Source organism: Miscanthus floridulus, chromosome 3 (genome assembly GCF_019320115.1).
Source record: "Miscanthus floridulus cultivar M001 chromosome 3, ASM1932011v1, whole genome shotgun sequence".
NCBI classification, from domain to species: Eukaryota; Viridiplantae; Streptophyta; class Magnoliopsida; order Poales; family Poaceae; genus Miscanthus; species Miscanthus floridulus.
In genome coordinates, this window is record NC_089582.1 from 93,502,216 (window position 1) to 93,574,304 (window position 72,089).

The following is a 72,089-nucleotide window of genomic DNA, read 5'->3' on the forward strand; positions in this document are numbered from 1 at the left end:
CTTGCTTGGACAGTCACACATCACATGTCCATATCCCTTGCACCAGTGACACTGAACGTCTCTTGTTCTACCTGTAGATGCCATGGATGAAGCACTCGCAGCAGGCTTCTAGGTCGTCTTCACCACTGAATTTGTGGAAGTAGCACGAGGTTTGTCACTAGATGTTGGCATAGGAGCACGTATAGTTGGAGTAGTAGTTGTGCGGGGCTACCATGAATTAGTTTTCCCTGTAGAAATATTATTCTTGGCACTGGCACGTCGCCCCTGCACTTCCCTTTTAGCTTTACAAGCAAGATGAAACAAATGGGTTACATTAGTGTATTCTTTATAATCAAGGATGTCCTGGATTTCATGATTTAACCCACCCAAAAATCTTGCCATAGCAGGTTCCTCATCCTCATCTAAATTACAACGCAACATTCTCATTTGCAATTCTTGATAATATTCTTCTACACTTTTAGTACCCTGTCTCTGTTGTTGTAATTTATTTAACAAATCACGTGCATAGTAAGAAGGGACAAATCTGGCCCTCATGATTTGTTTCAAAGCATTCCAAGTTCGTGGTATGTTATTAGGATTTTTCTTGCCATGTTCTATCCACCAAACAGTAGCAAAATCAGTAAACTCACTAGTAGCAGCCCTAACACGTGTATTCTCAGGAAATTCATGACATGCAAACTTTTGATCAATGGCAATTTCCCAAGTAATGTATGCATCAGGATCATATTTACCATCAAAAGGAGGTATCTTAAATTTTATCTTACTGAAAGCATCATTATTATTGGGTACCTCACGTTGGCGGTGACCACCCATACCTCTACGATTATGGCGTAGGCGATGCCGGTCATGAGTGTCATGAGCATCATGTTTAGTATCAGCAGTATAATCATCATCATAATTATCTTCGAGTCGCTCTTCGTCCTTGTTGTCTTCATTATGTTGCTCTTTGTCTTTCGTGTGGAAGTCATCAAAATGTTTCAGAAGAGCAGCAAGGCTTCTATCCATACGAGCAACAGATGCCTCCAATCCTGTAAGCTTGGTGGTGGAGGCAAGTTGGGTGGCCTCCAATTGCCCAATCTTGTCATTGGTCACTTGTAAATCTTGATCAAGTCTTTCTGTATGCAGCTGCGCTTGTCTTGTAAAATGTTGAATGATGCCCTTGGTGCGAGAAGATTGTGGCCTCTTGTTAACATCCTCTGATCCTAGCATGGTTTAAAAGACAAGGGCAATAAGAAAACAGGTGAAGAAATAAAAGCCCTATAGCTATTAGGATGTAGCTACTGCAAGGCGCTCACTCTCAACCTGTTACAAAAGCTCTTACCAATTCTTACCTTGCTCAACAGGAGGGAACGACAACCAACAAGTCTGCAACCGTGGAATGAAGTGTATTGGTGCCGCAACAACAACACCTGTCAAGCTATAGTCGAAATATGTGGAGCTATAGGTGGGCTGAAGCAAGGAAGTACTAACACCACGTTAGTCACAAAAGCAAGCTGAATAATCGTTCAACGGTGGTACTGTGCTGGTCCTAGCCTAGACCGTGCTAGAGACGCGAGCCTGGGCACAAAGGAGGTCACAACACCCCACCGGAAACAATGGAGAAGCACAACAAACCACCTCCCATTTTTTTTCTTTTTTTCTTTTTTTTCTTTTTTTCTTTTTTTTCTTTTTTTCTGGGGATCCTCAAAACTGATTATATAAACAAAAAGACTTCACAGGAGTCACACACCACACAAACGTTTTTCGAAGGACAGGGGTATTCTGGTAAAAAAAAGATCGTGGACTACTGCTGTGACTAGAACGTGAAAACACACTCTCTCTCTCTAGAGTAAAAACTGAGCCAAAACGTATATGCAGGTCGTGGAGAGTTTGAGTATAAGTAGGACTACTGCTGTACAAAGATGTACTCAGATTCGGTCTCACAATAGCAACCAGACAGCTGTCAATTCGGACTAAAAACCGATTCCAACTCGAACTCAACACCACGTGGGATTCGGTCTCAAACTCAGATTCCTACTCGGTCTTGAACACAAAGATGTATTCGGATTCAGCCAATAGAAGGTTTATATGTTAGCACACAGCTGTGACTAGAACGTGATAAGAACTCGAAACTCTAAAGGACAAAAACTAAGACCAGCAACTCGACACAACCGATGTAGCCGATGACTCAACAAGCCCTAACTAAGCAATGCTAGCAAAGGCTCAAAGGGTTTATAGGATCGTGGGTAAAACTAATCTACTATATTTTTTGGCTTTTCTGGACTATAGGAAAAATTAGAACAACGAAGGATTGGACGACTCCCACTGACAAACCTTGCTCTGATTACCAACTAATATGATCTTGCTAGGGTTTGTTCCTGATCTTTCGATGAGAGGTGTGGGATAACTCGATTGATGGGTGGAGACGACGTTCACTGCCCGACTACAGCCTTCCAAGCTGCGCCTTAGCAACCGATACACCACCTCCAATGGCCGCCGCGATCTTGTGGAGCGCGTCACCCGGCCACTAGGGCACTCGTCCTGCAAGTAATCGAAGAACTAGCAAGAACAAGTATAGCAAGTACTGAATTACTAGATGTAGATGAAAGTTTCAAACTTAATCTCAATTAAGGTGAGGTTCCGAAGACAAGAAGACAGCGGCTGATCCAGCACGTGCGCTTACAAGCAAGTAGCGAGAGCTAAACTTGATCTAAACAAAACCCGCCTATTCTTGGTGGCGGCTAAGGAGTATATGAAGGTGGAAGGATGACCAGGGGGGTGTTGGGGTCGTTCTCCAACCCTAGGACGCGTCCCTAATGGACCCAACTTGATACACGGCCCATTAGACCAAACTAAGGTGACGCAGCACCTTTGGACAGACAAGCTCTCAGTCGTAATTCAGTCATTGCGGCCGCTTCAAAACAGATATGGACTTGATTCTAGATCCATATGAAAATAGACTTCATAAGGATTCCATGAAGTACTTGAACGCCACAATCCGAGTCCGTATGCGACCGTGGTGACCATCACAAGTTGGAGTTGTCCTGGAGTCTGAATTCAGCCTCCGCGAATCCTTGTCCCTTTCGGTCCTCTCCCTGGTTCCTAACCAAAATAAGAGTGCACGCGTCTCCATGGTCTAAATATGATGGACAGGAACTCAAGAGTGAACTTACTTGATGATTAATGTGACAAGCACGGACGCGAGTAATAGGACCAGAAACTGGTACTCGTGTTAGCGTGGATGTATCGTTGGTGTTGATCTCCTCGTCACCTCCTCTATTAGTACTTCAAGTTTGATTGGTCCCCTCGATTTTAGTTGAAGCTCTATTAGTACACTATAGGTAGGGTCCGACCATACATGTATATCTCTTCTGACCACCTAGGGCGTTGTTAAGATGTGTTGTATTAAACTTTTTTCTCTATCTTAATACAAAGACACGTAAACCTTTTGTGTGATCGAGAGAAAATTAGTTGAAGCTCTGCCACTGCCTCATCTTGCATCGACGACAATTCATGACATCAACAAGTTCATTATGTCAACTAATGAGAACGGCGCGCATAGTAACTCTTCTGATTGTCATGTCTTTTTGTTTAGTGAGCAAGTTGCTTAGCATGGTAGGAGCACTAGTCATTTTCTATAAAAACAAGATCACACGTGCATATATTTATATTTGTTATTAAATTCTAGATCGGGATACTTGGAATATAGTGCCTAAAATTCTAACACTAATTTGAGCGTGTCACCGTCCATAATGGTCTTCAAGCTCCACTAGCCTCTTTGTAAATCGCCGGATGCCGAAACTGACGTAAAGCTAGGGCATGGTACAGACAGCAGCCAAAAAAAAAAAAACACCCCAAGTGGCGAGACAATCATCTCTGCCATATTTCTCAAACAGAAACAGTTGAAAATCAGATGGCAATCATATGGTAGAGGCAGATAGATCTTACATATATACGTCACAACCTCTTTGGTTGTTTGGCTACGTACTAGGCTCGGACAAAATTTGAGGCCTATGTATTCATTCTAATTCATATGTGTTTCCATTCTACTCAACACATATGAATTAAGGTAAATACACGTGCATCGTGCATCAAGCGAGGCCTGAAAGAAAAAGGGCTACGAAGACGTTAACGGAGCAAATTATTTGTCGCCCTGCTCCTGCCTCGTGCCATGTATATAATGCGGGATATCATATTTTTCTCGGCCACTTGTCTACTGTATGTAATGTCTGTATATGCCCAAGCCCAACTATAATTGGAGTAGGAGTACGTCTCTATCTGAGCTTTCCCTCTGTCTCAATTGTGAGCCGATCGCTGTGAGGTTGCTCCCCAGGTTGGTACACCGGTCCCACAATTCTATCTTGTTCTACTACTACTCCTTGCATCTCATCTTCTTGCTGAACATCAGCAGCGGCAGTAGCTGTAGCAGCACCACGCCATGGCCACCGCGGCGCACAAACCCCTGGGCGCGATCACCGCTGACGACCTCGCCGCGGCGGCGCCTGGGTCGGACGCCACCGCGCTTGACTCGGCGCTCTGGCGCACGCTCGACTCGCACGGCCCCGCCGCGGTGTGGGCGGAGCTCTGCCGGTCTGTGCTCTGTCCGTCAGTCCCCTTCGCCATCCACCGGATGCTCTACTACGGCTATTTCGCCGGGTTCCCGTCCCCCACGCCGCCGGCCTGGACCCCTGACCCATAAAACCCCGATCTTTCCGTTCAACCAACTCGCCTCAAAGATGTTTTTTTTACCCCTTCTGAGTCCTGCTGATTTCTGCGGGAAATAAATTTTCAGCAAGGAGGCTGCCTTGACCAATGTCGATCGTGTCCTCGAGGCGCGCGGGAGGGACTTCATCGGCGATGCGTACAAGGATCCCATCAACCGCTTCCCAGAACTCCACAAGTTCTCCAACGAGAACCCAGAGGTGATATATGTTAGATTGATCTCTTCCAATTGGCCCAATGACCAATTGGACCCTTGGATCCGCGCCCTGATCGGGGGAGCCCAACCGCACCATGGTTGGTGGGCCCCCGTCGTACAGTGCCATAAAAAGGGAGGTGGGGGCCGGGGCACAAGGCACGAGGTTCACCTGCACCTCCAGACACCCCACCTACACCTTCAACCCTAAGCCGATCTAAGTGAGGGGGCGTTGCCAGCGACGGGAAGCACCACCATCGGCCAACGCCGCCACTGCACCGCCGCGCCTCCATTGAGCACCGCGATGGCCAGCTCGTCTTCTGCAAAGTTGACTGATAGTTTGCCACCCGCACCCCTATCTCTCTCACTCTATCTGCTAATCCCCTACTAGTATATGTTCTAGGGTTTAAACTTCATCAAATGTCAGTAGGTATGCTAGATCTATGGCTAGTGATCCTGTAATATTTCTATCAATGATATCAGTCGCCTAACTAGGCGTAGATCTAGCCTATCGGAGTAGAAAACCGAGTAGCAGCATTTAGAAGGAGATGATAGATCCATTTCGGATCTAAGCAGAGGGTTCATCGAACCCTAAACCCAAATTGGATGAAGAAAAGGAGTCATAAAGGGTCTCGGTTTTTGAAACGCAACTCAAACCCTAACCCGCGTAGAAAGCTCGAGGAAGAATAATAGTACTCAAACCCTAACCCTAACTCGACCTAACCCTAACCCTAACCTCAACCGGACAAGATCCGAGAAGAATAGAGCGAGATCCAAATCAGAGAGAAGAAGGGGAAAGGGAAAGGGCTTGGGAGACAGCTTACCTCATCGCTGCCGTCTCATCGGCGCGCGAGAAGAAGGCCGAGCCGCTGCTGATCGTTGGGCTTGCACAAGCTCTGGCCAAGGACACCGCAGCTAGGCCGCTCGACGGCAGCACGCTCACCCGCTGGGGAGCGCACGCGCCGACGAGGGGGCCGGCTGAAAGGATCAAGATGCCCAAAAGGGGGGGGGGGTGAATTGGACTAATTCTAAATTTCTTTGCAATAATTAAATTCTATGGTTAGCCTAATTAACCTCTTGTGCCTAGAAAGTGTTTCTAATTGTTCTACAGCACAAAAGACTTGCAACCTAAGTTCCAATCCTACTCTAGCATGGCAATTCTATGAATGTAAAGACAAGAATTGAATTGCGCAAAGTAAATGCTCAAAGTAAATAGAGAAGGAGGAACGCGACGATGTTTTGCCGAGGTATCGAAGAGTCACCACTCCCCACTAGTCCTCGTTGGAGCACCTGCGCAAGGGTGTAGCTCCACCTTGATCCGCGTATGGATCAAGTGCTCTCTATGGGTTGATTCTTTGACACTCCATCGCGGTGAATCACCCACAACCGCTCACAACTTGAGTTGGGTCACCCACAAGCTTCACCGGGTGATCACTAAACTCTCAATCACCATCAAGCCGTCTAGGTGATGGCGATCACCAAGAGTAACAAGCACGAACTCTCACTTGACCACGACAAGCCTAATGAGAAGGTGGATGCACACTTTGCTACTCTTGATCTTCACTAATGAGGGCTCTCTTTGGGATTCTCAAAACTCAATCACCTCACTAGGACCTTGCTCTTCTTGGCACTCTCTAAGATGTTTCTCAGCTATTGGAATGGGCAAAAGTACTCCCACACACGGGCGGAGGTTGTATTTATAACACTGGCTGAAAAATGAACCGTTATGTGCCTCTGCGGGGTGACTGGACGCTCCGGTCATGTTGACCAGATACACCGGTCAGTACACCCTGAATTCCAGTGGTTAAGTATTGACCAGACGCTGGCAGTGTCCGATCAGCACTGACCGGACGCGTCCGGTCACGTTTTCCCCTCACTGGAACCTTACTGATGTTGACCGGACACTGGACCTCTAGAGTCTGGTCACTTGCTGAGCAGCGTTCGGTCAGTAGCTGGAACCTGATCAGTGTCTGGTCAGCATTGACCGGACACGTCCGATCATAATTCTCCCTCTCTGGGACCTTACTGGAGTCGACCGAACGCTGGCCCTCAGCGTCTGGTGACATGACCTTGCAGCGTTCGGTCACTTCCAGACACTTTCACCTTTTGTCAAATGAACTGACTGGACCCTGAGCCAGCATCCAGTCACACCAGAGCCAATGTCCTATCAGTATTTGACCCTCCATTCACTTCCAACTCTCGAACATTTGTGATTGAAGTTTGCTCCATTGGATCAAAGGGTTGTTATGGAGCTACCTAGTGCTAGTTTCAACAAGTGTGCACCATACCTAACTCACTAGACTCACCTAGGTCAAGCTACCTGTTCATACCCCCCCCCCCCCCTTAATAGTATGGCCAAAGGAAAAATAAAGTCCTAAACTACTCTAAGTGTCTCTCCAACTCCAATCAACACTTAGAACTAGTCCATCCTTAACCTTGTTGTCCATCCTTTGAAAACTGAACTGATTTCCATCGTAGGGGCATGACAACCTTGATTGTCCAATCAATCTCCATTACCGTGACCTAACTCAATTGTTTCTGCAAAACACACGTTAGTCATAGTAATCACGTATTGTCATTAATGACCGAAACCCAACTAGGGGCCTAGATGCTTTCAATCTCCCCCTTTTTGGTGATTGATGACAATACTACCTCGAGTATATGAAAGAGATGAGGTTTTTAACATGCTTGGTTTATATAAGCTTTTGGCAATAAGAACAAAAGTGTTAGACAAGCTTATATGACCCAAGCCAACATGATGTACTCAAAAGATATAAAATAAACATGAGTACAAGTAATAGAGCTCATTTGCATCGGATTAAAATGCGGAAGCAAAGGCAAATGAGCAAAACACAAGTGATACGACATATAAATAATTCACAGTAGAGAGCACACATGTCATATATCATGATCACCTAGATATCACTATCACATAGATATAGTAGTAAACATGAATGCATAATGTATCTCACACATAAAAACTCCAAATGTAAATAGATAAGCTAATATAATAACTAAGCTCCCCTAGATAAGTACCTTCCCCTAAGCCTAACATACTCGAACCCTCTCCCCCTTTGGCGTCAAACACCAAAACCTAAGGGTCGGTCGGCGGGGCTGCAGCGGACGAGCTAGGCGCTGAGGTACGAGGAGCGAGGTGGAACTGGGTGCCATCATCGTCTGATCCTGAGCTCAGAGCTATCTAACCCTCTGAAGTTGGAAGTGATGCTGAAGTAGTTTGGGTCGGATCAGGAACTGGTGTTGCTGTAGGCTGAGCTAGTATAACTGAAGCAGCCGGCTCTAATGATACCACTAAGGAGGGGAGCGTCTCTGTTGTCACTGTAATAGGTGCAGCCATAGAAGGACCTGGAGCATGCAGGTATGAAGGAGTGGGCTACCCTGTCAACTCACTGAAGGAGGCTCCAAGACTCCTGGAGATTGAAGTGTCTGGCTCAAGCAGCGACGACGTTTGTGCCAGTATGAAGCTGGTCTAGAGTGGTGTGAACTATGGGGCTACCACTGGCGAGCGAACCACTAGGACACCTGCTCTATAGGTGAAGCATACTATACTGGTGGCTATCCCTAAATCTGAAGCCCACTAGGCTGTAACGCTGGAGTCATCGAAGTGGTGGTAGGCTGACCAAGCTAGGGCGAAGCCTATGGTGGTGGGGCCCCAATTGTTGTCACTACATGCTGCATGAATCCGAGAAGCTGCTACTGCATGAGGATCTGCTGCCTATGCATAGCCTGCTGCTGCTGTAGAGCCTATGTCTGCTGCTAAAGAACTAGCTGCTGGCACTGGAACTTGTCTTATCGAGTCTGGAACTAAGCAAGTGTAGCAGCTGTCTCCTGAGCCTGTCTGGCCTGGTCCTGCCTCATCCGCTCAAGTATAGCAAGAAGAGCGGGGTCAGTCTGCGGGGTAGGTGGTGTTGAACTAGAGCTACTGGCCTCAACATCATGTCATCGTGGAGGCATCTGTGGAATGGGCTGGTAGTTATCATCAGAACTGTCACTGGGCTCACTAGTGACCAACCCCTCCTGCTAAGCAAGCTCCTCCTCCTCTGTGGCTATAATACCCCTGATAATATTGTCCTGCTGGGCTATAGTCTCTGGCACCTCGGGATGACAACGCGGCTGGCTAGGTGCCTATGGTGTACTGTGGTGTATCATCTTAGTCAGGTTATAAGCAGGGAACTCTATCGTAGTACCACTGTACTCAGCAATCATCTTAGGCGACCTAACAGTAACTACTCTGTGGATAAGGAATGTGATCCAGTGAGCATAGGGTAGCTGCCTATGACATCTGAAGCCCTCAGCTATAGTGTCCTCCATTTCTGATAGAAGAAGATCCTAGATATTAAAAATTGTCTGCTGCATCAGAGAGTTGAGAAGCCATAGCTGAATCCAAGTCAATCCCTCTCTGTATCCCATCCTAGGAAGTAAAGTCCTCCTCATAATAGCCTCAATCACACGAGCGGTGGGCGTGAGATCACTAGGGTTCCTCCTCGACCCCTTGCCAAAGGGCTCTATGAAGCAGTGACGAACCAAGTTCGTAGGAGGTACCATACCACCATGAGGGCGTCTGGGGGTGCGGTCTATCCATAGCACACCTCATGGAGCCTGACTGGCTGCTCCTGAAGCCTAAGAATCTCCCTGACCCTAGTGCTCGTCAACCGATAGTCTCTGCCACCAAATGCAAAGTGTATGAACCTATGCTAGGGATCAATCCAGAGAGATGCATAGAACTAACGAACCCAAGATGGAACATAAAATCTAGTCCATCTAATCAAATCTGTTAGCCCTAGCAGATATGCAAGGTAGGGGCGAATGTGCTCTCCAACTACTACACCAATAGACTCTATGTTGCACGCTCTCTGTGGTCTGAAGACTGCTCTACTGTTCAGATAGGCATTATAGAAATCCTCCTACAGGGGTGTATAGAATCCCTCTGATGCTCTCTCATCCCTCCTGGGTGGAAACCACACCTCAAAGTCTACGAACCTCAGCTGTTGCACCTACTTGGCTGTGGTGGCCCTCAGGTCAAGATGGGTCACTAGAGGCGGACCCTGTGGTCAAGACGATGGACGAGAACCCCTACACTAAGTGTCTGCCCTCGGTGTAACTAGGACACGAGTATGACCAGAGTGGCATAACTGTGGCTGTGGTGCCAGTTCTATCTCCTCGGCCTGCTAGACCTGCTCACCCTCCTAAGACTGTGCTGGCTGTGGCTCCTGAGTCTGCTGTGCGGGCTGAGGCTGCTGCTGTGGCTCCCCCTGAGGCTGAACCTCATCAATGGAAACACGCCATCTGCTAATCATGAGAGTCCAAGCTGGACCACCATGAAGGCGCTCAACTCGCTCAAGTGAAGCCATCGCCTCTGGTGAAAGCGGATCAGCAATTCAGACTCCACTGTGAGCGCCTCCTCTCTCGGCACACTCTGCGGCCTCTACAACTATTGTGGCTCTCACTATATCTACATCTAGATACTTGCGCTTCCTTATTACCAACTTCTTTGTTGCCTTTCCATTTGGATCAGCAGACTGGCGAGGCGGGGGCCTCGGACCCTCATCACCGGGACCACCTCCGACATTCTTTGTATGAGCCATCTGATGGATCAAAAAAAAGAATCAACTGCCCCTGACAAAGAAACAACTGCCTCTTCACAAAGATCAACTATCGCTGACACTTTCGAGGCTTGGCCTTGTTCCATACTTGAGAGCTTGGCCCCGAGTTAATGACAACTGCCACTGACACCTCAACAGCACTGACTCACTAACAAACCGGCAATCCGAAGAAAAAGAAGTGACACATGGGGAACCACCAAAAGATCTAGGGTTGCTGGTCGGTGAGGATCGGCAATGTGATGCGGTGAATCGATGGCCGAGGGTTCACTGTGCTGAAGCTAGGGCAACTAGGGTTTCAGAGTTAGGGCTTTACCAGCGCTGGATGTGGACGGCACTGCTGTTGTGGAGGCACGGCGACTTGGGTAGGGTACAGCACGGTGGCGTGTGGTGCAGCAGGGGAACGCTCGGGCGGTGCTGGTGTGGCTCGGGTGGCACGGTGGCACATGGGCAGTGGAGGTGCAGGTAGGCACAAATTTGCGGCGGCTTGGGGAGGCCCTATGGGCAACGGTTGTGCGGAGAGCAGGGCGCAGCATGAGCGACGGTGTGGTGCAGGGTGAGGCAATGCTGGCACGGTGGCAAGGGCATGGCTAGCGCAGCGGTGGAGGTGAGCTTGGCGGTGGTTCGGGCGATGTCGGCGCGGGGAAAGGAATAGGGGTTAGGTCAAATGCGCACGACAATTTATGGTGCCCCCCAGCGGATCAGAAAAGGAAATAGAGAAAGAAACCTGATGCCACATGATTTCTACTGACCGGACGCTCCGGTAGCAGCGACCGGACGTTGCCACCCAGCGTCCAGTCGATTCCAGAGAGGTCAAATTCCTCTGGAATCATGAACGAACGCATCCAATGGACACTGACCGGACACAGCCAGAGTTCGGTCACCTAGCCTTGATGTCTTCATGATCGACCAGACACTAAACCTTCATCTGACCGGACGCTAGGAAAACACTATTTCAGCGTCCGGTCACTCCTGCATGGTGGCTGTTCACCTCCTGTGAACTGATCGGATGCTGGACTTCAAAGTCCGGTGTAGCATCTAGTCATTCTTTCTTCAACGAATCTTCAAAGTCCTCGCGCTGCCTGTTCCCAATCAAGTCCCAACTCCAATAAGATTCAAATAAACACCAATTGGGACTGATGTGAGTGACCTCTCTCAAACCCTCAAGTTTTTCAAAAATATTTTGCCTTGGGCTATAAATCTTTTTAAGAAAATAGGCAATAAGAGGGCAAATTAAGATAAACGACAAACAACAATCATGCATATGCAATGCAATACTTGAAAGTAAATCTAGTTGCTTGTCAAGTTTGATCCAAGGTTAAGCTTCTTCACACGCTTTTCGGCGGTTATCTTAACCATGTTAGACAAGCCCTATATGCATTACCAAAGATTTAAACATGTTGTATTTTACAATGCAATGCAAGGGACAACACAAGCTCATCTTTTAGTAAAGTTGCTAAAATCAAGCACATTGAGCTCATTCCGCAATCTACAAAATGTTGCCTCATCTAGCGGTTTAGTGAAGATATCCGCCAATTGATCCTCGGTCCTTACACCTTCTAGTGATATATCATTTTTAGCAACATGATCTCTAAGAAAGTGATGGCGGATATTTATGTGCTTGGTGCGAGAGTGTTGAACCGGATTATTTGCAAGTTTTACTGTACTTTCATTGTCTCACAAAAGAGGTACTTTATCTAGAACTACACCATAGTCTAGCAAAGTTTGTTTCATGTAAAGTATTTGTGCACAACAAGCACCCACGGCAATGTATTCCGCTTCGGCGGTGGACAAAGCCACACTATTTTATTTCTTGGAGAACCAAGACACAAGTGATCTACCAAGCAAATGGCACCCTCCGGATGTGCTCTTTCTATCAACTTTGCAACCGGCATAATCTGAATCGAAATAGCCAACTAATTTAAATATAGCTCCTTTGGGATACCAAAGGCCAATGCTTGGTGTGTGCTTAAGATACCTAAGGTTTCTTTTTATGGCAATTAAATGAGTTTCCTAAGGATTAGCTTGAAATCTAGCACCCATACACACACTAAACATGATGTCGGGCCTAGATGCGGTCAAATACAATAAGCTACCAATCATAGAGCTGTAGAGAGTTTGATCAACTGGGTTACCTCCCTCATCTAGGTCAAGATGTCCATTAGTTAGCATTGGTGTCTTGATTGGCTTATATTCATCCATCTTGAATCTTTTGAGAAGATCATTAGTATATTTCTCTTAAGAGATGAAAATCCCTTCTCTCATTTGCTTGACTTGAAAACCAAGAAAGAATGTAAGCTCTCCAATCATTGACATCTCGAACTCTTTTCACATCAATTCACCAAACTCTTTGCATGAATCTTCATTTGATGATCCAAAGATGATATCATCAACATACACTTGATAAATGAAGATATGCCCATCAAGCTTCTTGGTGAATAGTGTGGTGTTGACCTTCCCAATAGTGAAGCCCTTCTCAATAAGGAAGTCCTGAAGGCGCTCATACCAAGCTCTTGGGGCTTGCTTAAGCCCATATAATGCCTTGGACAACCTATAAACATGATTAGGATATCTAGGGTCTTCAAACCTGGGAGGTTGATCAACATAGACTAGTTCATTAATAAAGCCATTTAAAAATGTACTTTTCACATCCATTTAATAAAGTTTTATTTCATGATGTGATGCATATGCAAGGAGGATACGGATGGCTTCTAATCTTATAACCGGGGCAAAGGTCTCTCCAAAATCCAAATCTTCAACTTGAGAGAACCCCTTTGCAACTAGTCTTGCCTTGTTCCTCACAACAACACCTTGATCATCTTGCTTGTTTTAGAGCACCCACTTTGTTCCAATAACTCTTGCATCTTTTGGTCGCTCTTCAAAAGTCCAAACTTCATTGCGGGTGAAGTTGTTCAACTCTTCATGCAAGGCATTTATCCAATCTAGATGTTGAAGAGCTTCTTCTACCTTAGTAGGCTCAAAGCAAGAGACAAAAGAGTGATGAACAATAAATGAAGCAAGTTTTTAAGATCAAGTCATTACACCCTTTGATGGACTCCCAATGATGAGATCTTGTGGATGATCTTGAAGTAGAGGTGTATTTCTTCTATGGACCACTTAAGGGGGAGGTTGTGAAGCATCAACATCTTGTGCTTGTACCACCATTTGTTCATGGGAGACATGAGTGTCTTCATTTTTTACTCTCCCATCCTTTTCACCATCTTGTGGCACACTTAATGAAGAAGGTGGATCAATCGCTTGTACATCATATTCATCATCTTTAGGCTCGATGTCTCCAACCGAAATGTTCTTCATAGCCTCCCTCAATGGTTCATTACCTACATCATCAAGATTCTCATGTGCTCCTTGGGAGCCGTTAGATTCATCAAATTCTACATTATATATTTCTTCAACCAAGCCGGTGGCATGATTAAATACTCTATATGCTTTAGACTTTAATGAGTAACCAACAAGAAAACCAATATCACAACGTCTTTGAAACTTCTCTAGGTATTGCTGCTTCTTGTAGATGTAGCATTTGCAACCAAACACCCTAAAGAAGGAGACGTCCGGCTTCTTCCCATTGAGCAACTCATAAGGTGTCTTGCCAAGGAACTTTTGAAGGAATAGGCGGTTGGATGCATAGCATGCGGTGTTGATTGCTTCCACCCATAGAGCTTTGGGGGTGTTGTACTCATCAAGCATTGTTCTTGCAAGAGTGATCAATGTCTAGTTCTTTCTCTCAACTACACCATTTTGTTGAGAAGTATATGTTGCGGAGACTTCATGTTTGATTCCAACTTCATCACAATAAGCTTCTATGTTTGTGTTGTCAAATTTTTTCCCATTGTCACTTCTTATCTTCTTGAGCTTCACTTCAAATTCATTTTGTGCTCTCTTGGTAAACTTCTTGAAACAAGATGCAACTTCGGATTTGTCATGAAGGAAGAATACCCATGTATACCTTGAATAATCATCAACAATCACAAGACAACAAAGATTTCCTCCCAAACTCTTGTATGTTGTTGGTCCAAATAAATCCATGTGTAGGAGTTCTAGCACTCTTGCAGTTGACATGAAAGCTTTTGTAGGATGGGTATTTGCAACTTGCTTGTCGGCTTGACATGAACTACAAAGCTTGTCCTTCTCAAACTTCACATCCTTCAACCCTCTCACCAAATCATTCTTCATAAGCTTCTTGAGTGAGCTCATCCCAACATGAGCAAGTCTTCTATGCCATAGCTACCCAAGTGTTGTTTTAGTGAATAGGCATGTCTTCAAGTTTGCATCTTCGGAGGTGAAGTCCACTAGATATAGGTTGTATCTAAATCCTTTGAATACCACATGATCATCATCATTCTTGGATACAACAACCTCCTTCTCGGTAAATAAGCATTGGAAGCCAAGATCACACAATTATCCAACAGATAGCAAGTTGAAACTCAATGAAGCAACATATAGCACATTGGAGATGGAATGATCATTTGATATTGCCACTTTGTCCAATCCTTTGACCTTGCCCTTTGAGTTATCTCCAAATGTGATTCTCTCTTGCCCATCTACTTCTTCATCTAGTGAGGTGAACATATGAGGATCACCGGTCATATATTGTGTGCAACCACTATCAATAACCCAATGACTTCCACTGGTCTTGTAGTTCACCTACACACAAGAGATCAAGCTTTAGGAACCCAAACTTATTGAGGGCCCTTCACCTTCTCAACAAGTGACTTTGTAACCCAAATTTTCTTAGGCTTATTCTTGTTGGGAGGACCTAAGAACATCACTTTCATCTTTCCACTAGAATTCTTTCTAAGCATGTAGTGAGCATTGAAGGCAAAAGGTCTAGCATGCTTGGGCAAGGGTTATGGTGGTGGAGTTTGGCACTCATGAGCAAAGTGGCCTTCTTGTCCACACTCAAAACATCTCTTTGGCTTTGGCTTGGACTTATGTTGTTGTTGAGCTTGAGCCTTCTTCTCTTGATTTGCCAAGTACCCAATGCCACTTCTATCCATCTTTATGATGGTGTTCATTAGTAGCTCACTTTAAAGATGCTTGCCTCTAGTGAACTTGCTCAATCCAATCTTAAGATGCTCTTTCTCCAACTTGAGCTTCTTGTTTTCTTCCTTAAGAGCATCATTGTTCTTCTCTTCCTTGAGCTTCTTGTTCTCATCCTTGAGCTTCTCATTCTTAAGAATCAAACCATCATCATGAACAATAGTTTCTAGCACAATAGAATTGGTGGTTTTGAGTTCTTCAAGATCTTTTTTGAGCTTTTCATTGTCATTCTTGAGCTTGACAAACTCATCATAATCATCAACTTCAACCACTTGCTTGCCCTTGCTACTAGAACTTTGCTCAATGCTCTCAATAATCAAGTCATCACATGATGTAGCTATATCAATCTTAACAACATCGTTAGTAGCATCATGTGGCTCATTGGATAAGAATTCTTGAGCAATAACAAGAGTATCATGATTAACCTTAAGAGTGGTATATTCTTCTCTTAGCTTGTTGTGGCTAGTGATGAGCTCATTATGTGTCCTCTCAAGTTTATCATGTTTATCTTTAAGCTCTTTCTTAGAAGATTTGAGCTCCTTGAGTTTGGATGTTATAGCATCATTTGCTTCTCTAAGCTCAACACTAGCCTTTTCGGCTATATCACATTTAGCTAAAAGTGCATCGTTTTTAGCCTCTAGCTTCTCATTTTTAGCTCTAGTTTTTATAATGATCTTAGTATATTGTTTTAGCAATCTAGCAATCATCATCACTAGCATGCTCATCATCACTACTATCATCATTGTTTGATACCTTGTGGTCACCCTTGGCCATAAGGCATAGGTGTGTAGAGGATGATGGCGGTGGTGGCGATGAAGATGATGAAGAGTTGATAACAATTGCGGCCACCTTCTCGTTGTCACTATCATCATTGGATGAGGCACTAGATGAATCAATGTCCGTGAGCTAATCACCGACAATGTATGCCTTTCCACTCTTATTCTTCTAGTGGAAATCTCTCTTCTTGCCATCTCTCTTCTTGTATGACTTGTTCTTCTTCTTCTCTTCTTCTTCTTCATTACTTGAGTCATCTTTCTTGCCCTTGTATTTGTTCTTGAACTTGTCTTTCTTGGGCTTAGTGAATTGGTGTGCTAGATGACCAAGTTCTCCACAATTGAAGCAACCAATCTCGGAGATTGGCTTCCTTCTAGAGCTAGTGAAGAACTTCTTCTTCTTGCCATCAAACTTGATGCCACTCTTGTTGAGCTTCTTTAGCATCTTGGCGGTCTTCTTCACCATGAGAGCAAGACTTTCATCATCAACTTCATCATCACTTGAGCCCTCATACTCAAGTCTTGCCTTACCCTTCTCACTACTAGAAATGTGTTCATCAATGATGATTCAGTTGTGACACTTACAAATTTCGTCACAGAACAAGCGCTTTCTATGACGAAATTTCTAGCTTCGTCATAAGTAACAAGTGACGAAGCTTTGGCATGAAGAATAATGATGAAAACAAAAGAATCGTCATAAAACAACAAAACTAAATCGTCATAGATCGTTTGGCTCGTGTACCACCTCGAGGACATGGCATCGTGGTCCCACCAGCAAGTCCCACCTCGAGGACGTGGCGACATGGTCCCACCATTGGGTCCCAACCTCAAAGACGTGGCGATGCAGTCCCACCAGCGGGTCTCAGCCTAAGGATGTGGCAGCGAACAAGTGGGGCAGCGTGGCCCACACGGTCCAGGTGGACCTGCATCCTTCCGCCTCCCTTTTTTTGCCAAAAAATAGCGCACGCAGGGAGATTCGAACCCGCGACCTGCTGCTAGACATGTTGGTGTGTTACCACTGGAGCACTCGCCGTTTTGTGATAAAGGCATGCATGTTTTTCTATTTGTAAACGTATAACATGATAATTGATGATTTTTCCCTAAAATTTTCTAAAATCATTCTCTATCAATTTATTTTGTTGGTTTTGTCAATATATACATATGAAAAGGTTGAGCAATTTAAATTTTGAATTTAAAAAAATACAACTTCAGACAAGATTTTGGTTCCCCAAATGATTTCAGCTGAAAAAGTGATAAATACCAAAGTTGAATAACTCATCAAGATCTACAACTTTTGTATTGGTCATTTCTTCATATGATAAAGTGGTAACGACATTGTTCACAAATGTGACACATCTCTCACAAGGTTTTATAAACTATATGAGACATGTGTAAGATTAGTGAACAATGTGTGCTAAGAATTTGTCAAATGAAGAAATGAACAAAATAAAAGTTGTATATATTCATGAGTTGAAAAACTTTGGTATTCATCGCTTTTTATGTTGAAATCAATTTGGGTCTCAAATTTTGGTTCGAACTTGTCTTTTTTCAAAATTTCAAATTTGAAAGGTTCAAATTTTGTCAAATGACAAGATGACTAAAATAAAAGTTGTAGATATTAATTATTTGAACAACTTTGGTATTCATCACTTTTTATGTTGAAATCATTTTGGGTCTCAAATTTTGGTTCGAACTTGTTGTTTTTCAAAAATTCCAACTTGAAAGGTTCAAATTTTGTCAAATGACAAGATGATTAAAATAAAAGTTGTAGATATTAATGAGTTGAACAACTTTGGTATTCATCACTTTTTATGTTGAAATCATTTTGGGTCTCAAATTTTGGTTCGAACTTGTCATTTTTTAAAATTTCAAATTTGAAAGGTTTAAATTTTGTCAAATGACAAGATGACCAAAATAAAAGTTGTAGATCTTGATGAGTTGAACAACTTTTGTATTCATCACTTTTGCATATGAAATCATTTAGGGTTTGAAACTTTAGTTTGAACTTGTCAAAATTCAAATTTCAAATTTTAAAATGTGTAAAACATTGTCACATCCAAGTTTGATCAAACTTAAATGCTGAAGCATGATTTTAGAAATTTTTAGAAAAAAAACCATCATATTTGGAGTTAGTATGAGGGAGAACAACTTGTTACAAAGTTTACCCACAAATTAAAAAGAGAAATCACACTATTCTAAATGATCCTTACATGATCTTAGTGAACATTGTGATTTCTTTTTTTAATGTGTGGGTCAACTTTGTAACTAGTTTTTTCTTTCTCATACTAACTCCAAATCTGATGATTTTTTTCCTAAAATTTTCTAAAATCATTATCTATCAATTTATTTTATTTGTTTTGTCAATATATACATATGAAAAGTTTGAGCAATTTAAATTTTGAATTTAAAAAAAATGCAACTTTCAGACAAGATTTTGGTTCCCCAAATGATTTCAGCTAAAAAATGATAAATACCAAAGTTGAATAACTCATCAAGATCTACAACTTTTATATTGGTCATTTCTTCATATGATAAAGTGGTAACGACATTGTTCACAAATGTGATACATCTCTCATAAGGTTTTATAAACTACATGAGACATGTATAAGATTAGTGAACAATGTGTGCTAAGAATTTGTCAAATGAAGAAATGACCAAAATAAAAGTTGTAGATATTCATGAGTTGAACAACTTTGGTATTCATCACTTTTTATGTTGAAATCAATTTGGGTCTCAAATTTTGGTTCCAACTTGTCATTTTTCAAAAGTTCAAATTTGAAAGGTTCAAATTTTGTCAAATGAAGAAATGACCAAAATAAAAGTTGTAGATATTCATGAGTTGAACAACTTTAGTATTCATCATTTTTTATGTTGAAATCAATTTGGGTCTTAAATTTTGGTTCGAACTTGTCGTTTTTCAAAATTTCAAATTTGAAAGGTTCAAATTTTGTCAAATGATAAGATGACTAAAATAAAAGTTGTAGATAATAATGAGTTGAACAACTTTAGTATTCATCACTTTTTATGTTGAAATCATTTTGGGTCTCAAATTTTGGTTTGAACTTGTCATTTTTTAAAATTTCAAATTTGAAAGGTTCAAATTTTATTAAATGACAAGATGACCAAAATAAAAGTTGTAGATCTTAATGACCTCTGCAACTTTGATGTTTATCAAATTTTCATTTAAGATTATTTGGTGTCTCAAAATTATTTTAGTAGTTTTGATTTTAATTATTTCGAACTACTTTACGTTATTATTACCTTTTTTCGTGGGAGCCACCAAAATACAAGTTCCAGTATCCCTAATGAAACACTTCATTTCCACCAATTTTTAGGATGTGAGCTCAAATAAAACATGTATTCTTATATATATATTTGTCTTTTGCGATGTTGTTTGACATGACATGTAGTTTAAGTTGGAGTTAATTTACAAAATCGTGCAGTAAATGACTTAAACCTTAAGAAATAGCAAATAACTTCAAAAACCCTTGATAATCCTAGACAACACCTCTTAGCTAGTCTAGTTAATGTAAAAATTATGTTGAACACATAAGTATCATGTAAACCATAGTTATTATGATTTAATTGTGATGATTAAAATGGAAAAAATATGAGACATGTTGGGCCTTAAAATGATGCTCAGGTTCAGCCCAAATCAAGACCCCTCTCTCTCAGCCATTAGATCTCAAAAGGGACGGTCCATATACGCTATACTTCATATAAAACCTACGAAACCCTACCCTCTTCCTGTACTCCACCACCACCAGACCACCACCCCTCTCCTGCGCCTCCTTTTCTCTTCTCCCCATCGTGAGACGCAGAGCCGTAGCAGAGCGGCTTCCTTGATTCCTCCTATCCACCAGCCGCCAGCTACCGCCCCCAATGGTCTAATCCTACGATGTGCCACACTCACCTCTCCTTCACGGTCAGCAAGAACTGGAGGCCGCAGGATGCGTCGGCCCTACTTGATGAATAGAGCGGAGGCAGCCAGAGCCCCCTAACCGCCGTGCCATGGCAGGAGAGGAGGCAGATGGATCCACCACGGACAGGATTCGGCGGCACACGGTAAGGGCTATGCCGGATCCGGCACTAGCACGAGGCGGGAGGTGGCGGTGCTCGAGCATGGCGGCAGCCTCGTGCATGAGCAGTGGGCCACTGTGCATCCGACGGCGCATGAGCTAGATCCATCGTCAGCGCAAGACGGGCGGTGGCAGCACTCGAGCTTTCCTCGTCCTCCCCTATGCGCTCCTACTTCCTTCCATTCTGAGGTACTGTAATGCACATCCTCGTACTCTCACTATGCCGTTTGGTTGATAATCATTATAGCTGAAACTTTAGGTGAATGGCGATGCTAGTCTCTTCGGAAGTACAAAACTAGTAATCGACTGAATACCAAAATGTCCTCAATTAACACTCCAAATGCAAAATGTGATCAATATTTGACAACTTCAGGTGCACAGAGTTGGTTCCTGATAAGGTTCGGTCAGCACTTCAGAACACACTCAAGGATTATAGCTGGATTACCTTGATCTCTACATTGTAAGAAGCCAAAACCAATGAGTTGTTGTTTCAACTTTCTTACTGTGTTATGCAAATATGCAAGATCAGTTGATACTTTCTAATAGTTTCATGGCTTGTAAATAATTTATAAATGCTATTGTTGTCTGTTCATGGTACAATCCTATTTTTAGTTAGCTAGGAACATGTGATGTTCAATGGTTTCTATTATGTGCTACCATAGTAGTTAGCTCTGGTATGAAAGCTTCAGATCAATGCATCTGAAATATTTGCAAAGCATTGGCTTTATTTATATGCTACAATGCTGCCTAGGATACTGTTCCATGTTTACTTTGAGTTATCAGATTCCATTAGTATCAACTGATCTTGGAAGAGTAACCATTCAATCTTAAGCATCTGTTGACTGAGCGTGGATAATGAAATTAAGTACTGCTGGTAGCAGATATATTCATATATGCACATCTTAACTAACCATCCAGATAGTACATAAGTGTTTTAAGAAGGAAGATTTGGTCAGAATGCGACCTGCAGTTAGTTAATGCTTATTTTTATTTTTATTTTCCTCACATGATCGCCATAGTTAGTTAATGCAGCCTTGTGTCCTACAATATTTTTATGCAGGAGACTAACATGTCCAAGTGGTCATGCATGTGGAAGAAGCACAGCTGAAGTAGCCGAACAAGCTTCCCCCTGTGATGTGTGTGGAAAATAATGGTACACCCTGAAATCCAAGACTTAAGTTGTGCTAGCTGTTACTTCTCACCATTTTTTTTCGGTCCCTCAATATATTGGAATTAGTTCTTATATGTCGCTCGATGTCTAGACATAGTTGTTCTTATAGCCATCAGTTTTGTATATAGCTGACTTATATAAAATGTATGGTGGATTAATGAGATATGTTGCTTTGTATATGGTGGATTAATGATATCTTTTGCTTCCTATATGAAATGACATGTGATAAATTTGTGACGGTGGTTTTTTGACGTCAGTTTCTATCAATGCAGCATAGGTTTTTATTTTTTAAAATACATCTTGTGTGATATTTCCTCCTCAAATTAATGCAATAAGTATCAACTAATGATGGGTCATTGCTGTTTCAGTCAAATATGGAAGCTTTGAGGATAGAACCTATTGCTGAAGGTGAGACAGCAGTGTCCAGTATGCAGGTTGTGTCCTAGGTGCTCTCCCAGAACAGCTCAAACCTTTTCCTAAAGAGTGTTGGCATCAAACTAGTGCCATCCTCCAAATCATCATCATAAAATGAAAGCGAGCTTCGAGAGCAACTAGCAGCTGAAGCTACGGCTGCTGTACAAGGTGAAATCGATGAACTCAGGAAGATAAGTGAAGAAGCTGAGGAAAAGCTGGCGAGGACACAAAAGGAGATGGAGGAGTACAAGAAGCTGACAGAGATAAGCAACAAGGCAATGGAGGAGAACAATGTGCTGCTCAAGCGTATCTTAGCCATCAACAATGCTTCTTCGACATGAGCGCTGCTCGTAGCTGCTGGTTCATTAAGCAAGGGGTCTGCTGGTGATTTTATTTATGTAGTAACTTATGTTGCTGGTGGTTGGCAACTTTTTATTATTTCCTATGATATTAATATGAACTGAGATGAAACTAGTAGTTCAAATGTGATGTCTAGTGAGTTATGTGAACCGAGTTTAGAATTGTTGATTAAGTTGTTGGTCATTGGAATATTGGACCTGTTAATTTATGGAAGCTTTTGGTCATTTCAGTATTATTTGCATTCTGTAATGAAATTAGCATGTGCACTTGTGATGAATTATCTGACCTTTCTGTGACGATTTGGTAATTGATTCTATGACGAATTTCTATTTACTTCAGTGACAAAAATGAGAACCTATCACAGCAAGCCTTGTGGCCCAATAAAAATTGGACACGTGGACCATCCACATCACTGGCCACGTCAGTTGCCACGTGGTCGGACACGTCACTTGCAATGTGGACGCACCACATGGACAAGACACGTCAGCTACCAGCGTGGTAGACGTCGTCTGGCCACCTAACAGACGACAAGTCATGACGAAAAAGGGGCTATATCAATGACGAAAATAGATCATTATAGAAAGAATACACTTCTATGACGATGGCCATTTCGTCATAGAACAAATGCACATCTATGACAAAAATAGACGTTTCGTCACGGTAGGTAAAATATGACGCGCATTCAATGACGAATACCATATCATCACAAATTCGTCATAAAATAATACATGTGACGATTTTGGAGTCTTCAGTGATGAAAGAAGAGCATCATTGATGTACACATCCATAGTAGTGTCTCTTGGCTAGCTTTGAATGCTAAGTCCTTATCTTTCTTCTTGGTAGAGGATGAGCCATTTTGTGGCGTGATGTGCATGTACATCTCATGAGCATTGATCTTTTCTAAGATTTGTGTCAGTGTAGCAGTGGAAAGATCACCTTGATGTAGTATGGTCACAATATGCCCATATTTGTTAATAGGGAGGACACTCAAGATCTTTCTTACAACATCAGATGGTTGCATTTGAGTGAGTCCAAGCCCATTGACTTCCTCTACAAGAACATTCAAACATGAATACATTTCATTAGCACATTCCTTAGGAAGCATTTCAAAAGAGTTGAGCTTTTTCATGACAAGATGATAGCGTTTCTCATGCTCACTCTTAGTTCCCTCATGGAGTGCACAAACGTTCAACCATAGTGCATGGGCGTCTTTGTGGTTCCTCACCCGATTGAACACATCTTTGCAAAGGCCTCTACAGATGGTGTTTCGAGCCTTTGCACTCCACTTCTCGTAATTCACTACATCGCCTTGTAGGTTAGTAGCATCCCGAGGATTTGGGAAGCCTTGTGAGGTGGCTCTAAGTATACCAACATCTAGAGCCTCTAGATACGCCTCCATGCGAATTTTCCAATAAGGAAAGTCATCTCCCTCAAAGATAGGAGGTCCATCCCCGTGAGACATCTTGCTCTAGGCGGTTAAACCTAAATATGTGAGCACGAGGCTCTGATACCAATTGAAAAGATCCAGATGCCCAAGAGGGGGGTGAATTGGGCTAATTCTAAATTTCTTTGCAATAATAAAATCCTATGGTTAGCCCAATTAACCTCTTGTGCCTAGAAAGTGTTTCTCATTGTTCTACCGCACAAAAGACTTGCAACCTAAGTTCCAATCCTACTCTAGCATGGCAATTCTATAAATGTAAAGACGAGAATTGAATTGCACAAAGTAAATGCTCAAAGTAAATAGAGAAGGAGGAACGCGGCGATGTTTTGCCGAGGTATCGGAGAGTCGCCACTCCCCACTAGTCCTTGTTGGAGCACCTGCACAAGGGTGTAGCTCCCCCTTATCTATGCAAGGATCAAGTGCTCTCAATGGGTTGATTCTTTGACACTCCATCGCGGTGAATCACCCACAACCGCTCACAACTTGAGTTGGGTCACCCACAAGCTCCGCCGGGTGATCACCGAACTCCCAATCGCCACCAAGCCGTCTAGGTGATGGCGATCACCAAGAGTAACAAGCATGAACTCTCACTTGACCACGACAAGCCTAATGAGAAGGTGGATGCACACTTTGCTACTCTTGATCTTCACTAATGAGGGCTCTCTTTGGGATTCTCAAATCTCATTTACCTCACTAGGACCTTGCTCTTCTTAGCACTCTCTAAGGTGTTTCTCAGCTGTTGGAATGAGTAAAAGTACCCCCACACACGAGCGGAGGTTGTATTTATAACACCGGCTGAAAAACAAACCGTTATGTGCCTCTGCGGGGTGACCGAACACTCCGGTCATGTTGACCAAATGCACCGGTCAGTACACCTCGAATTCTAGTGGTTAAGTGTTGACCGGACGCTGGCGATGTCCGATCAGCACTGATCAGACGCGTCCGGTTATGTTTTCCCCTCACTGGAACCTTACTGATGTCGACCAGATGCTAGACCTCCAAAGTCTAGTCACTTGCTGAGCAGCATCCGGTCAGTAGCCGAAACCTGATCAGTGTCTGGTCAGCATTGAGCAGACACGTCCGATCAGGATTCTCCCTCTCTGGGACCTTACTGGAGTCGACCGGACGCTGGTCCTCAGCGTCCAGTGACATGACCTCATAGCGTCCGGTCACTTCCAAACACTTTCACCTTGGTCAAATGAACTGACTGGACCCTGAGCCAGCGTCCGGTTAGTATTTGACCCTCCATTCACTTCCAACTCTCGAACATTTGTGAACGAACTTTGCTCCATTGGATCAAAGGGTTGTTATGGAGCTACCTAGTGCTAGTTTCAACAAGTGTGCACCACACCTAACTCACTAGACTCACCTAGGTCAAGCTACCCATTCATACCCCCCTTAATAATACAGCCAAGGGAAAAACAAAGTCCTAAACTACTCTAAGTGTCTCTCTAACTCCAATCGACACTTAGAAGTAGTCTAGCCTTAACCATATTGTCCATCCTTTGAAAACCGAACCAATTTCCATCGTAGGGGCATGACAACCTTGATTGCCCAATCGATCTCCATTACCGTGACCTAACTCAATTATTTCTGCAAAACACACGTTAGTCACAGTAATCACGTATTGTCATTAATCACCGGAACCCAACTAGGGGCCTAGATGCTTTCACCGGCGACGGCGTCATCACCTCTTGGTTTTTTTTCACTCGGTGCCTACTGCTTGTTATGCTGAGAGAGGAAGGGGAGGGAGATGAATGACGCTAGGGTTTAGGGCAGAGTGTTGTCCGCACAGTTTTGATCCATCATGATCACTGCATGACTGTTTGATCTGCATCGACGGCTGAGAACTGCCAGGGCAACATTCGGCCTAGGTGGGCAGCTTTGCCAGCCTAGGCCCAGGTTGCGGCCTAGGAAGGCGTAGCGTGTGCGAGAGCAGTGCAGGCTAGGCCGCTTCGCTGCTAGGGTGAGCACTGTTTCAATGGGCTGGGCCAAATGAACAGTAGAAACTGAGTTATTGTTTTTATTCATTTTCAGAAGCAAATTTTGATGATTTTTTGTCTAGTTTCAATCTCTATCAAAATTTGAACCAACGGGATAATTTTTTCAGAGAGTAGATTAGTATAGTTAATTGTTTCTGAAAAGTAGATAAATAATTTTTTCATGTTTCTGCTGCAATGTAATAGTTTATTATCTTCTAATTAAATTTGAACCAACGGTAGAATTTAATTTGAAGAGTAGTCATTTTTAGTCAGTAAATTATAATATTGTTATTTTTCTTACTAACGTTGATAATAGCAATATTATAATGTTTATTCATAAGTTTTAAATGCATTAATTCCATTTTTGCCCAACGGTGATGTAGAATTAGTGTATAAGAATGTTGTATGTTTTAATTTTGACCAATGTTAAATTAAAGCATACAATTATGATGTCATATTTTCTCACTATCTTTGACGGTGTTTTTCAGGACTCAACCCAATGGCATTTATCTCGCACATACCATCTCTTGAAGGGGGCAACTATAGGGTATGACGAGAGAAGTATGAACTAGCACTTGCGCTGTCTGAAAATGACCTAGCGCTAACCTCCCCGTGTCTGACTAAGCCAGTGGACCCGGTGATGGAAGATAATGAGACTGATGTAGATTTCACTGCTCGACAGCGAGATCATGCAGAAGTGTGGATGAAATATGACATCGAACGTAAGAAATAGGACATTTCAAACCACAAGTGTTTGATGGTGGCTAAGTCCACAATTTTAGATGCTATAAGGGGGTCTACCCCGATTGTGATACCGCCATAGAGTATCTTAAGAAGGTGGAGAGTTAGTTCACTGGCTCTTCAAAGGCTTATGCCAGTACTTTGATCAAGAAATTGTTCAATAAAAAATATATTGGTGGCAGTATCAGAGAGCATATATTGAAGATGGGCAACACGGCTTCAAAGCTGAAGCCAATGGATTTGGGGCTCAAGGATGAGTTCCTGATTCATTTAGTTTTTGCTTCCTTGCCAAAGGAATATAAAAACTTGTTGTTAATTACAACATGTAGCCCGATAAGTGAGATATAGAGAAGCTCATCGCAATGTGTGTTCAAGAAGAGGAGAGGCTGAAATCCTTACATGGTGACTCTACTAACCTTGTGAAGGACAACAAGAAGAATAACTTCAATAAGAATGCCAAACCTCAAGGGAAAGCCCCTCAGAATGACCACCATCCAAAGAACAACAATGCTCAAGTTGAGAAGGATCAGTGTAAATTATGCAAGAAGCATGGACACTACCAGAGGGACTGTCCAGACTTTCTGAAGAACCTTCTAAAGAGAAGTGAGGATTTTATTACATTCATAGAAGAATCCTTGTATTTAAGTTATGCAAAATCTACTTGGTGGATTGATTCAGGTGCAACTATTCATGTTGCAAATTCATTACAGGGATTCCATACGGGGAGGACAATGCAAAGAGGAGAAAGAAGAATTAAAGTTACAAATAGAGTTGAAGCTTAAGTTGAAGCCATTGAAGATCTATCTCTAGAATTAGATGATGGTTTTAGATTGCAGCTTTCAGATATTCTTTATGTACCCTCTTTGTGAAGAAACATAATAAGTGTTTTACATTTAGATGATGATGGATATGATTGCCATTTTGGTAATGGCAAATGTAGGATTGTGATTAATAATAAGTGTGTTGGTCTTGTCTTCCGACAAGATAAGCTTTATTTATTATCACTTTCTGAGAATATGAATGATATAAGTACTGAGAATGAGAATGCCTCTTCGTCTATGAATACAACAAATAAGCGGAAGAGAGTGCATGATGTATCTTCGAAATTATGGCACTGTCGTTTAGGCCATATTTCGAGGAGAAGAATAGAGCGATTGATTCAGAAATCAATTCTTCCGCCTTTAGAATTTTTAGATTTAGAACAATGCATATATTGCATAAAAGGAAAGTATGTTAAGAAAATAAAGAAAGATGTCAAACGAAGCGGAGGAATTTTAGAAATAGTTCACACTCTGTGGTCCTTTTCCTGTGAAGAGTGTGGATGGTTATGATTCATTTATAGATGACTATTCTCGTTTTGGATATATTTATCCAATTAAGGAAAGATCAGAAGCATTGAATAAATTTAAAATATTCAAGGCTAAAGTAGAAAATCAGCACAACTTAAAGATTAAGGTAGTAAGGTCCGACCTTGGGGAGAGTACTTCGGTCGACACACCCCATATGGCCAAGTTCCTGGACCCTTTGTAAGGTTCTTATAGGAAAATAGCATAGTAGCCCAGTACTCTACACCAGGCGAGCCTCAGCAGAATGGAGTAGCTGAAAGACGCAACCATACCTTAATGGATATGGTAAGAAGCATGATAAATTACTCTCCGTTACCGATAAGTTTATGGATGGAGGCGCTGAAAACTGCCATTCATATTCTTAATCGAGTGCCAAGTAAGTCGGTGCCCAAAACACCGTATGAGTTGTGGACAGAAAAGAAACCCTCACTAAAATATTTACGTGTGTGGGGTTCTCCAGCTGAGATAAAAGTATTTAACCCAAACATAGGGAAGCTGGACTCCAAGACAGTCAGTTGCCATTTCATTGGCTATCCAGAAAAGTCAAAAGGTTATCGTTTCTATTGTCCTGATAGACAAACGAAGTTTGTAGCAACAAGATATGTTGTCTTCTTGGAGGAAGATATGATCAGGGGGGCATGGTAGCACGAGAAATAAGTTTTGAAGAAAAGCAGGTATACGTGCCCACTTCTATGGTTCATGAGCTATTCTTCACGCTACCTGTTGTTGCTGTAATAACAGTGCAAGACACTGTAGTAACAACACCTATTGTTAGTTCTCCTGTGGCAACAATGAATGAACATGAGGAACCTATCCTTCAGGATCCCCTAGAACCCGTTGTCATACATGAGGGAGAGCAACAACAGCCTCATGTTGAACAAGCGTCATCTAACGAGGCCCCTAGAAGCTCTCAAAGAGTCAGGAGATCGGCAATTCCTAATAATTATGAAGTTTATGAATGTGAGAAATTTCAAATGGAGGGTGATCCCACCTCATTTGAAGAAGCCATGAGAAGCGCTCACTCATCCAAGTGGCTTGAAACCATGGGAGATGAAATGAAATCAATGAAAACCAACGGTGTTTGGGACTTAGAAACAATTCCTAAAGGAGTCAAGACAGTAGGTTGTAAATGGGTCTACAAAACTAAACATGACTCCAAATGGAATATAGAAAGATTTAAAGCACGACTTGTGGCGAAAGGCTTCACGCAAAGTGAAGATATAGATTATAATGCGACATTTTCTCCAGTCTCATGTAAGGAATCTTGTTTTAAAAGTATTTAACCCAAACATAGGGAATCACTATGGCGCTTGTAGCATATTACGATTTAGAATTACATCAGATAGATGTAAAGACGGTGTTCCTGAACAGGGATCTAGAAGAAAAAGTTTACATGGCACAACCGAAAGGTTTTGTTGTGGAAAGAAAAAGAACGTATGGGATGCCACCTGTAGAAATCCATTTATGGATTAAAACAAGATTCAAGACAGTGGTATTTGAAGTTTTATAGTACAATAAGAAAGTTTAGGTTTCAAGAAAATATAGAGGACAATTGTGTTTATGCAAAGTTCAAGAATGGAAAATGTATTTTCCTAGTCTTGTATGTGGATGACATCTTGCTCGCTAGCAGTGATGTTAATCTACCACTAGAAACAAAGAAATTTTTGTCCTCAAAGTTTGATATGAAGGATCGGTGAAGCTTCGTTCGTCCTAGGAATAGAGATTCACCGAGATAGATAAAAGGAGGTTTTAGGATTATCACAAAAGGTATACTTAGAAAAGGTTCTAAAGAAATACAGTATGCAAAATTGTAAGTCTTCACCTGCTTCCATAGTCAAGGGCGACAGATATGGAGAATTTCAATGTCCCAAGAACCAATATGAGATCGATCAAATGAAAGTGGTTCCATATAGTTCAGCTGTCGGAAATTTACAGTATGTGTACTCGTCCTGACTTAGCATTTGTTACTGGGTTACTTGGCAGATATCAGAGTAATCCAGGAATAGAACACTGGAAATTGATAAATAAAGTTTTGCGTTACTTGCAAGGTATAATATACAGAAGATCTGATTCTCTGCACATAAAGGGGTATACGGATTCTAATTATGCGGGAGATGACAGAAAGTCCACGTCAGGATACATATTCACTCTCGCAGAAGGAGCTATATCGTGGAAAAGCTCAAAGCAAACCGTCACTATATCATCCACAATGTATGCCAAGTTTGTAGCATGTTATGAGGCCACAGGGCAAGTGAATTGGCTGAAGAAATTTATGCCTAGGTTGAAGTGGTAGACGACATACATAAGCCACTCAAGTTATACTGCGATAATAATCCAGCAGTATGTTAAGCTCACAACAATAAGTCAAGTGGTGCTGCCAAACACATGGACATAAAGTATTATGTTGTGAAAGATAAAGTCCGGGATCATATAATTAGTTTTGAGCATATAAGAACAGAAAAGATGCTCGCAGATCTGCTTACAAAAGGCTTACCACCCAGCGTATTCAGAGAACACTTAGCCGGCATGGGTTTAAGGGAAAGCCTATGATTCCTGGACAATAAGGGCCTAGTTGAGAATCTATTTCAAAACAGAGAGGTGCGTTGTAGCTGTTTAATCTAATGGCAACTGACCGTGACGATGAGGCACGCTCTATGCACTGATCTATGATGAAATAGGAACAAGATAAAATAAGTAAGATAAGTTTAAGTCATAAGGTGAGATCAAGAGGAAGAATGTTAGATTGATCTCTTTCAATTGGCCCAACGGTCAATTGGGCCCTTAGATCCACGTCCTGATCGTAGGCGTCCAACCGCACCATGGTTGGTGACACACAACGCCATAAAAAAGAGGTGGAGGACGGGGCACAAGGCACGAGGTTTACCTGTGCCGCCAAACACCCCACCTACACCTCCAACCCTAAGCCGATCTAAGTGAGGGGACGTTGCCAGCGACGAAAAGCTCCGCCACCGGCCAATGCAGCCACTGCACCGCCGCGCCTCCACCGAGTCTCCACCAAGCACCGTGATGGCCACCTCGTCTTCTGCAAAGATGGCCGATGGTTTACCACCCGCACCCCTATCTCTCTCACTCTGTCTATTAATCCCCTACTGGTATATGTTTTAGGATTTACACTTCATCAAATGTATATAAGCTACTGCTACTCTTTGATTCCGTTCGCTGCTTGTTACTGTTGCAAAATTGAGCTTACTGTCTCAGATCGATCCGTGGGTTCGGACAGGCGTACTGGAAGATGGTATTTGAGGAGATGGGTGTCCAATTCAGTGTAGAGCTATCCTGCATCTGGAGAGAGAACGCTGCGCATCCTGGCGGCGAGTGGCTACCGGGCGCCGAGCTGAACGCTGCTACTGCTAAACCCGGGAGGAGCTCCGACAGTCCAGCCATTGTATGGAGGGATGAGGGGAAGGATTCTGAGCCTCTTAACTTTATGTCCCTAGAGGAATTGAGTTAGAAAGTTTGGTGGGTAACCATATCCTGCTCTAAGAAGTTTTGCTAGTTTTTATCATAGCCATGCTTTTGATTCATCATAATCTGATTACATATCCAATTTGTCTTCCTATGTCTAAAGCAGCCTCGTGGCGAATGCACTTGATGCCCTGGAACTGCCAGAGGGATCTGCAATTGCTATTGACATGCCTATGGATGTCAATGCTGTTGTGATCTACCTTGCAATCGTGTTGGCAGGATATGTGGTTGTCTCAATTGCAGACAGTTTTGCTGCACCTGCAATATCGACGAGGTTGAAGATATCAGAAGCAAAAGCAATTTTTACCCAGGTATCTTGCTAACCCTGTTGCTACTGGTTGATTCCTTCTTCACTTAATTAGCTGATACTCTTTTCTGAAAAGAGTTTATGCTTAAATAAAGCTTGGGAATACTGACAGTCCTTTTCTTTCTAGGATTACATCCTTCGTGATGACAAAGAACTGCCATTGTATAGGTGCGTTGTTTAAGTACAAAAGCTATGCATCAAGAATTGGTATTTATTAGAATATACTTCTCACACCATATTTTGGGTTCTACAGTAGAGTCGTGGAGGCTAAGGCCCCTATGGCAATCTTGATTCCTGTAAGGGGGTCTTTGCCAATAAAGGGACTACGTGTTGACGACCTTTCCTGGCAAGATTTCTTTGGAAAGGTTAATCATACCGAGTGAGTAATTTTCTTATCATATCTTGAAATTTGGGGAGAAGCCCAGGTTGTACGACAACCTTTCCTGTGTTATCTCAACAACGATTTCTAGAGTGAATTGTACTGAGCGCAGTTCTAGATTATTTTCACAATGTGCAATGTTCAATAAGCTCACTATAAGAGTCAGGGTTCTGAAGTCGCGCATACTATGTAGGAATGGTATTGAGCCCGCGCGGTCCGATGGACCGTAAGTGCCGGTGACAGTGAAGTCGAGGTCTGAAGCATTACAGACGAAGATAGTGGTGAGAGTGTGAGGTCTGATGAAATGTTGTTTCACAGTGAAGAGGGCGGGATCCCAGGCCGTCAGAATCCCCCCCCCCCCCCCCCCCCCCCCCCCCCCCCCCTTGTGCCGTCAGTCGGCGCAAACACACAGGAAGAGGAGAAATTGATGGGTAGGAAGGCTTTGGCTTTGTACAAGTTTATGGTGTCGAGTTTGGTTTCTTGTAGGCAAATTATGGAAGGTTTAGCATCAGTGAAAACATTGCGCACAACACCACACTTGTCCGAGTCACCTAAGCCACGAACGTTCCACGAAACGATGTAAAAGCAGCGAGAGTTCTGATTCATTACCAAACACTACAGCACCAACAAGGTTCGAAAAGCTCCCAACAAGCCGAAGGCAAGGTAGACAGCGACAAGGTAAAGAAGAAGTAAATTAAGATAGATGCACCACCATTTTTAGGACCCCAGCGAGCATTGGGGCCGAAGTGACTGTTGCAGTAGTAGATCATATGGCAGCATCAGTCACCACACCGAGCCCGCCAGCATTCTTGCATCTGAGGTTAGCAGCGGACACGAGCTTGCGCAGCTCCGCCAGCCCCAGAGGCAGCATGTTCCGCGCCAAGATGTTTCGCTTGTTGACGTGTTTCTTCAGCGTCTTGGAGCACCCCGACAGGGAGTTGAGGAGTGCTTTGCATTGGACCGCCTGTGTGGTCTTGTCCACGAAGTTGGCCGGTGCCTTGGCGGCAAGGCGCGAGCTGGCCCTCCTCGGGATGGGGGTACCAGCAGCTGCAGCGCCAGCAGTAGCAGCGGCAGCAGCGCGTGGGCGGCGACGGTAAGTGATGATGCCCGGTGGCGGAGGCAGCCTGCTGACAGGAGGTGAGGCGAGAGACGGCGGAGGAGCAGCGACGCTAGCCGGGCTCGCAGGGCTTGAAGTGGTGGCCATGGGAGAGGCAGAAGGCGGCAGCAAAGGCGGCGGCGAGCTTGGCGGCAAAAGCGAGGAGAGCATACGTGCGATGGAGAAAGCAAGCCCAAGGTCGACCTGGGCAGAGGGCGCCGTGGCCAGCTGCTGGCCACCCAGAGGATCAAAAGCATATTGCCGGTTGTAGTAGGGGACTTCAATCTTGTGCGCTGCACCACTGACAAGAACAATGGGCAGTTTAGTGTGCCACTCTCCAATGCTTTCAATGAAACCATCCAAGACCTTCAGTTGTCTGAAGTCGAGCTTTCTGATCGGCTTTACACCTGGACCAACGGCCAGCCACACCCTATCGTGGCACGGCTGGATAGGGTCTTCACTAACAATGATCTCGACTTGATCTTCCCACTCACTAGCCTTTCCTCCCTTCCTAAACCGACCTCGGATCACACTCCGCTCTTGCTCTCGCTTTCCACAAGCCTTCCTAAGTCAGGCTTTTTCTGTTTCGAACGTGCCTGGCTTTGACATCAATCCTTTCTTCCTACTATCCTAGCGGGTTGGCAACAGACGCATGAACGAGCAGACGCCACCGGGCATCTGGCCTCGTGCATCAAGTCGACGCGTGCGGCGGCTAAGGTTTGGTCGAGGTGTATAAGGCCACCCAATTACCTAATTCACAACTATAAATTCATTATTCAGCTATTTGATTTCTTCAAAGTCCATTATCGGGGTCCCTGGTGACTCGATGCCCTCGCATCTGCAGCACATCGACGTAGACAGGAGCACACCAAGCAGATCGATAACAGCACCCTTCATTGAGCAAGAAACAAAGTCAGCTATGTTATCAATGAACTTGAACAGTGCTCTGGGACTTGATGGTTTTGGCCCGGCCTTTTACAGAGCAGCATGGGAGATAGTAAAGGTGTAGGTTATGAACTTTATGTCTGCTTTTTATGGGGGACAGATCAGCCTGGATCCGATTAACAGATCACATATGGTGTTGATACCAAAGAAGCCGGCAACGGTGGATGTTGACTCATTTAGGCCAATATGCTTACAGAACTGCAGCCTAAAAATTCTTTCAAAAGTGCTAACCAAGAGACTGCAGGGTGAGATTCCGAAGCTAATCAACATCAACCAGACAGGTTTCATCAAAGGAAGATCCATCTCAGATACCTTCGTATATGCATTGGAACTAGTTCAAGTGTGTCACAAGAGAAAGAAACCTGCAATAGTTCTGAAACTGGACTTTGCCAAGGCCTTTGACACAGTGAACTGGAATGGTTTGTTCAGTATCCTATCCGTGAGGGGCTTCCCAGACAAATGGAATCAGTGGATCAGCTCTCTCCTAACCTCCTCGAAATCCACAGTGCTAGTCAATGGATGCCCGGGGCCTTGGATCACATGCAAGAGAGGCCTTCGTCAGGGTGATCCTATTTCGCCTTACCTGTTCTTGCTGTTTGTAGAGACTCTTCAGGGTATGATTGCTAGATGCTCTGAGATCAAACACCCATCGGAAGATGGCTTACCATGTGCAGTGCTCCAATATGCGGATGACATGTTAATCGTCCTTTAAGGCAACACCACTGGGGTGGCTGCACTGAAGAACATTCTTGATGATTTTGCATCTTTCTCTGGCTTACATATAAATTATTGCAAGAGCACATTGGTGCCAATTCATATGATTGACAATATAACCTAGGAATGCGTTCAGGTTCTGGGTTGGAGGCAAGAATCCTTCCCACAGCCTTATCTGGGGCTGCCACTGTCGGTGCACAAGCTCCCACTATAAGCATACACGCCTTATATCTAGAAGACTGATAGATATCTTAGTACATGGCAAGCAACCTTACTGAACCCTATGGGTAGAGCTGTGATGGTTAACTCGGTTCTGGATTCTCAACTGGTGTACTTCATGAGCTCACTGCAGTTGCCTCCATCAGTGATTGATCAACTTGACAGGAGAAGACGTGCCTTTCTGTGGAGTGCAGACAAAACAGGAAAATCCAAACCAGCAAACTGCCTTGTTGCATGGATCAATGTGTGCAAGCCAAGAGATCTAGGTGGTCTAGGGATCAAGGACATGGGCACACAGAACATATGCCTGCTGCTCAAACTCATCCATAAGCTTCATCACCCCAAATTTTCTGCATGGGCACAATGGGTCCAGGGACGGGCCTCAATTGCAACGCTCAATGGCGATATTCATGGTGACCACTGGCAGGTGCTTCGACAAATTCTACCTCTGTATCAAGCTATCACAACGGTTGCCCTTGGAAATGGAAACAACTGCTCCTTTTGGTCTGATGTTTGGACTGGAGATGAGGCCCTTGCTGACACCTACCCGGCACTCTTCAGTCATTGTACGTTCAAGGAGGCTATGGTATCCCAGATGTTACACACCGGCCTACAACTGACTCTGGTACCGCGCTTGTCTCAAAGGGCATGCTTGGACCTGCATCACCTACTACAGATCGTCCAGGCGACCACACTGTCGCAAACACCGGACCAACGGACATCTTTATTCAGCAAGGGAGATTCAGGGCTGGACAGTGGTGCTATTTATAAACTACTGAAAGCCAAGGGCCAACCGGATGACCCTAGGGCCAAGTTCGTCTGGGACAACCATGCACCGCCTAGAGTGCAGCTTTTCATGTGGCTTCTAGTTCAAGGAAAAATCCATGCACGATCGGTGCTACACACCAAGAGAATACTGGATGATAAAACCTGTGAGGTATGTAACGAGGCCGACGAAACACCGGCGCACATAATCAATGGCTGCCCCATTGCAACTCTGTTCTGGCAGAGGCTTCATCTACCAGAAATGATGCAACTCACAACTGATTCCTTACATACCATCTCAACGACTGGAGGCATACCCACTGATGAGTTCTCTGCCTTCATAGCGCTGGGTTGCTGGCACCTGTGGAAGGCCAAGAACGAAAAAAAATCTTCAGACAAGAATCCACTTCTGTTGATCAGGTGCTAATAAACTGCAAGATTGCTGCAGAACAATGGAGGTTCAGACTTCCAAGAAAGAAAAAGCAAGTCGCCGACATATGGTGCCATATCTTAGAAATGGCTAGAACAGGCCAGGGCTGAAACATTGGACCATAGGCTGCTTTAATTGCTTAGGAAAATTGTAACCACCTCGGCGTTTCTATAAACAATATCTGTACATTATGAGGCTGTTCGGAGCCGTTATAATTAAATAAATCAGGTGGGGAACGCCCCCAGTTGACTGTCAAAAAAAAATAAGCTCACTAGTTGCTTGGTTAAGTAGTATGGAAAGAAATTAGTTAAGTCATGAAATCCACCTAGTTTCCTTGGAATAACTTGATTCTATTGGACATTCACTGATAGAACCAAAAAAAACTGCTGGGCGGAAAATTACACTGCTGTTAAGCAACCTGCCTATGCATTCAGGCCTTGTTTAGTTGGCGTTTTTTTTGAAAAATGATACTGTAGCACTTTCGTTGTTATTTGGCAATTAGTGTTCAATCATAGTCTAATTAGGCTTAAAAGATTCATCTCGTGAATTTTGTCTAAACTGTGTAATTAGTTTTATTTTTTATTTATATTTAATGCTTCATGCATACGTCCAAAGATTTGATGTGACGAGAAATCTTAAAAAATTTTGCAAAATTTTAGGAACTAAACAGGCACTCACCAATGTCCTATTTTCATCAGGGACCACAGGTAAGATGACGTTTGATAATTTTGTCAGTTCTGACATGTCTCGTCCATATGCAATTATTAGGTATACAGCTGCATACTGCAAACTGGCCAATGGCAGATCCAATTTATGATGATAACAAGTTGATCAATTAGGTGCATTTAAAAATATATTTGTACAAAAATTTCTGACACTTCTCCATGTTCAGGGGAGCCCAAAGCAATTCCATGGACACATATAACACCCCTAAAGGCAGCTGCTGATGGATGGTGTCACATGGATATTCGTAAAGGAGATGTTGTTGCATGGCCAACTAATCTTGGTTGGATGATGGGCCCTTGGCTTGTTTATGCTTCCTTACTGAATGGAGCTTCCATGGCTCTGTATAATGGCTCCCCAAATAGTTCAGGCTTTGCAAAGTTTGTACAGGTACAGAAAATAGACAGCTTAATTCACAAAATTAGTGTCAGAATGACAGAAATTATGGACCATTTCACAATTGTGTTCATATACATTATACTGTCTAAATATCAATCCCAAATAGCTAGAACATAAACTGAATGCACAAAGTTTTCTATGCATGGTTTGCTATTCCAGTTAAGCTTTTTCGGGTAGTCATCATGAACCTCAATCATTTCACTTGGTTCGCTCATACGTTTGTGGATCTTTATGAAAAATGAATAGTGCAGGCATGAAACTGTCCAGTTTGCATTGTTCCTATGTATATCGCTCCACAATGCCTCTGTTTTTTTATTAAAATTTAGTTTAATGGTATTCTATTTTCATTCATTGCAATCTTGTTCCTACTTATAGTTACCTAATTTCCAGGATGCTAAGGTGACAATGCTTGGACTGGTACCCAGCATCGCTCGTACATGGAAGAATACGTACTGTACAGCTGGACTAGACTGGTCCTCCATCCGGTAATTTTTTAGTTGCTCAACTCTCCAGACCTTTTCTGTCTTAACTTGCATATTACACATCTTGTATGGTATATGGTATGCAGTTTTTATTGGTCATATTCATTATATACAGATGCTTCAGCTCATCCGGGGAGGCATCCAGTGTGGATGATTATTTATGGCTGATGGGAAGAGCTGGCTACAAGCCAGTAATCGAGTACTGTGGAGGCACAGAGATTGGTGGTGGATTTGTTACTGGATCCTTGCTGCAAACTCAAGCATTGTCTGCATTCAGCACACCTGCCATGGGTTGTAACCTGTTTATTCTTGATAGCAGTGGGAATCCTTTGGTAAGCTCATGGAATGATGGACATAGGATTTTTCCTGAATTCACCTTTTGCCTTCTTTTTTAAAAAACAATATATCTTATTTTCATACCAATGCATAGCATGGATTCCTGGGTGTGGAATGTTGGCGCAATTTTGATATCATAGACATCTCTACATTTATGTCAGCGTCAGCATAACATTATGCCTACTGCATTCTTGTGCTGCTTGCAAATTCTGATACACATTATATGTGGATTCTTCTTTGCTAGTCTGTTAACATACACAAGTCTCATAAGAAAATAACTGTGAGAGCTGATGTTAGTGCTTCTCTTCAATCTTTATAGCCACAAGACTATGTGGGTATTGGTGAACTTGCACTTGATCCAATTTTATTTGGATCATCAACAACACTTCTGAATGCTGATCATCAGGAGGTTTACTTCAACGGAATGCCAGAATGGCATGGGAAAGTACGTATGTGTGTTCTTTGCTCCTTGCTAACGTGTAAACGTCGAGCCCCTAAACATTGTAAAAATGCAGATCCTCCGCACGCATGGAGATGAATTTGAGCGTACTTCTGATGGGCGTGCAGATGATACAATGAACCTTGGTGGAATTAAGGTATGCAATGTGTTGTGGAAATATGCAACTACGCAATGCAATGTAGCATTTCCTGATCCAGACATGGAATTTCATCATCACTTTCAGGCTAGTTCCATTGAGATTGAGAGGATCTGCAACAGAGTACATGACGCCATCCTTGAAACAGCAGCTAACGGGGTTCCACCTGTAGGGGGTGGCCTAGAACAACTAAGTGTAGCCATTGTTGGTCCATCACTGCTCTGCACGGGTAAGCAGTAAGCTTACCAACACACACTCACTCACTATAGCTAGAGGTAGAAGAAGAGGTGAACACAAGCACAAAGCACAAGCACCAGCGTTGGTCAGAGCTCTGCTCTTTTGGTTTGTGGCAACTGAACTGTCTGTTTTCATTGCATAGAGGTAGAGTATATACAACTCATGTACCAACTATAAGGTACACATGAGCATGGTTGAGTACAGCCCCAACTATTACTAGTACTAGCAGCACAATTCCTACCTCAGCCCACTACCAAGACATGGCTGATGTATTAGCTACCAACTAATGTACCAGTGGTGACCTATTGCCCTACTAGTATAGCAACTAGGACAGCAGAGAATGACCTATTGCCAAATCTGTTGTGCAGCAAACAAAGAGTGAGAGGTTAGTAGCAGATTATGTCTTACAATTCTTTCCCTAATCCTGCTGCTAACCTAAAGTCTTGACCTCATCCATGCCAATCATCTTCCTCAGTTCCATGAACCGTAGGCGTCCGAGTGATTTGGTGAGGATGTCAGCGAGATGTATGCCGGTCTCGACAAACTCGATAACGATCTGCCCTCCATCGACGTAGTCTCGGAGGAAGTGGAACTTAATATCGATGTGCTTGCTCCGGTCGTGGAGGACAGAATTCTTGGCGAGGGCGATGGCGGGCTGATTGTCCACCATCAGAGCTGGCAGGTGAGCTTCCTCGCTGGTCAGCTCGCCCAGCAGCCAGCACAACCAGACAGCCTGGCACGTCGCCATGGCCGCTACGACGTATTTCGCCTCACACGTCGACAGCGCCATAATCTTCTGCTCCAGCGATTGCCAGGCGATGGGGGTTGCTCCAAGGAAGAAAAGCACACTAGAGGTGCTCCGTCGTCCATCGATGTCGCCCACCATGTCTACGTCGCTGAAAACAGTGAGCTCCGGCTCATCGTCCTTTGCCTTGGGGGGTGCCTCACTGAAGACCGTGAGCCGTAGCCCACCCTTGCCGCCACTCTTGGAGAAGATGATCGCTTGATCGAGCGTCCCCTTGATGTAGCGCAGTAACCTTTTCACCACCGTCCAGTTATCCTCACGTGGTTCCTCCATGAACCAACTAACATACCCGACCGCGAACGCAATGTCTGGCCGAGTATGCGTGAGGTAGCGCAGCCCATCAACGATGCTCCAGTAGCGCATCGCGTCCACCTTCGTCGCCATGCTGTGCTTGGACAGCTTCAGCCGCTCCTCCATTGAAGTTGCGCATGGCTTGCACTCTGCCATGCCGCTGTGCTCCAGCAGCTTCTCCGCATAGGCGCGCTGGCCCAGGGAGATGTGCTCCTTCCCCTGCCTCACCTCAATGCTGAGGTAGTAGGAGAGCGCGCCGAGATCACTCATTTTGAAATGAGCAGCCATCTCGCGCTTGAAGCTGTCAATGTCCTCCGCCCACGCTCCAGTGACGATCAAGTCGTCCACATACATGCCGACGACGAGCTCCTCCATCCCCTGTCGCCGCATGTACAACGCGTGCTCTGTGGCACAGCGAGTGAACCCAAGCTCGCCCAAGGTGGCGTCTAGCTTGGCGTTCCACGCCCGAGGGGCCTGCCGTAGCCCATAGAGCGCCTTGCATAGCTTGAGCACCTTGTGCTCAGCGCCCTTGACGGCGAAGCCTGGAGCTTGCTTGACGAAGACCGTCTCCGCGAGCTCGCTGTTGAGGAACACAGACTTGACGTTGAGGTAGTGGACGCGCCAATCCTTCGCTGCTGCTATGGCCAACAGCAAGCAAATGGACTCCATTCACGCCACTAGGGAAAAGACTTCCTCGAAGTCGATGCCCTCACGCTACACGAAGCCACGGGCGACGAGCCAAGGCTTGTACTTGACAATGGCGCCGCGCTTGTCCCGCCCTACCTTGTAGACCCACTTCAACCCGATCAGCCTGCAGCCCACCGATGGATCCACCAACTCCCATGTCCCATTGTCCTCAGTCGCCCTCATCTCCTCCAACATCGCCTGACGCCAATTTGCGTCGTGTGCAGCCATTGTGAACATCGGCAGCTCCTCTATGCTGATAAGGAGTAGTTCTAGGTCATCTAGAAGCCAGCTAGCCAGCCCAGGAGCTCCCCCTTCGCTGACAAGGTTGTCCACCCACCTGAACCGAACCTTCTCGCCGTCATGGAAAGCATCCACGAACTCATCGATGTTGGTGGGTGGTGATGTGAATTCCAGTGGGGGTGTCCCCTATGCTGCTGTCGTAGGGGATTGTGGTGGAGATGAATGCGCCGCTGCTGGTGGAGACTACTCTCTAGCAGTAGCCTATTCTCCAGTAGCCTGCTCTCCAGCGCCATCATCTCCTCCTCCTTGGATCACCAAGTGCTCGACAACAAATGTGTTGCTAACACCAGCAGCTTCCCCGATGCCTTGATCCTCCCAATCCCAAGCAGCCATCTCGTCGCATACTATATCCCTAGAGACCACCACCCTGCCTCCCTTGGGATCATAGAGCCGATAGGCCTTGCTGCTCTCCTCATAGCCCAACAACACCATGGGCGTGCTTCTGTCCTCCAACTTGCCAAGGTGGGGCTTTGTGTCCTTGACATGGCCAATGTAGCCAAATGTCCTAAGGAAGGACACATTTGCCTTATGTCCATGCCAAGCCTCGAATAGCATGTTGCCCTTTAGGGCCTTGGTGGGCGTGCAGTTGAGGATGAACACCGCCGTGGTCATTGCCTCTCCCCAAAACTCCACCGGCATCTTCTAAGTCTTCATCATCGACCTCGCCATGCCGACCACTGTATGGTTGTGCCTCTCCACCATGCCATTCTGCTGCGACGTGTATGGTGCGCTGTGGGGGTGCACCACACCTTGATTCACGCAGTACGCTACAAACTCTACAGAGGTGAATTCACCGCTGCGATCAGTCCACAGCACGTGCAGCTTCTTGCTGCTCTCTGTCTCCACGCGTGCCTTGAACTTCTTGACCGCTTTTGCTATCTCGATCTTACTGGTCAGAAGCTGTAGCCACATGAATCGGCTGCAGTCATCCACCAGCAAGATGAAGTACTTGCGCCCACCGTGCGTCGCCGGCGTGATCGGCCCATAGAGGTCACCATGGACCAACTTGAGGGCCTTTGCCGCACGATACTTCATCGTCTTCATGAACAGCAGCCTTCTTTACTTCCCGAACAAGTAGCTGTCACATAGCTCGCCTGCGTGCTCGATGTGAGGCAGCCCCCAGACCATCTTTTCCAGCTTGCCGAGGGCGTCGAAGCTAATATGGCCATTGCGGGCAAGCCACAGCCATAGCTCCTATGTGCGCTGCGTAGCCAAGCAGATGGGCTTCTCCACCTTTAAGTCGAGCAGGTATAGCCGGTTCTATGACCTCTTCACCTTAGCAAGAAGTCGTTGCTCCCGGTTCCTAATCCTGAGGACGCCGTCCTTGATCAGCACCTCGTTGCCACGCTCATCCAGCTGGCCAATGCTGATGATGCTTGAACGTAGCTGTAGGATGTAATATACATATGTCAGTGCATGGTGCTCGCCAATCTGGTATCTGAAGATGATGGTGTCGCGCCCTCGGATCGCCGCCCTTGAGATGTCACCGAACATCACCGTGCCGGTTACGTTGCCGTTGAGCTCGGAGAAGGCTGCCTTGGAGCCCGTCATGTGGTTGCTGGCGCTGAAGTCTAGGTACCACCGCTGCTCCTGCTCGCCGCCCACATGTTTGAGGTGGACTTGGACGCACGGTTCATCGAGGTTGACAGCCTTTAGAGCCTTCTTGTGCTCCTCTACCACCATCACTTCTCCCTTCTCCTTGACCTCAATGTCGTGCAGTGCACAGAATGTCACCATCAGGAGAGTTGCCTCATCATCATCATTAGCCTATGCCAAATGAGCCTCAGCCTTCTTCTCCTGATTGTGATTTGGGTACTCCTTTGCCCAATGGCATGTCTTCCCGCAGCGCCGGTAGGCGTTGGGGTCGACCTTCTTCTTCTTCTCCGAAGAAGCCTTGCTGCGACGCTTGCCATCACCACCGTGGCTAGAGGAGGCTTCCCTGGACTTCTTCTCCTTCATCCGGGCAGCCCACTCCTCCTCTATTAGCAGTAGCTTGCCGTTGTCCATTGTTGTTGTGGCCTGCTCCATGCGCTCGTTCACCACCCGTAGATGGTCTATCACATCCTCAATGGTGAGGGTGGATAGGTCTAGCATCGTTTCTATGGAGAGAGCAATCTAGATGTACTTCATCGACATAGAGTGGAGGTACTTGGAGACTACCTCTTTTTCGTCAATGGCGACACCGTGGCTCCCTAGCCTGCTGATGAGCAACTACATGCAGAGGGAGAAGTCCTCCACCGACTTACCATCCTTGAACTTGAGGTTGGTGTACTCCTGCTTCAGCAGCTGGGCCGTCGTCTTCTTTGTGTGATCAAAGCTGACGCACATCGCTACAATGGCCTCCCATGCTTCCTTAGTAGACTTCTTCGCCCCCAATGGCTCCCGATACTCCGCAGACACAGCAGCGAGGATGACCTCCAGCGCTGACATGTCATCTTCTTCTACGTCGGTGCCCTTATCGATGGCATTCTAGAGCCGTCAGGCTCTGAGCTTGACCTTCATGGTCACCGCCCACTCGCCATAGTTGGTGCGAGTCAGCTGTGGCCAAGTAGTGCCGCTGACCTCCCACACCGTGCGAATGATGATGTCGGTGTAGAAAGTGATCAACACGTAAATATTTATAGTTTTGTCATACGTTGTGATCGGATGTGGCCTAGCACTCAATGACACAGGGTTTATACTGGTTCAGGCAACATGCCCTACGTCCAGTTTGAGTCGGTCGGTGACTTTATTCCTGAGTCCAGGTGCTCGAAGTTTGTTGTGGGGTTACAAATGAGAGGGAGTAAGATGGAGGGTGCAAGAGGTCCGGTCGGACTCTGAACCGAAGGGCCGAGAGAGATGGGAGCTCCTACGTGCGCTAAGTGTTTGAGCGTATGCTCTGTTGGAATCGTTCGAATCATAGGTTGTTTGAATCATTCGTGAATTGATCCTGGTGGTCAAATCGTCCTCCCCTTTTTGGAGAGAGCGCATCCCCTTTTATAGATGAAAGGGGTGGCTTTACAAGAGACAGTGTGAGAGAAAGAGAGTGTGTGTGTTTTCTAGTCTTATTGCCCACGTCGTCGGGTATAAGGCGGTTTGTCGGCGCCCACAACACTATTGATATCCGAATACATGTGGTAGGCTCCATCGTGATCTTCCGGTATGACCAATGTCGGTGCCTACCATAATATAGGATAAATGTCGGCGCCCACAACATTGTTGGTGTTCTGACATGTCTGGAAGGTTACGGTGCATCCTTCTGACACGGCCTAACAGTACTGTCCTGTAGGTGCGTAGGGTACGGTCCTTGATATTGCGGTTGATTAGAGCGCCCTGTCTTACTTGCTCTGTCCATTTCCTAGGTCTTCACCGAGCGGGCGTCCCCGGTCGGTTGTTCCTAAGTCGACTCCAGCCTCCTGGTCGAAGAAGAGCTAAGCAGAGGATTGGTGTACTCCCGGTTGGAGAAGCGAGTCAGAGTCGGAGGCGAGCGTCGTTTCTTCTCAGCCAAGCCTTCCGATCGGAGAGGCGGGCCGGAGTCGGAGGTGAGCTGGCTAGGCCTTCCAGTCGGAGAGGCGGGCCAGAGTTGGAAGCGAGCGTCGGAGTCGGAGGCGAGCGTCGTCCCTTCTCGGCCAAGCCTTCCGGTCGGAGAGGCGGGTCGGAGTTGGAGGCGAGCTGGCCAGGCCTTCTAGTCGAAGAGGTGGTGAAAGCTCTAGTTTGGTTTTGGTGAATTGATGAAACCCTAAGTGCTAACCTAGTTCATCAAGTGATCATGAGATAGATAGCACACTTCAAGTAGAGAAGCAAATGAAGATCATAACATGACAATGGTGATAGCATGGAGATGATCAAGGGCTTAAACTTGAAGAGAAGAAAGAGAAAAACAAAAAGCTCAAGGCAAAGGTATAACTTGTAGGAGCTATTTTGTTTTGGTGATCAAGACACTTAGCGAGTGTGATCACATTTAGGTTAGATAGCCGTACTATTAAGAGGGGTAAAACTCGTATTGAAATGCAATTTATCAAAGTGCCACTAGATGCTCTAACTCATTGCATATGCATTTAGGATCTAGTGGAGTGCTAACACCCTTGATAATATTTGTGAAAATATGCTAACACATGTGCACAAGGTGTTTGCAGGGTTGAGATGGGTTTAGGTCCCTCTCTCCTTCCCGTCGAGCTTGCTCGGTGGGATTCGGCGCTTTCGAGAAAATGAAATACCTATTTTCTATTGCGCCAGATGCAAATTCTTGGTGGTTGGCACATTGAAGCAAGGGTGGAGAAGATAGAAGTGAGAACAGAGCTGATGCCAGCGTCGGTCCAGTGACCGGACACTGAATCCAGAAGCACCGAACGCTGACTGCCTACGTCCGGTCGCGTTGACTATCGGTACAGTGGCTAGGGTTTACCACCGGACGCTGGGTTGTGTCCGGTCGAGGAAAACCAGGTTTCGACCCTTACTGTACTCGACCGGACGCTGGGGTTCTAGCGTCCGGTCAGTTTTAACTGGAGCGTCCGGTCAGCGTCATAGCCGTTGGAATCTGACGAACAGCGTTTGAAGGCGATGACACGTGGCGTCCATCTGTGGACGGACGCTGAGTCCAGGGTCCGGTCAAGTGGACCGGAGCGTCCGGTTAGAGCGCAGAGTACCCAGTGAAGGGGTACAACGGCTCTATTTCGTGGGGGCTTCTATTTAAGCCCCATGGCCGGCTGTGGCTCATATCTTTGGTCATTTTCATTGACATAGCAACCTTGTGAGCCTAGCCAAAGTCCTCCCACTCATCTACATCATTGATTCATCATCATAGTGAGATTGGGAGTGATCCAAGTGCATTGCTTGAGTGATTGCATCTAGAGGCACTTGGTGTTCGTGTTTCGCTGCGGATTTCGCTTGTTACTCTTGGTGGTTGCCACCACCTAGACGGCTTGGAGCAGCGAGGATCGTCGAGCGGAGGTGGTGATTGTCGCCGGCTCCGATCGTGGTGATTGTGAGGGGTTCTTGACCTTTCCCCGGCGGAGAGCCAAAAGGTACTTTAGTGAATTGCTTGTGGCTTGTGTGATCCTCATCTTGTGTTGGTTGTGCGGCACCCTATTGAGGGTTTGGCGTGTGAAGCCAATTAGCGCGTGAACCTCCAAGTGAGTGAATCGCCACAACGAGGAGTAGCTTGCCGGCAAGCAAGTGAACCTCGGTAAAAATCATTGTGTTTATCATTGATTCCGAGGTGATTGGTCTTCATTGTTATTCATCCTTGTGATTGATTGGTTCACTCCTCTACACGGCGGTATAACTATCTTGATCACTCTCTTTACATTATTGCAAACTAGTTGACAATCTCTTTAGTGTAACTAGTTGTGAGAGCTTGCTTGCTTGGTTGGTGTGGCTCTTTAGTTGGCCTTTGAGAGCACACTAACATAGGGTAGTGTCATTGCTCTTGTGTGAATTGACACTATCTAAACTAGAATTGTGGTAGGTGGCTTGCATTTTGAGTAGGCTAGCGCAATATTTGCTTCGCCTCATAATTGTCTAACCATTTGGTTAAGTGTTGTTGTAGAATTTTTTATTAGGCTATTCACCCCCCCTCTAGCCATTAGGACCTTTCAGGTGGGCCGAAGTCAGAGACGAGCGTTGGTCCTCTTTGGCCAGGCCTTCCGATCGGATAGGCGAGCCGGAGTCGGAGGCGAACATTGGTCCTCCTTGGCTAGGCCTTCTGGTCGGAGACTGGATCGTCCCTGGCCTGTCGTTAGGTTTTTGGGTCGGCCCAAGAGTTACGCATCGTTCGTAACGTCGTCTGCTTGGCCAATCTTTTGCTGGGAAGCAGGTCCATGAGGGACCCCGGGTTTATGAACTCGACAGATGACCTCCTGTCATGGCTGGGCAGCCCTAGCAGCACTGCCGCCTCCCGCAGCTCCGCTGCTATCGTCTGTCTCCAAGCTAGGTGCCATCGCTGGCGATTAGTCCAGCGATGCATGTGAACCTATACGGCTCCGATGCCACTTGTTGGTCCCTCACTGTCCTACACAGGTAAACAGTAAGCTTACCAGCACACACACTCACTCACTATGGCTAGAGGTATAAGAAGGGGTGAGCACAGGTACACACACAGCACAAGCACCAGCGTTGGCCAGAGGTCTGCTCTTTTGGTTTGTGGCAATTGAACTGTCTATTTTCATTGCATAGAGGTAGAGTATATATAACTCATGTACCAACTATAAGATACACATGAGCATGGCTGAGTACCGCCCTAACTACTCCTAGTACTAGCAGTACAATTCCAACCTTAGCCCACTACCAAGACATAGCTGATGTATTAGCTACCAACTAATATACCAGTGGTGACCTATTGCCCTACTACTACAACAACTAGGACGGTAAAGAATCACCTATTGCCAAATATGTTGTGCAGCAAAAAAGAGTGAGAGGTCAGCCGCGGATTATGTCTTACAGCCGTCGTGTTGAAAGACCAGAGCTCACAAGTAGAGGACTTAACCAGCTGAAACTAGCGTTCAACGCGGCTCTGAAGAAACTGAACCCTCTCGGGTTCATTGTTCCTGTAAAACTGTCCAGGTTTTGATTTGGCAACCCACAGAAATCCTCTAAGAACTCCATTGCTCCCACTATGTCTGCAGGTTTCCTCCGTCGTCGTGGTCCCGTCTCTCCCTAGAACCGCCTCTAACAAGGTCATGAGGAGAGTCCTGCGCAAGGAGTTCAGCCAGGCAGCCCAGGCAAAGCATTCGAAGATATAGATAGCTAGAAATAATTAATGTTTCTGCTGCAAATGCACCTACAGAAAGAGTTAAACAGCAAACTGTGCATATCGTCATTCATAGGCCCTTCAAAATCCTGTTGTCTACCTCGATCCAAAGAGGAGAAATGAGATGTACTTAGATTTCGGGAAACAAACGAGCTGTATTTCCTGCCAACGTGCAGCACTCACTTGATGTTTGCTCACAGTCACAGATGGGGCACTAAGTAAACATTAATGCAATCACCTGCATTAAATCAAACTCTGTTCTGGCTGAATTGTCGTGAGAGAAAAATATTGTTCCGACTAAAAAAACAAGCTGAATAGTGTGGATTATAAGGTAAGACGAATAAGACCTCTGAAGAGTTTCCGAGGTTCTGCTAGTTTTTGTCCTAGACATATGAGTATCCGACCATATATGCTACTAATACCAATTCATCACTTCTTTCCTGAAGATCCTGTGAGCAGCAGCCAGCGGCAGTTGGAGAGTCATGGAGAGGACCTGTGCGTACGGATTGGGCCGGGTGGATCTAGGCCCTGGGCTATAGCCCCGGGCGCAGCCCAAAATTCCCTTTAACACCTCTCTAGCCTAAGATAGCCAATGGTAATAACATTTAGCCTTACCCAACGCAGTCCAAAAATCCCTCACACTATTTTCAGCCCCCCTGGAGGTGTTTCTGGATCTGCCATTGGTTGGGCGTCGTCGTCGTTGCACGAGTTCTTGTAGCCTGACCCGCCGGAGATGGCAGATCGCCCGGCGCTGGCGGTTGAAGCATATCGCCGTACGGCAACATGGAGAGGTTGCTTTCCTGGGGCTGTTGATGATGCAGACAAAAGGCTCGTCTTGGTTGTTGATACGATAAACTATCTTCTGATTTGTTAGGCTAATCCTACTAGCATTATTCTACAGTGTGATTCTTGTGCAATATGACCCCATTTCTTGCTTCTCTCGCTACAAACGTTGGCTACGAAAGTACGAAGCGTTAGGGCTAGAAAGCAAGGACACGTATGCATTCTCCAATGCAGGCCATTATCGAGAATCAAGGCTCTAGGATGGTGTGTCTTGCCAGGGTAAAAAAAATCCCACGTGTCAGTAAGGCCATTTTGAGTGCACTGTTTTATTACGCGGTTTACAAAAGTGTAACATGAGATTTATATTGATACAAGTGAAATTCTAAAGTGTCACATGAGATTTTATCACACGGTTTCATAAGATTTGTATCATGTTTGGCTGCCTGTATAAAACCAGGCTAGACTTATGGGATATAAATTTATGTTGTTTGGTTACCTAGACAAAGATTTGAACATGTCTTACAATACAGGTTACAAAAGCCACCATCAACCTGGCTCTCGAGAAACGAGTTTCATTTCCGTTTTCTGTGGCCCTATCTCACTCGGTACAAGGTGGCTCCTAGCTAAGGATAGGATTAGGATAGCCTGGAGCGAGCCAGGCACATTTAAACCAACTGGACGTTTTATTTTGTTTTTTTTATCTCTCGACGTTTTATTTTGTTGCTTAGGCTTTTTTTTTTAGTTTCTTCCTCTAAAGTTTACTCCCTATCACATTGAATATTTGGACATATGCATAGAGTATTAAATATAGACTATAAAAACTAATTATACAGATTGCGACTAATTTACGAGACGAATATTTTAAGCCTAATTAGTCTATGATTTGACAATGTGATGCTACAGTAAACATGTGCTAATGATGGATTAATTAAGCTTAATAAATTCGTCTCGTGGATTACTGAGGACTTCTGTAATTTGTTTTATTATTACCATCCGAACACTCCCATATGACACCTCGATGTGACATCCCTAAACTTTACTCCATGAATTTAAACACCACCTTAGTGTATTTGTCCATCCTGCAGATTTACTGATACAGTGTTTGGTTGTTTTTTATGAGAATATGTCGCATGATATAAAATATGTAAGACAAAAAAAAACAATTGTTGTATTTATTGAGTACAAGGATATTTTAGTAATCTTAGTTTTTCTTATTAAGCTTTAATTGGCTATTTAAACACAAATAGTATAGTGCCTGTGCTAACGCTACGGCAGCATCTTAGGGATGCATATCAAAACAACCAAAAGACGATATTTTTTTCTTTGCCCGTGCGAACGCTACCGTTTCTTAAAAATGAAGTAAATAGTGATATAGATTAAGACTCATGCCAAAAGAGATTCATGATGGGTTATCATATTGTTGAGTCCATAGCAATTATGCTTAATAATATAATGCTTTTGTTAAAGCTACAATGGCATCAAGGAAAAATAAATCATAATAAAACCAAAAATAAATTTATAGTGACCAACTGTCTAATGCTAGGCATACAAAAAATTAACTATAATTTCGTTTATTTATACATCAACCATACAATCAACATTAACCGTGTCAAACCAATACACACTCATGAAACACATATCAATCAGAACAAAGCTCACAATTTATACTAAAGCCATCATTATCTGTCATATGCCATCCTAGATAGTTCATGGCAAACAAGCCAAGATGAAATAAGTTCAACTAATATGCTAGACTCAAGATATTTGGTTGTACAGTCCATATCTCGTATGGTTTGCTTGCACTCTTTACAAAATGATCATCTCTAGGAAGTCCTTACTAAAGTTTTCACCTCTAGCTAGGATGTCCAAAACAAATCGCCATGAGGAATTTGATCCAATCACTGGTTGCATACATCAGTCTACTTCTAGCTATTATCTCCCACCTGAAAAATAAAAGTTCACCTTCGTCAAAAACACAACCTAAAACACAGCCCAACTTGATAGCAAGGCTGCAAGCAGTAGCAAAACAAAAACTACCATCAACAGATATGAAAGTGCCACCTATCAAGAGTGAACCTATCACTTTAGCTTGAGATTGAGTAGAAGTACAATTTAAATAATTGTGGAGCAGTAAACAATTAAGTGCAAAGTGGTTCAAAATAGAGTAAAAGCAAACAGCTACTGTTGTCAAGATCAAGGTAAACAAAATGCTCATATTCGCATAAATAGATGATCACTAAAAAATCTGTAGGCAAGATTCAGTTTCAGCTCCAAAATGGCAACTCGCAGAAATAGAATAGATCACCTCATAGAGTGCTGCCAGAATAGATGCATTCTAATTAAAAATACAATTTAACTCGTAGAAATAGAATAGATCACCTCATAGAATGAAGATTATTTACAGAAATATATTTTACAGAAATATATTCACATATGTTGTAAAAAAGGTGAGCAAGTTCAGAGTTTCAGACAAAAAGGTGAGCAAGGCAAAAAGAAATTTAGGGTAAAAAAATTGAGACCACAGGTACAATCAGCATTCTCTATCTCAATATATAGAACTGTAACTAAAACAAATCATGTGTAGGGTGTGTTGTGTGTTCATATTACCATTTACATATTTCAATGGATTTAAATAATCCATCTATGAACCTTATTAGGCCACCACAAATTAATCCTTCTCTTAAAATAAGCATCCTTGCAGAGTGGGTGGGAGAGCATCACCTGGTCCTCCTGCCTCTAATCCACGCATGATGACGCCTTCTAGCTCTTGTCCACCACAAGACCATGACTCTCAGTTCCAGCTTGTCCGCACAACGCCAGTTCTCGACACCGGCATCCGCCACAACGACACCTCCTGGCTCCTCGCTCCTGTAAGGTGATCTATATTACATATACTTTTCTATTTTTTACTCCTAGTGCTACCTAAATGGAACAATAGAGCATCCATTCTGATTCACACATAATCGTATATAATTAATAAACAATCTATCTATGCTATTGGATACATGCATAAATTTTCTGTCTGTAGTGGTTCAGAATAGAGTAAAAGCAAGCATCTAACACTTGAAGTGGAACAAAAAATTTGGCCAATTCACATTGGTAATATTTCTATGAAATAAAAAGCTATAGGTCCAACCCTATCTTTTACACAGAGACTATCCGATTTGGCTCCAGCCATAAGTTTCACATTCAGGTTCAGATAGCCACAAGTTAATTGGTCTCGTATGTCAGGGCCAACTAAACAATAGTATTTGTTAGGCCATTTGTCTGGAATATCTTGATATGGCATTTGCATTTCACCAAGCATTTCATATTCGCAATACAGTAACCATTAAACAATGAAGGGAAGAAAGACAACTGATAGTTAGTCAATTTCTCAGGGCAGAGCAAAGCAGAAATTTGTGTTGCCTACCTCAGCTTTGTAAACATGCTTGGCTCCAGAGGCTCCATTCTCAAAGTCTTTGGGAGCATCTGAATTTTTTTTTTTAGAATAGAGACAATGAACACCTGAAACTGAAATTAGATAAGTTAATAAACGAATCTGCAACAAATCACCCGCAGCAGTATTTTTCACATATTATTACAACGTACCTTTGTCTAGGATTTGTTTGATTGGTTCCACAGTTCCACTTGTCCTGTAACGTTGTGCAAAACAATCAGAGCAGTCTATAATGATGTAAATGGCCTAACGTAAGAGCTACTCAAATTAGGAGGTAATTCAGCAACAAATACGGTGGAAAATCTGAATGGTCAGATTCTTGTCGAAGAGCAAAAAAAAAAAAAAAAAGTGGAAGAAAAACAATATACATCAACGTAAGATTTGTTATTCCTAAGACCTGATACTGGATATAGTCATAGAATAAAAAACTGAAAAGTCACCAATTGCCTATGCTAACGCTACAGGCCACATTAAACCAAGAACTTGACTTGATTATGAATGTATAAATTTCCTACACTGTTCCCATCTCTGTCTGGTCCAATCAACTTGACTATAACAAAATTCCAATGAGATAGCAATGAGGGCTGTTTTTATTTCACATATTCAGATGTATGATAGAAAACTCTAAATTCATTATATGTTAGTTACTGCAAAGAAAAGCTCATAGGTCAAATTGCTTACCTTGTTGTCGACGGAATATCGTCGGCAGTCCACCGAGGGGCACCCCGCGATGGTAGATTGATCGATAGAGGAGCGTGTAATCGAGAACAAGAAGGCAACAGAGACACACCGAGTTATACAGGTTCAGGCCGTCGGTACGACGTAATACCATACTCCTGTGGTCTGTTGATTTGCATAGCTATCGTATGATTTGCCGTGAATTCGTAGGGGGTCCCTGCCCGCCTTATATGGTCCGGGGGGCAAGGTTACAAGTTCGGTTAGATCTGAGAGATAACCGGAAAGTAATAACAGATTACAAGAAACATGTGATCGTATATATCCTATCAGATCTCGTAACATCTTTAGGATATCCTCTCCGTGCCTTGCGGGGGTCGCCGAACAGAATCGTGCCCCGCAAGGCTCCTTCTTGCGGGCTGGGACCGCCCCTGGAGGCCATAGCCCATGTGACCTGCCGTGGGTATCCGGGGTCGTAACCCCCCACAGTTAGTCCCCGAGCGCCTTGTACCCGTTGCGCAACGCCGTCTTGAGACTTTCCGAGCAGGTGCGATCCAAGACCGAGCTGTCCAAATCGTGGTCCGACCACCATAAGGAGCAGCCGATCAGTTGTGAGCAACTGCCCGAGCAGTGTACAACATCGCCGAAGCAGTGTGTTCCGAACACGGCTTGTCATAAGGGTGTAAGGAGCTCAAGTCTAAAATTAAAAATTCCTGCATGGTAAAGTGAAGTGTGCCCACTTAGAATCCGAAAACAATGGTAAAGATACATGGTTTATCCTTTGGATGCTCGGAGGCTTTCAAAAAAACAAACACATTCACCGCAAGGTGAAGTGTGCCCACTTAGTCCCCGAGCCTGACAGTAGGTGACGTAGTCACGTGGTGCCAGGCTCAAAAATTAGTGAACCGTCCGAGCAGGTAGCCAGTCCCCGAGCGTAGCCTCGAGACAAAAAACGAGCACATTCACCGTAAGGTGAAGTGTGCCCACTTAGTCCCCGAGCCTGATAGTAGGTGACGTAGTCACGTGTGCCAGGCTCAGAAAGTAGTGAACCATCCGAGCAGGTAGCCAGTCCCCGAGTTTCTGGCGTAGATATCGGATAAATCAAATTGCGGCGAGAAATTTGGAGTAATGGCCGTTCAGTATTAGTTACTAAGCCTCATTAGAATGCGGAGAATTCGGAGAAAGTGGCGGCGATAAATCAGCGGCGTGGGCTACTGTGACGCGATAGCCCAAGTTGCAGCCCATCAAACCATTTTGAAGGAATCGATGTAGCGCTGATCGCGGGAACAGTTTCCCAAAAACCCTCAGAGTTAAGGCAGAGTGGGGGAACTGCTTTATAACCGCGCCGCCACTCATATCGCCTCCTACCTCTGTCAAACCACCCTGCTTCCTACCTTCGCAATCCCTGTGCTTCACCTTCCGCATCAATCGCGAGCATTCCCCTTCAACCCTAGGACGAAACCATAGGAGATGGCGCCGAAAAAAGGAGCCGTAAAGCCAAAGAAAGTGGCCACCGGAGGTAGCCGCGACGAGGAGTGGGTGCCGTCGAGGACATCGGCGGCTGATCTCGATAAGATGGTGGCGGCGGGCGTTATCCCCGACCGTCTTACTGCTGGATGGCGGCCAGCTAGCGGTGAGCCCTTTCCGACACCACATACTGACGAGGCTATAGTATTTGAGGATTATTTCTAGCGAGGGTTAGGGTTTCCTGTCCACCCCTTTCTGAGGGATCTTATGGAGTTTTGGGTGATTAGCCTCTGTAATCTGCACCCCAACACCATTCTGCATGTTTCTATCTTCTTCATCCATTTCTGTGAGGCATTTCTTGGTGTTCTGCCGCACTTCAACCTCTTCAGGCACTTGTTCTGTCTGAAGAAGAAGGGGGTAGCGGTTCAAAGGTGGTCGGCGGTGTGTACCTGCAGCTCAGGGATGGGATGGCCAGCGAGTATATCAACGTTCCGCTGAATACCTCCCTGAAAGGTTGGAACTCTAGATGGTTCTATATCAAACAGAGTCACCTGTTGATTCGATGCGACGTCCACTACATCCCGGTTAACCACAGTAACTAGTCAGAGAGACCCAACAATGCTGAAATGGAGCAAGTAATGGAACTTCTGGAATTGAGTAAAGGCTTGGAGCTTAGGGGTGAACTGGTTGCAGCTAGTTTCATAGTTCGGCGCATCCAACCCTACAAAGAGAGGGCCCACCCGGCATTCGACTTTAAAGGTGACAACAACGGTACCCGTGAAAGCATGGACCGCCTATCGAAGAAAGAAGTGATGGACCATGCCATGGATCTGTTTTCTTCGAATGTCTCGTTCAACTGGCCTAAAGGGACGAAGGCTTTCAACTGCACCAACCCGCCTCCTCAGGTAACCATTTCGCTTCGCGTCTATCAGGCAATAATTGCTGAGCATAGTACTGACTCACTTATGAAAGATTCTTCCTTACTGAATGGAGCTTCCATGGCTCTGTATAATGGCTCCCCAAATAGTTCAGGCTTTGCAAAGTTTGTACAGGTACAGAAAATAGACAGCTTAATTCACAAAATTAGTGTCAGAATGACAGAAATTATGGACCATTTCACAATTGTGTTCATATACATTATACTGTCTAAATATCAATCCCAAATAGCTAGAACATAAACTGAATGCACAAAGTTTTCTATGCATGGTTTGCTATTCCAGTTAAGCTTTTTCGGGTAGTCATCATGAACCTCAATCATTTCACTTGGTTCGCTCATACGTTTGTGGATCTTTATGAAAATGAATAGTGCAGGCATGAAACTGTCCAGTTTGCATTGTTCCTATGTATATCGCTCCACAATGCCTCTGTTTTTTTATTAAAATTTAGTTTAATGGTATTCTATTTCATTCATTGCAATCTTGTTCCTACTTATAGTTACCTAATTTCCAGGATGCTAAGGTGACAATGCTTGGACTGGTACCCAGCATCGCTCGTACATGGAAGAATACGTACTGTACAGCTGGACTAGACTGGTCCTCCATCCGGTAATTTTTTAGTTGCTCAACTCTCCAGACCTTTTCTGTCTTAACTTGCATATTACACATCTTGTATGGTATATGGTATGCAGTTTTTATTGGTCATATTCATTATATACAGATGCTTCAGCTCATCCGGGGAGGCATCCAGTGTGGATGATTATTTATGGCTGATGGGAAGAGCTGGCTACAAGCCAGTAATCGAGTACTGTGGAGGCACAGAGATTGGTGGTGGATTTGTTACTGGATCCTTGCTGCAAACTCAAGCATTGTCTGCATTCAGCACACCTGCCATGGGTTGTAACCTGTTTATTCTTGATAGCAGTGGGAATCCTTTGGTAAGCTCATGGAATGATGGACATAGGATTTTTCCTGAATTCACCTTTTGCCTTCTTTTTTAAAAAACAATATATCTTATTTTCATACCAATGCATAGCATGGATTCCTGGGTGTGGAATGTTGGCGCAATTTTGATATCATAGACATCTCTACATTTATGTCAGCGTCAGCATAACATTATGCCTACTGCATTCTTGTGCTGCTTGCAAATTCTGATACACATTATATGTGGATTCTTCTTTGCTAGTCTGTTAACATACACAAGTCTCATAAGAAAATAACTGTGAGAGCTGATGTTAGTGCTTCTCTTCAATCTTTATAGCCACAAGACTATGTGGGTATTGGTGAACTTGCACTTGATCCAATTTTATTTGGATCATCAACAACACTTCTGAATGCTGATCATCAGGAGGTTTACTTCAACGGAATGCCAGAATGGCATGGGAAAGTACGTATGTGTGTTCTTTGCTCCTTGCTAACGTGTAAACGTCGAGCCCCTAAACATTGTAAAAATGCAGATCCTCCGCACGCATGGAGATGAATTTGAGCGTACTTCTGATGGGCGTGCAGATGATACAATGAACCTTGGTGGAATTAAGGTATGCAATGTGTTGTGGAAATATGCAACTACGCAATGCAATGTAGCATTTCCTGATCCAGACATGGAATTTCATCATCACTTTCAGGCTAGTTCCATTGAGATTGAGAGGATCTGCAACAGAGTACATGACGCCATCCTTGAAACAGCAGCTAACGGGGTTCCACCTGTAGGGGGTGGCCTAGAACAACTAAGTGTAGCCATTGTTGGTCCATCACTGCTCTGCACGGGTAAGCAGTAAGCTTACCAACACACACTCACTCACTATAGCTAGAGGTAGAAGAAGAGGTGAACACAAGCACAAAGCACAAGCACCAGCGTTGGTCAGAGCTCTGCTCTTTTGGTTTGTGGCAACTGAACTGTCTGTTTTCATTGCATAGAGGTAGAGTATATACAACTCATGTACCAACTATAAGGTACACATGAGCATGGTTGAGTACAGCCCCAACTATTACTAGTACTAGCAGCACAATTCCTACCTCAGCCCACTACCAAGACATGGCTGATGTATTAGCTACCAACTAATGTACCAGTGGTGACCTATTGCCCTACTAGTATAGCAACTAGGACAGCAGAGAATGACCTATTGCCAAATCTGTTGTGCAGCAAACAAAGAGTGAGAGGTTAGTAGCAGATTATGTCTTACAATTCTTTCCCTAATCCTGCTGCTAACCTAAAGTCTTGACCTCATCCATGCCAATCATCTTCCTCAGTTCCATGAACCGTAGGCGTCCGAGTGATTTGGTGAGGATGTCAGCGAGATGTATGCCGGTCTCGACAAACTCGATAACGATCTGCCCTCCATCGACGTAGTCTCGGAGGAAGTGGAACTTAATATCGATGTGCTTGCTCCGGTCGTGGAGGACAGAATTCTTGGCGAGGGCGATGGCGGGCTGATTGTCCACCATCAGAGCTGGCAGGTGAGCTTCCTCGCTGGTCAGCTCGCCCAGCAGCCAGCACAACCAGACAGCCTGGCACGTCGCCATGGCCGCTACGACGTATTTCGCCTCACACGTCGACAGCGCCATAATCTTCTGCTCCAGCGATTGCCAGGCGATGGGGGTTGCTCCAAGGAAGAAAAGCACACTAGAGGTGCTCCGTCGTCCATCGATGTCGCCCACCATGTCTACGTCGCTGAAAACAGTGAGCTCCGGCTCATCGTCCTTTGCCTTGGGGGGTGCCTCACTGAAGACCGTGAGCCGTAGCCCACCCTTGCCGCCACTCTTGGAGAAGATGATCGCTTGATCGAGCGTCCCCTTGATGTAGCGCAGTAACCTTTTCACCACCGTCCAGTTATCCTCACGTGGTTCCTCCATGAACCAACTAACATACCCGACCGCGAACGCAATGTCTGGCCGAGTATGCGTGAGGTAGCGCAGCCCATCAACGATGCTCCAGTAGCGCATCGCGTCCACCTTCGTCGCCATGCTGTGCTTGGACAGCTTCAGCCGCTCCTCCATTGAAGTTGCGCATGGCTTGCACTCTGCCATGCCGCTGTGCTCCAGCAGCTTCTCCGCATAGGCGCGCTGGCCCAGGGAGATGTGCTCCTTCCCCTGCCTCACCTCAATGCTGAGGTAGTAGGAGAGCGCGCCGAGATCACTCATTTTGAAATGAGCAGCCATCTCGCGCTTGAAGCTGTCAATGTCCTCCGCCCACGCTCCAGTGACGATCAAGTCGTCCACATACATGCCGACGACGAGCTCCTCCATCCCCTGTCGCCGCATGTACAACGCGTGCTCTGTGGCACAGCGAGTGAACCCAAGCTCGCCCAAGGTGGCGTCTAGCTTGGCGTTCCACGCCCGAGGGGCCTGCCGTAGCCCATAGAGCGCCTTGCATAGCTTGAGCACCTTGTGCTCAGCGCCCTTGACGGCGAAGCCTGGAGCTTGCTTGACGAAGACCGTCTCCGCGAGCTCGCTGTTGAGGAACACAGACTTGACGTTGAGGTAGTGGACGCGCCAATCCTTCGCTGCTGCTATGGCCAACAGCAAGCAAATGGACTCCATTCACGCCACTAGGGAAAAGACTTCCTCGAAGTCGATGCCCTCACGCTACACGAAGCCACGGGCGACGAGCCAAGGCTTGTACTTGACAATGGCGCCGCGCTTGTCCCGCCCTACCTTGTAGACCCACTTCAACCCGATCAGCCTGCAGCCCACCGATGGATCCACCAACTCCCATGTCCCATTGTCCTCAGTCGCCCTCATCTCCTCCAACATCGCCTGACGCCAATTTGCGTCGTGTGCAGCCATTGTGAACATCGGCAGCTCCTCTATGCTGATAAGGAGTAGTTCTAGGTCATCTAGAAGCCAGCTAGCCAGCCCAGGAGCTCCCCCTTCGCTGACAAGGTTGTCCACCCACCTGAACCGAACCTTCTCGCCGTCATGGAAAGCATCCACGAACTCATCGATGTTGGTGGGTGGTGATGTGAATTCCAGTGGGGGTGTCCCCTATGCTGCTGTCGTAGGGGATTGTGGTGGAGATGAATGCGCCGCTGCTGGTGGAGACTACTCTCTAGCAGTAGCCTATTCTCCAGTAGCCTGCTCTCCAGCGCCATCATCTCCTCCTCCTTGGATCACCAAGTGCTCGACAACAAATGTGTTGCTAACACCAGCAGCTTCCCCGATGCCTTGATCCTCCCAATCCCAAGCAGCCATCTCGTCGCATACTATATCCCTAGAGACCACCACCCTGCCTCCCTTGGGATCATAGAGCCGATAGGCCTTGCTGCTCTCCTCATAGCCCAACAACACCATGGGCGTGCTTCTGTCCTCCAACTTGCCAAGGTGGGGCTTTGTGTCCTTGACATGGCCAATGTAGCCAAATGTCCTAAGGAAGGACACATTTGCCTTATGTCCATGCCAAGCCTCGAATAGCATGTTGCCCTTTAGGGCCTTGGTGGGCGTGCAGTTGAGGATGAACACCGCCGTGGTCATTGCCTCTCCCCAAAACTCCACCGGCATCTTCTAAGTCTTCATCATCGACCTCGCCATGCCGACCACTGTATGGTTGTGCCTCTCCACCATGCCATTCTGCTGCGACGTGTATGGTGCGCTGTGGGGGTGCACCACACCTTGATTCACGCAGTACGCTACAAACTCTACAGAGGTGAATTCACCGCTGCGATCAGTCCACAGCACGTGCAGCTTCTTGCTGCTCTCTGTCTCCACGCGTGCCTTGAACTTCTTGACCGCTTTTGCTATCTCGATCTTACTGGTCAGAAGCTGTAGCCACATGAATCGGCTGCAGTCATCCACCAGCAAGATGAAGTACTTGCGCCCACCGTGCGTCGCCGGCGTGATCGGCCCATAGAGGTCACCATGGACCAACTTGAGGGCCTTTGCCGCACGATACTTCATCGTCTTCATGAACAGCAGCCTTCTTTACTTCCCGAACAAGTAGCTGTCACATAGCTCGCCTGCGTGCTCGATGTGAGGCAGCCCCCAGACCATCTTTTCCAGCTTGCCGAGGGCGTCGAAGCTAATATGGCCATTGCGGGCAAGCCACAGCCATAGCTCCTATGTGCGCTGCGTAGCCAAGCAGATGGGCTTCTCCACCTTTAAGTCGAGCAGGTATAGCCGGTTCTATGACCTCTTCACCTTAGCAAGAAGTCGTTGCTCCCGGTTCCTAATCCTGAGGACGCCGTCCTTGATCAGCACCTCGTTGCCACGCTCATCCAGCTGGCCAATGCTGATGATGCTTGAACGTAGCTGTAGGATGTAATATACATATGTCAGTGCATGGTGCTCGCCAATCTGGTATCTGAAGATGATGGTGTCGCGCCCTCGGATCGCCGCCCTTGAGATGTCACCGAACATCACCGTGCCGGTTACGTTGCCGTTGAGCTCGGAGAAGGCTGCCTTGGAGCCCGTCATGTGGTTGCTGGCGCTGAAGTCTAGGTACCACCGCTGCTCCTGCTCGCCGCCCACATGTTTGAGGTGGACTTGGACGCACGGTTCATCGAGGTTGACAGCCTTTAGAGCCTTCTTGTGCTCCTCTACCACCATCACTTCTCCCTTCTCCTTGACCTCAATGTCGTGCAGTGCACAGAATGTCACCATCAGGAGAGTTGCCTCATCATCATCATTAGCCTATGCCAAATGAGCCTCAGCCTTCTTCTCCTGATTGTGATTTGGGTACTCCTTTGCCCAATGGCATGTCTTCCCGCAGCGCCGGTAGGCGTTGGGGTCGACCTTCTTCTTCTTCTCCGAAGAAGCCTTGCTGCGACGCTTGCCATCACCACCGTGGCTAGAGGAGGCTTCCCTGGACTTCTTCTCCTTCATCCGGGCAGCCCACTCCTCCTCTATTAGCAGTAGCTTGCCGTTGTCCATTGTTGTTGTGGCCTGCTCCATGCGCTCGTTCACCACCCGTAGATGGTCTATCACATCCTCAATGGTGAGGGTGGATAGGTCTAGCATCGTTTCTATGGAGAGAGCAATCTAGATGTACTTCATCGACATAGAGTGGAGGTACTTGGAGACTACCTCTTTTTCGTCAATGGCGACACCGTGGCTCCCTAGCCTGCTGATGAGCAACTACATGCAGAGGGAGAAGTCCTCCACCGACTTACCATCCTTGAACTTGAGGTTGGTGTACTCCTGCTTCAGCAGCTGGGCCGTCGTCTTCTTTGTGTGATCAAAGCTGACGCACATCGCTACAATGGCCTCCCATGCTTCCTTAGTAGACTTCTTCGCCCCCAATGGCTCCCGATACTCCGCAGACACAGCAGCGAGGATGACCTCCAGCGCTGACATGTCATCTTCTTCTACGTCGGTGCCCTTATCGATGGCATTCTAGAGCCGTCAGGCTCTGAGCTTGACCTTCATGGTCACCGCCCACTCGCCATAGTTGGTGCGAGTCAGCTGTGGCCAAGTAGTGCCGCTGACCTCCCACACCGTGCGAATGATGATGTCGGTGTAGAAAGTGATCAACACGTAAATATTTATAGTTTTGTCATACGTTGTGATCGGATGTGGCCTAGCACTCAATGACACAGGGTTTATACTGGTTCAGGCAACATGCCCTACGTCCAGTTTGAGTCGGTCGGTGACTTTATTCCTGAGTCCAGGTGCTCGAAGTTTGTTGTGGGGTTACAAATGAGAGGGAGTAAGATGGAGGGTGCAAGAGGTCCGGTCGGACTCTGAACCGAAGGGCCGAGAGAGATGGGAGCTCCTACGTGCGCTAAGTGTTTGAGCGTATGCTCTGTTGGAATCGTTCGAATCATAGGTTGTTTGAATCATTCGTGAATTGATCCTGGTGGTCAAATCGTCCTCCCCTTTTTGGAGAGAGCGCATCCCCTTTTATAGATGAAAGGGGTGGCTTTACAAGAGACAGTGTGAGAGAAAGAGAGTGTGTGTGTTTTCTAGTCTTATTGCCCACGTCGTCGGGTATAAGGCGGTTTGTCGGCGCCCACAACACTATTGATATCCGAATACATGTGGTAGGCTCCATCGTGATCTTCCGGTATGACCAATGTCGGTGCCTACCATAATATAGGATAAATGTCGGCGCCCACAACATTGTTGGTGTTCTGACATGTCTGGAAGGTTACGGTGCATCCTTCTGACACGGCCTAACAGTACTGTCCTGTAGGTGCGTAGGGTACGGTCCTTGATATTGCGGTTGATTAGAGCGCCCTGTCTTACTTGCTCTGTCCATTTCCTAGGTCTTCACCGAGCGGGCGTCCCCGGTCGGTTGTTCCTAAGTCGACTCCAGCCTCCTGGTCGAAGAAGAGCTAAGCAGAGGATTGGTGTACTCCCGGTTGGAGAAGCGAGTCAGAGTCGGAGGCGAGCGTCGTTTCTTCTCAGCCAAGCCTTCCGATCGGAGAGGCGGGCCGGAGTCGGAGGTGAGCTGGCTAGGCCTTCCAGTCGGAGAGGCGGGCCAGAGTTGGAAGCGAGCGTCGGAGTCGGAGGCGAGCGTCGTCCCTTCTCGGCCAAGCCTTCCGGTCGGAGAGGCGGGTCGGAGTTGGAGGCGAGCTGGCCAGGCCTTCTAGTCGAAGAGGTGGTGAAAGCTCTAGTTTGGTTTTGGTGAATTGATGAAACCCTAAGTGCTAACCTAGTTCATCAAGTGATCATGAGATAGATAGCACACTTCAAGTAGAGAAGCAAATGAAGATCATAACATGACAATGGTGATAGCATGGAGATGATCAAGGGCTTAAACTTGAAGAGAAGAAAGAGAAAAACAAAAAGCTCAAGGCAAAGGTATAACTTGTAGGAGCTATTTTGTTTTGGTGATCAAGACACTTAGCGAGTGTGATCACATTTAGGTTAGATAGCCGTACTATTAAGAGGGGTAAAACTCGTATTGAAATGCAATTTATCAAAGTGCCACTAGATGCTCTAACTCATTGCATATGCATTTAGGATCTAGTGGAGTGCTAACACCCTTGATAATATTTGTGAAAATATGCTAACACATGTGCACAAGGTGTTTGCAGGGTTGAGATGGGTTTAGGTCCCTCTCTCCTTCCCGTCGAGCTTGCTCGGTGGGATTCGGCGCTTTCGAGAAAATGAAATACCTATTTTCTATTGCGCCAGATGCAAATTCTTGGTGGTTGGCACATTGAAGCAAGGGTGGAGAAGATAGAAGTGAGAACAGAGCTGATGCCAGCGTCGGTCCAGTGACCGGACACTGAATCCAGAAGCACCGAACGCTGACTGCCTACGTCCGGTCGCGTTGACTATCGGTACAGTGGCTAGGGTTTACCACCGGACGCTGGGTTGTGTCCGGTCGAGGAAAACCAGGTTTCGACCCTTACTGTACTCGACCGGACGCTGGGGTTCTAGCGTCCGGTCAGTTTTAACTGGAGCGTCCGGTCAGCGTCATAGCCGTTGGAATCTGACGAACAGCGTTTGAAGGCGATGACACGTGGCGTCCATCTGTGGACGGACGCTGAGTCCAGGGTCCGGTCAAGTGGACCGGAGCGTCCGGTTAGAGCGCAGAGTACCCAGTGAAGGGGTACAACGGCTCTATTTCGTGGGGGCTTCTATTTAAGCCCCATGGCCGGCTGTGGCTCATATCTTTGGTCATTTTCATTGACATAGCAACCTTGTGAGCCTAGCCAAAGTCCTCCCACTCATCTACATCATTGATTCATCATCATAGTGAGATTGGGAGTGATCCAAGTGCATTGCTTGAGTGATTGCATCTAGAGGCACTTGGTGTTCGTGTTTCGCTGCGGATTTCGCTTGTTACTCTTGGTGGTTGCCACCACCTAGACGGCTTGGAGCAGCGAGGATCGTCGAGCGGAGGTGGTGATTGTCGCCGGCTCCGATCGTGGTGATTGTGAGGGGTTCTTGACCTTTCCCCGGCGGAGAGCCAAAAGGTACTTTAGTGAATTGCTTGTGGCTTGTGTGATCCTCATCTTGTGTTGGTTGTGCGGCACCCTATTGAGGGTTTGGCGTGTGAAGCCAATTAGCGCGTGAACCTCCAAGTGAGTGAATCGCCACAACGAGGAGTAGCTTGCCGGCAAGCAAGTGAACCTCGGTAAAAATCATTGTGTTTATCATTGATTCCGAGGTGATTGGTCTTCATTGTTATTCATCCTTGTGATTGATTGGTTCACTCCTCTACACGGCGGTATAACTATCTTGATCACTCTCTTTACATTATTGCAAACTAGTTGACAATCTCTTTAGTGTAACTAGTTGTGAGAGCTTGCTTGCTTGGTTGGTGTGGCTCTTTAGTTGGCCTTTGAGAGCACACTAACATAGGGTAGTGTCATTGCTCTTGTGTGAATTGACACTATCTAAACTAGAATTGTGGTAGGTGGCTTGCATTTTGAGTAGGCTAGCGCAATATTTGCTTCGCCTCATAATTGTCTAACCATTTGGTTAAGTGTTGTTGTAGAATTTTTTATTAGGCTATTCACCCCCCCTCTAGCCATTAGGACCTTTCAGGTGGGCCGAAGTCAGAGACGAGCGTTGGTCCTCTTTGGCCAGGCCTTCCGATCGGATAGGCGAGCCGGAGTCGGAGGCGAACATTGGTCCTCCTTGGCTAGGCCTTCTGGTCGGAGACTGGATCGTCCCTGGCCTGTCGTTAGGTTTTTGGGTCGGCCCAAGAGTTACGCATCGTTCGTAACGTCGTCTGCTTGGCCAATCTTTTGCTGGGAAGCAGGTCCATGAGGGACCCCGGGTTTATGAACTCGACAGATGACCTCCTGTCATGGCTGGGCAGCCCTAGCAGCACTGCCGCCTCCCGCAGCTCCGCTGCTATCGTCTGTCTCCAAGCTAGGTGCCATCGCTGGCGATTAGTCCAGCGATGCATGTGAACCTATACGGCTCCGATGCCACTTGTTGGTCCCTCACTGTCCTACACAGGTAAACAGTAAGCTTACCAGCACACACACTCACTCACTATGGCTAGAGGTATAAGAAGGGGTGAGCACAGGTACACACACAGCACAAGCACCAGCGTTGGCCAGAGGTCTGCTCTTTTGGTTTGTGGCAATTGAACTGTCTATTTTCATTGCATAGAGGTAGAGTATATATAACTCATGTACCAACTATAAGATACACATGAGCATGGCTGAGTACCGCCCTAACTACTCCTAGTACTAGCAGTACAATTCCAACCTTAGCCCACTACCAAGACATAGCTGATGTATTAGCTACCAACTAATATACCAGTGGTGACCTATTGCCCTACTACTACAACAACTAGGACGGTAAAGAATCACCTATTGCCAAATATGTTGTGCAGCAAAAAAGAGTGAGAGGTCAGCCGCGGATTATGTCTTACAGCCGTCGTGTTGAAAGACCAGAGCTCACAAGTAGAGGACTTAACCAGCTGAAACTAGCGTTCAACGCGGCTCTGAAGAAACTGAACCCTCTCGGGTTCATTGTTCCTGTAAAACTGTCCAGGTTTTGATTTGGCAACCCACAGAAATCCTCTAAGAACTCCATTGCTCCCACTATGTCTGCAGGTTTCCTCCGTCGTCGTGGTCCCGTCTCTCCCTAGAACCGCCTCTAACAAGGTCATGAGGAGAGTCCTGCGCAAGGAGTTCAGCCAGGCAGCCCAGGCAAAGCATTCGAAGATATAGATAGCTAGAAATAATTAATGTTTCTGCTGCAAATGCACCTACAGAAAGAGTTAAACAGCAAACTGTGCATATCGTCATTCATAGGCCCTTCAAAATCCTGTTGTCTACCTCGATCCAAAGAGGAGAAATGAGATGTACTTAGATTTCGGGAAACAAACGAGCTGTATTTCCTGCCAACGTGCAGCACTCACTTGATGTTTGCTCACAGTCACAGATGGGGCACTAAGTAAACATTAATGCAATCACCTGCATTAAATCAAACTCTGTTCTGGCTGAATTGTCGTGAGAGAAAAATATTGTTCCGACTAAAAAAACAAGCTGAATAGTGTGGATTATAAGGTAAGACGAATAAGACCTCTGAAGAGTTTCCGAGGTTCTGCTAGTTTTTGTCCTAGACATATGAGTATCCGACCATATATGCTACTAATACCAATTCATCACTTCTTTCCTGAAGATCCTGTGAGCAGCAGCCAGCGGCAGTTGGAGAGTCATGGAGAGGACCTGTGCGTACGGATTGGGCCGGGTGGATCTAGGCCCTGGGCTATAGCCCCGGGCGCAGCCCAAAATTCCCTTTAACACCTCTCTAGCCTAAGATAGCCAATGGTAATAACATTTAGCCTTACCCAACGCAGTCCAAAAATCCCTCACACTATTTTCAGCCCCCCTGGAGGTGTTTCTGGATCTGCCATTGGTTGGGCGTCGTCGTCGTTGCACGAGTTCTTGTAGCCTGACCCGCCGGAGATGGCAGATCGCCCGGCGCTGGCGGTTGAAGCATATCGCCGTACGGCAACATGGAGAGGTTGCTTTCCTGGGGCTGTTGATGATGCAGACAAAAGGCTCGTCTTGGTTGTTGATACGATAAACTATCTTCTGATTTGTTAGGCTAATCCTACTAGCATTATTCTACAGTGTGATTCTTGTGCAATATGACCCCATTTCTTGCTTCTCTCGCTACAAACGTTGGCTACGAAAGTACGAAGCGTTAGGGCTAGAAAGCAAGGACACGTATGCATTCTCCAATGCAGGCCATTATCGAGAATCAAGGCTCTAGGATGGTGTGTCTTGCCAGGGTAAAAAAAATCCCACGTGTCAGTAAGGCCATTTTGAGTGCACTGTTTTATTACGCGGTTTACAAAAGTGTAACATGAGATTTATATTGATACAAGTGAAATTCTAAAGTGTCACATGAGATTTTATCACACGGTTTCATAAGATTTGTATCATGTTTGGCTGCCTGTATAAAACCAGGCTAGACTTATGGGATATAAATTTATGTTGTTTGGTTACCTAGACAAAGATTTGAACATGTCTTACAATACAGGTTACAAAAGCCACCATCAACCTGGCTCTCGAGAAACGAGTTTCATTTCCGTTTTCTGTGGCCCTATCTCACTCGGTACAAGGTGGCTCCTAGCTAAGGATAGGATTAGGATAGCCTGGAGCGAGCCAGGCACATTTAAACCAACTGGACGTTTTATTTTGTTTTTTTTATCTCTCGACGTTTTATTTTGTTGCTTAGGCTTTTTTTTTTTAGTTTCTTCCTCTAAAGTTTACTCCCTATCACATTGAATATTTGGACATATGCATAGAGTATTAAATATAGACTATAAAAACTAATTATACAGATTGCGACTAATTTACGAGACGAATATTTTAAGCCTAATTAGTCTATGATTTGACAATGTGATGCTACAGTAAACATGTGCTAATGATGGATTAATTAAGCTTAATAAATTCGTCTCGTGGATTACTGAGGACTTCTGTAATTTGTTTTATTATTACCATCCGAACACTCCCATATGACACCTCGATGTGACATCCCTAAACTTTACTCCATGAATTTAAACACCACCTTAGTGTATTTGTCCATCCTGCAGATTTACTGATACAGTGTTTGGTTGTTTTTTATGAGAATATGTCGCATGATATAAAATATGTAAGACAAAAAAAAACAATTGTTGTATTTATTGAGTACAAGGATATTTTAGTAATCTTAGTTTTTCTTATTAAGCTTTAATTGGCTATTTAAACACAAATAGTATAGTGCCTGTGCTAACGCTACGGCAGCATCTTAGGGATGCATATCAAAACAACCAAAAGACGATATTTTTTTCTTTGCCCGTGCGAACGCTACCGTTTCTTAAAAATGAAGTAAATAGTGATATAGATTAAGACTCATGCCAAAAGAGATTCATGATGGGTTATCATATTGTTGAGTCCATAGCAATTATGCTTAATAATATAATGCTTTTGTTAAAGCTACAATGGCATCAAGGAAAAATAAATCATAATAAAACCAAAAATAAATTTATAGTGACCAACTGTCTAATGCTAGGCATACAAAAAATTAACTATAATTTCGTTTATTTATACATCAACCATACAATCAACATTAACCGTGTCAAACCAATACACACTCATGAAACACATATCAATCAGAACAAAGCTCACAATTTATACTAAAGCCATCATTATCTGTCATATGCCATCCTAGATAGTTCATGGCAAACAAGCCAAGATGAAATAAGTTCAACTAATATGCTAGACTCAAGATATTTGGTTGTACAGTCCATATCTCGTATGGTTTGCTTGCACTCTTTACAAAATGATCATCTCTAGGAAGTCCTTACTAAAGTTTTCACCTCTAGCTAGGATGTCCAAAACAAATCGCCATGAGGAATTTGATCCAATCACTGGTTGCATACATCAGTCTACTTCTAGCTATTATCTCCCACCTGAAAAATAAAAGTTCACCTTCGTCAAAAACACAACCTAAAACACAGCCCAACTTGATAGCAAGGCTGCAAGCAGTAGCAAAACAAAAACTACCATCAACAGATATGAAAGTGCCACCTATCAAGAGTGAACCTATCACTTTAGCTTGAGATTGAGTAGAAGTACAATTTAAATAATTGTGGAGCAGTAAACAATTAAGTGCAAAGTGGTTCAAAATAGAGTAAAAGCAAACAGCTACTGTTGTCAAGATCAAGGTAAACAAAATGCTCATATTCGCATAAATAGATGATCACTAAAAAATCTGTAGGCAAGATTCAGTTTCAGCTCCAAAATGGCAACTCGCAGAAATAGAATAGATCACCTCATAGAGTGCTGCCAGAATAGATGCATTCTAATTAAAAATACAATTTAACTCGTAGAAATAGAATAGATCACCTCATAGAATGAAGATTATTTACAGAAATATATTTTACAGAAATATATTCACATATGTTGTAAAAAAGGTGAGCAAGTTCAGAGTTTCAGACAAAAAGGTGAGCAAGGCAAAAAGAAATTTAGGGTAAAAAAATTGAGACCACAGGTACAATCAGCATTCTCTATCTCAATATATAGAACTGTAACTAAAACAAATCATGTGTAGGGTGTGTTGTGTGTTCATATTACCATTTACATATTTCAATGGATTTAAATAATCCATCTATGAACCTTATTAGGCCACCACAAATTAATCCTTCTCTTAAAATAAGCATCCTTGCAGAGTGGGTGGGAGAGCATCACCTGGTCCTCCTGCCTCTAATCCACGCATGATGACGCCTTCTAGCTCTTGTCCACCACAAGACCATGACTCTCAGTTCCAGCTTGTCCGCACAACGCCAGTTCTCGACACCGGCATCCGCCACAACGACACCTCCTGGCTCCTCGCTCCTGTAAGGTGATCTATATTACATATACTTTTCTATTTTTTACTCCTAGTGCTACCTAAATGGAACAATAGAGCATCCATTCTGATTCACACATAATCGTATATAATTAATAAACAATCTATCTATGCTATTGGATACATGCATAAATTTTCTGTCTGTAGTGGTTCAGAATAGAGTAAAAGCAAGCATCTAACACTTGAAGTGGAACAAAAAATTTGGCCAATTCACATTGGTAATATTTCTATGAAATAAAAAGCTATAGGTCCAACCCTATCTTTTACACAGAGACTATCCGATTTGGCTCCAGCCATAAGTTTCACATTCAGGTTCAGATAGCCACAAGTTAATTGGTCTCGTATGTCAGGGCCAACTAAACAATAGTATTTGTTAGGCCATTTGTCTGGAATATCTTGATATGGCATTTGCATTTCACCAAGCATTTCATATTCGCAATACAGTAACCATTAAACAATGAAGGGAAGAAAGACAACTGATAGTTAGTCAATTTCTCAGGGCAGAGCAAAGCAGAAATTTGTGTTGCCTACCTCAGCTTTGTAAACATGCTTGGCTCCAGAGGCTCCATTCTCAAAGTCTTTGGGAGCATCTGAATTTTTTTTTTTAGAATAGAGACAATGAACACCTGAAACTGAAATTAGATAAGTTAATAAACGAATCTGCAACAAATCACCCGCAGCAGTATTTTTCACATATTATTACAACGTACCTTTGTCTAGGATTTGTTTGATTGGTTCCACAGTTCCACTTGTCCTGTAACGTTGTGCAAAACAATCAGAGCAGTCTATAATGATGTAAATGGCCTAACGTAAGAGCTACTCAAATTAGGAGGTAATTCAGCAACAAATACGGTGGAAAATCTGAATGGTCAGATTCTTGTCGAAGAGCAAAAAAAAAAAAAAAAAGTGGAAGAAAAACAATATACATCAACGTAAGATTTGTTATTCCTAAGACCTGATACTGGATATAGTCATAGAATAAAAAACTGAAAAGTCACCAATTGCCTATGCTAACGCTACAGGCCACATTAAACCAAGAACTTGACTTGATTATGAATGTATAAATTTCCTACACTGTTCCCATCTCTGTCTGGTCCAATCAACTTGACTATAACAAAATTCCAATGAGATAGCAATGAGGGCTGTTTTTATTTCACATATTCAGATGTATGATAGAAAACTCTAAATTCATTATATGTTAGTTACTGCAAAAGAAAAGCTCATAGGTCAAATTGCTTACCTTGTTGTCGACGGAATATCGTCGGCAGTCCACCGAGGGGCACCCCGCGATGGTAGATTGATCGATAGAGGAGCGTGTAATCGAGAACAAGAAGGCAACAGAGACACACGAGTTATACAGGTTCAGGCCGTCGGTACGACGTAATACCATACTCCTGTGGTCTGTTGATTTGCATTAGCTATCGTATGATTTGCCGTGAATTCGTAGGGGGTCCCTGCCCGCCTTATATGGTCCGGGGGGCAAGGTTACAAGTCGGTTAGATCTGAGAGATAACCGGAAAGTAATAACAGATTACAAGAAACATGTGATCGTATATATCCTATCAGATCTCGTAACATCTTTAGGATATCCTCTCCGTGCCTTGCGGGGGTCGCCGAACAGAATCGTGCCCCGCAAGGCTCCTTCTTGCGGGCTGGACCGCCCCTGGAGGCATAGCCCATGTGACCTGCCGTGGGTATCCGGGGTCGTACCCCCCACAGTTAGTCCCCGAGCGCCTTGTACCCGTTGCGCAACGCCGTCTTGAGACTTTCCGAGCAGGTGCGATCCAAGACCGAGCTGTCCAAATCGTGGTCCGACCACCATAAGGAGCAGCCGATCAGTTGTGAGCAACTGCCGAGCAGTGTACAACATCGCCGAGCAGTGTGTTCCGAACACGGCTTGTCATAAGGGTGTAAGGAGCTCAAGTCTAAAATTAAAAATTCCTGCATGGTAAAGTGAAGTGTGCCCACTTAGAATCCGAAAACAATGGTAAAGATACATGGTTTATCCTTTGGATGCTCGGAGGCTTTCAAAAAAACAAACACATTCACCGCAAGGTGAAGTGTGCCCACTTAGTCCCCGAGCCTGACAGTAGGTGACGTAGTCACGTGGTGCCAGGCTCAAAAATTAGTGAACCGTCCGAGCAGGTAGCCAGTCCCCGAGCGTAGCCTCGAGACAAAAAACGAGCACATTCACCGTAAGGTGAAGTGTGCCCACTTAGTCCCCGAGCCTGATAGTAGGTGACGTAGTCACGTGTGCCAGGCTCAGAAAGTAGTGAACCATCCGAGCAGGTAGCCAGTCCCCGAGTTTCTGGCGTAGATATCGGATAAATCAAATTGCGGCGAGAAATTTGGAGTAATGGCCGTTCAGTATTAGTTACTAAGCCTCATTAGAATGCGGAGAATTCGGAGAAAGTGGCGGCGATAAATCAGCGGCGTGGGCTACTGTGACGCGATAGCCCAAGTTGCAGCCCATCAAACCATTTTGAAGGAATCGATGTAGCGCTGATCGCGGGAACAGTTTCCCAAAAACCCTCAGAGTTAAGGCAGAGTGGGGGAACTGCTTTATAACCGCGCCGCCACTCATATCGCCTCCTACCTCTGTCAAACCACCCTGCTTCCTACCTTCGCAATCCCTGTGCTTCACCTTCCGCATCAATCGCGAGCATTCCCCTTCAACCCTAGGACGAAACCATAGGAGATGGCGCCGAAAAAAGGAGCCGTAAAGCCAAAGAAAGT

At 45.1% G+C, this 72,089-nt stretch overlaps 1 protein-coding gene, 2 long non-coding RNA genes and 1 pseudogene across 3 annotated transcripts; 1 reads left to right on the forward strand and 3 right to left on the reverse strand.

Annotated features, from left to right (window-relative positions):
* The first annotated feature begins 4,417 nt into the window (after positions 1-4,417).
* Positions 4,418-47,796, forward strand: LOC136546144 (probable acyl-activating enzyme 17, peroxisomal; annotated as a pseudogene).
* Positions 47,797-50,159: 2,363 nt separating this feature from the next.
* On the reverse strand, positions 50,160-52,513 carry LOC136546145 (uncharacterized). The gene is made up of 4 exons (XR_010781268.1): positions 52,179-52,513; positions 52,000-52,100; positions 51,309-51,455; positions 50,160-50,530 (listed from the first exon to the last, which is right to left on the reverse strand). It is a non-coding gene; the product is annotated as an uncharacterized lncRNA (long non-coding RNA).
* Positions 52,514-57,308: 4,795 nt separating this feature from the next.
* LOC136544067 (uncharacterized mitochondrial protein AtMg00810-like) lies at positions 57,309-58,643 on the reverse strand. Its single transcript, XM_066536342.1, has 2 exons — positions 58,488-58,643; positions 57,309-58,352 (listed from the first exon to the last, which is right to left on the reverse strand). Exons 1-2 carry the CDS (start codon positions 58,641-58,643, stop codon positions 57,309-57,311), a joined length of 1,200 nt encoding a protein of 399 aa, XP_066392439.1.
* A 9,401-nt stretch (positions 58,644-68,044) lies between these two features.
* Positions 68,045-70,398, reverse strand: LOC136546146 (uncharacterized). The gene is made up of 4 exons (XR_010781269.1): positions 70,064-70,398; positions 69,885-69,985; positions 69,194-69,340; positions 68,045-68,415 (listed from the first exon to the last, which is right to left on the reverse strand). It is a non-coding gene; the product is annotated as an uncharacterized lncRNA (long non-coding RNA).
* Between the last annotated feature and the right edge of the window lie 1,691 nt (positions 70,399-72,089).

Excerpts from the sequence above, each read along its gene's own strand:
- LOC136544067 (XM_066536342.1), bottom strand. The coding sequence starts at position 58,643 with ATGGAGTCCATTTGCTTGCTGTTGGCCATAGCAGCAGCGAAGGATTGG. Across the intron at positions 58,353-58,487 it reads TCAAGGGCGCTGAGCACAAG|GGGATGGAGGAGCTCGTCGT; the intron begins GTGCTCAAGCTA and ends ATGCGGCGACAG.